The sequence below is a fragment of the Primulina eburnea genome, chromosome 14, assembly GCF_022965805.1.
Source record: "Primulina eburnea isolate SZY01 chromosome 14, ASM2296580v1, whole genome shotgun sequence".
In the NCBI taxonomy this organism is placed as follows: domain Eukaryota; kingdom Viridiplantae; phylum Streptophyta; class Magnoliopsida; order Lamiales; family Gesneriaceae; genus Primulina; species Primulina eburnea.
The window spans coordinates 19,064,613-19,136,701 of record NC_133114.1 but is presented as its reverse complement, the minus strand read 5'-3'; the positions used below and the strand labels follow the sequence as shown (position 1 = coordinate 19,136,701).

Sequence of the window (72,089 nt, the reverse complement as noted above, 5' to 3'; positions counted from 1 at the left end):
AATTTTACTCAGAGAAGAGAACATCTGTTGCAAATAAATGGTAACATAATCATGTCTCAAATTCAACTTCTGGGGGTTGGAAAAAACGGGAGGGAGGAATGAGGATACAAGAAACATGAAATACTGTAAAAAATGAGTCACTTTTTTTTGTTAACACCGTAATATTTCTTAAAACAGCCTTGCTTCATTGCAGACACAGACATAACAATACTTCACAAATGGAGGAGAAAAGTGCATGCAGCAATTGTCACTTCCATGTCACTTCATGGCAACCAAACATTGGTTCTCCATAGGACAATTAAATAACGGTAGTGGTGTTCATAAACACAATGAAAGGGCAGGCGTGCCAGTAAATTTCAAATATGTAAAATCATGGAGTTAAAGGCCAATGGGCAAAATGAGGAATGGGAGCAACAGAACCCACCATAGGTTTACCCCCATACACTCACATTGCCGGAGCACTACAGGAATCAATTACCAGAACGCTCATATTTTATCAAATGACTAGTCATAAATAATCAAACAAATCCACATTTACTACGACATATAATCAACACAAAAATCAAAAGACATGGAATACAAACTAAGCAGGAGCAGAAACATCAACAATGGAAATCAATTGAAAAGCACAGGTTGAAGATATGATTATAATAATAACTTACCAAAGATTTACCTGCTGAGGAGTTCCCTCAAAAAGTTTACCACACGATAAACTGAACAAAGTGTCTCCTGTGAATATTGACTTTGATCCAGGAAAGTAGAAACTAATGTGACCTGATTGGAATAAAAAGACGAGTAAGAGACGAGGCAACTGGATAGAAGCAGACTATTACGGCATACTTGTACTTGAAAAACAAGCCAAATAGTGATTATGACACCCACACTGTTTATAAATCAATTCAATTTGGAACAAATTAAATGCTTTATAGAGTACAGAAACAACGAAAGTTCCCTCTGCAAAAAAAAAATCATGTGGTCAAAAGCAAACTTGAATGATAGACAGTGGAACGTGTGAAAACTTTTGGCAATTTTAATCCACCAGGACTCTAGAAAAGGACAGAAGAAACAGAATTCTGCAGCAACTTTTCATACCTCTTTTATTATGACTACAGGTGTTTATACTTTTCACATACTACAGGATTCTATCATGAAGATTCAATTGCACTTGGACAAGAACCAATCTAGCAAAATTACAAAACAACAACTAACATTATATGAGATGCTTAAGCAGATCCTCATTTTACATATAATCCTTGTCTCTGTTTTGAATAGAAAGATGACGATCATGTGTGCTCATTATTAAACTCAATCTAGTTTTGTGCTTTTCTAGATGAAATAACAGAGTAAACATGAAGGCAAAGACGACTAGTATTTTTCATTCTCCATATACAGGGTTAAAATTTTGTAAGAAGTTTTGAAGAAAAAGGGCATGCATATTTCTTTGCAAGGTAATGGAACCCAAACTTTGGCTTCTAGTACTTTCCATAAAGATGAGTACCAAAGGATTGACAAATTGATACAATGATGAATGATCTCAAAAGGTCTCCATTAAGTTCATCACTAATTGGATGACAACTTAAATCGGCTATTACAAAAACTTGGTGATATTATATATGTCACAATAATATTATCAAATATATATTTAGAATTTTAGAGGAAGTCCTATCCTCTAAATTAACATTTTCTGCATTATCAATGACTTCCTGTTAAATAAAATTGCTGCTCTTAGTCAAAACTGAAGTAGTTTCCTTGAGCCAATGTCCTCCTGTTCAGAATTTTATTGCACAACCACTAGGAGCCTAGTTGATTCCTTCAGCAAAAGAACCATCCACTATTGGATATATTTTCTTCTAATTAATTTTAAGTGCATAGCAATTATTATTACATCTAAATAATGTATGAACAAGCTTCTTCGTATCTCTTGCCGAACCATAGTAGCACAACCAAAATATGAGGATTCATGGAAGTCAATACATTATTGACCAAGTCCATACAGTTTATAATCTGATAAATCCACATGTCATTTGTATTGCGTGAAGAATATGATATAATTAGTTTCTGTGTATCATCTCCTCTCTTGTGTTTTAAGTTCTAGAACTAGTTTTCTACAAAAGGGCATTTAAGTATTTATCTAACAAATTTGCAATGCTAGTGCGATTGAAACCAACAACTTAAGCCAAAAGAAACAGAATATTTAAATTCATCAGATAAATTTCAGATAAAGAAAAAGATCACTGAATGTTCAAAAACAACCTCGTGTATGACCAGGAGTTTCCATTGCAAGCACCTCATGGCCAGCGAACATCCATTGGTCTCTGTCATTCAAAACAATGTCGATGCCAGGAATTCTTTCTTTGTCTAAAGCAGATCCAATCACCTACAAGAATATACCAAGACATAGGGATTAATTATTGATATGCTCAAAGTAGCAAACAAAAGCACATTCTAAGGTAAAGCAACAGCAAATGACTGTTAAGCAAACTTAGTTTTATCCTCCACAACGCTTGACTGAAGAAAAGAAAAGTTTGTTTTATCCTCGACATAGCTTGACTGACAAGTAAAGTTAGTTTTATCCTCCAGTCTCGACATCGACTAGGAACCACAAATTCCAATACACACAATTATTAGGAAATATGGTAATACACAAGTCAAGTACATATTTAATAACGTGGCTTGGGCCCAAGGATAAATTTATTTCCAGATTTTGTTCCATTTTTTTGATTTATTTTAGAAAAATCTATCAATTCAGTTACCGATTTATATTGTTCTGTTTGTTTTAGTAGGAAAAAAGTTCAGTTTATTCGGTTTTTACAATTCGGTTCGGTCAGTAACCAAATGCTCACCCATACATGACCTACGATACTCAGACTGCAGGAAATTATTTCCCTGCTTCCATATAGCACTCCTAGATTTCTGAAGCATCTCGAGTCCCCAAAGGTCACATGCGACACATGAAAATTAGCAATTCTTCAGTAAAAATTTATACCATTGCAAACAAACCTTCTAATTATGGATACACTCACAATTAGAGTACACATTCACAAATTCTGTATGGATAAAATGTTATATTAAACATCTTCTAGTTGCCCAGTAACACATGTGTAGCACCAATGCACTGGTAAAAGTATGCTCCTATCATGATGGTAGCACACACCAAAAACCAGTAAACAGAAAGCTTCAATCGGCATAAAGGGCCAAACTTAAAGAATTTGTCAAACATCGCAAAAGTTGTAACCTTGGTGATAAATTTTAGAATTGGGAAATAACTTTGAGATGTGGAGTCACTAGGACACTTCAAATCAAGTTTCATGTACATGGCACAACCAACCAAAGATAGGTTTGTTGTTCGCATTGCTGTAAAATCAGCAGTGGTTCTTTATAAAATAATAAATAGTTTCAGAAAGGAGTAATGTTAGGACCAATAGCATCTCAGTAAAATATTAAGATTATTTACATAGCATTCATTATATATCTACAAATTCAAAAAAATGCATGATTGAAATTTTCATGCGCATGAAGGTCATATGAAACAAAAGATAGAATAAACTGAACCTTTGCACCATATCTTTCTTTTAAGTCCAAATTTCCACCGGTGTGATCAAAATGGTGATGAGTATTCAATATGTAGTTCAAATTCCAGTTCTTCCTGTTCAATGCATCAACTATTGGCAATACTTCAGAAGGATCCACCACTCCAACTGTTCCAGTATTCACATCATGTATAAGATAAGCATAGTTATCTCGAAGGCACGGCACCTACAACAAAGGAAATACGTAAAATGCAGATAAATATATGTGATAGTATGAAGATAAATATAAGATAATATTTGTTGTGTTTAAATCTTGTAAATTAGATGAGATAGTATTTTTTCTGATTTTTTGGGGGTAGTTACATCACTTGTAATCTATATAACGTGAATTAGTCTTGAGATATAAAACACTTGAGTTTTTCCTCTCAAATTTACGTGGTATCACACAGCCATACGGTTCCCTTTCAATTTTTCTTCTTCTGTGACAGCAACTCATCTCTAGAGAGCCATGTCCACGAGTAGTCCTTGTCCAGCGATTCCACCACTGCCACAAAAAATCCGGTCGTCACCTCTCTGTGCATGGGTGACCTCTCTTCAATTCAGATCACTACTAATCGTCTCAATGGTCACAATTATCTCCAGTGGGCACAATCGGTCAAGATTGTGATCCGTGCCTGGGGTAAATTAGGGTTCATCACGGGCGAGCTTTCTGCTCAAGCCAAAACCGACGCAGGTACAATACTTGGCTGATAGAAATTCCGTTCTCCTCGCATGGCTGGTAAACTCGATGGAACCTTCCATCAGTCTTCGCTACTTGTGGTTCACAACAACAAAAGAGGTCTGGGATGCAGCTCGAAAGATGTACTCTGATATTGGGAATGCCTCTCAGATGTTCAAAATTTGGTCAAAATTGAACGACATGATGAAACAAGGCTCACAAACTGTCACTCAGTACTTCACTGATCTCCGGGATTTATGGAAAGAGCCGGACTTATTCTTCGAAGATACTTCTCCTAGTGCTGCTTGCAGTGTGAAACTACAAGGGTACCTCGAGATAAAAAGGGTGTTCGAATTCCTACCAGGCCTCAACCAAGAACTCGATGATGTTAGAGGAAGGATTGTTGCTCGGGATCCCTTCCCATCCCTAAATGATGCATTTGCAGAAGTCCGCCGCGAACTGAGTCGCGTACTACTATCTCGGCTCCTCAAATTTCTGCCTTGGCTTCAGGAAATCCTTCCAGTCAGGGACAACGGCTTGGCAAAAGGCCTTGGTGTGATAATTGCCATCGTCCAGGCCATACGAAAGACAAATGTTGGGAAATTGTTGGTAAACCGGTAAATTGACAGCCAAGGAAAAAGCCCAATGGTCGAAGTTTCCAGGTTCCATCTGTTCAAGAGCAGCCCATCAACTCTAGCATTTTGGCTCCCTTCACTAAGGACCAGATAGAGCAGATTGAGCAATACCGCAAGCTTCTGCATGAAACAACTCTCAATGCGACCCAATCTGCAACACTCCAATCGGTCTTCGATTCTTGCATTACACCATCTTGGATTGCCAATTCCGGAGCTTTTGATCACAAGACTGGAGACTCCAAACTTTTCTGCTCTTATACTCAATGTCCTAACCAGATTTCTGTCAAGATTGCTAATGGTTCCCTCACTCGAGTTGCTGGATATGGTGATATCCAAGTTTCTGAGGGAATTGTCTTAAAAATGATTTTCAAGTTCCCTCCTTGCGCTGTAACCTAATCTATGTTAGTAAACTGAGTCGTGACTGTAAGTGTTGCTAATTTCTTGACCTGCTTCGTGTCAATTTCAGGATCCACTATTGGGGAGGATGATTGGATGCGCCACACTTCACGATGGCCTTTACTTTCTTAAGCATTCTTCGTCTTCAAGTCGACAGTCTCTGGTTTCTAGAGTTAATTCCAACCTTGTTTCAAACTTTCAAGAAATTATGTTACATCACTTTAGATTAGGTCACCACATTTTTTCTTATTTAGCTCGGTTGTTTCCTTCATTATTTCAGAATAATAAAGATTTCAGTTTACTTATACGTGAATTTTGTGAACTTGCCAAGCATACTCGTGTCACTTTTGCACCTAAGCAATATAAACCATCTGCCGCATTTTCTCTCATTTATAGTTCTATTTGGGGACCATCACAAATTCCCAGTCGCACTGGTAAAAAATGGTTTCTCACTTTCATTGACGATCACACAAGAGTTACTTAGATTTACCTACTCGACCATAAATCTGATACATCAACTAATTTCAAAAAATTTCACAACATGATTAAGACTCAATTTTATATCGATATACATGCTCTTAGATCCGACAATGGCAAAGAGTATATTGTCTATCCAGTCGTCCATTAAATTTCTGCACACCCATGTCTACCTTTACTTCCATCTTCCCTCACATTCGTCCTTCCACTAACCTTCCGCTTAGGACCTTTTGCTGTACTGCTTTTATGCACGTTCATGACTATTTTCGAGGCAAAATTGATCCTAGGGCAGTTATCAGTTTTATTTATGGATAATCTCCTACTCAGAAGGTGTATTGTTGTTATCGTCCTCATACAAAAAAAACATTAGTCTCCCGTGATGTCACATTCTTTGATAATATTCCGTATTTTTCCCCATCTACGCTTCAGGAGGAGAACTTGGCCAGACAAGCTTGTTGGGATACACCACTTCCTCTCATTATTAGCCCAAACATCACATCCTCTCAGTCCCAACCCTATCATTCCCTGAACAATTGAATCGACCTCTCCAGTATCTGAATCAGGGGGAGACCTGACAAGTGACACCTCAACCAGATTTGTCTACTTGAGACGAATACCTCAAGCTATTAAAGACATTGTGATTCCTAATCACAGCCAAGAAGACGAACCAATAGTAACTGTAAATCCTCATTCAGTTACCATTCTTGATCTTGTAAATCCTTAGTTCATGAAGCTCTAGAAATCCCTGAGTGGAAAGCTGCAGTGCTAGAGGAAATGCGTGCTTTAAAACAGAACAACAGCTGGAGTTTGGTAGAGTTACCACATGGCAAAAACACAGTGAGATGCAAATAAGTATTCACTGTAAAATATAGGGCAGATAGCTCAATCGAACGACACAAAGCATGTTTGGTTGCCAGAGGCTTCACTCAAACTTGTGGTATTGATTACACTGAAACTTTGCACCAGTTGCTTGGCTCAATACTGTGAGAATTCTCATTTTTTAGCTGCTAATCTTGATTGGCCATTACAACAAGTGGACATAAATGCATTCCTTAATGGTGATCTCGAGGAGGAAACCACTTGGCTTCGAAGACATATTGGGAAAGTAGATGGTATTCACACTCAAAAAATCACTTTATGGACTGAAAAAGTCTCCACATGCATTGTTTCATAGATTTTCCAAAGTCATCAAGAACTTTAGATACTGTCAGGGACAAAGAAACGATACATTGTTCACTAAACACTCTGAGAAAGGAAAGATCACTGCTATCATTGTATATGTGGATGACATCATTTTAATTGAAGATGATAGTCAAGAGATGGAAGAAGTCAAGCATATGATGGCAAATGAGTTCAAGGTTAAAGACCTTGGAACTTTGACATATATCTTGAGAATGGAGATTGTTAGGAGAAAAGAAAGCATTTCAGTTTCTCAAAGAAAATACACATTGGACCTGTTAGAACTTAAAAGAGACAAGCATGTTGGGATGTAAACAAAGTAAGACACCAATCGAGTAGAGAAACAAACAAAAAATGTTTTAAGGTAAACCAGTGGATGTAGGAAGATATACGTGTTGTTGGGAAACTTATCTACCTCTCACATACTCGACCCGACATAGCATTTGCAGTAAGCCTAGCGAGCCAATACATCACTCACCATGAAGATCATCTGGATGCAGTTTAAACACGTGAGTTTCGCCTCTCAAATTTACATAAAATAAGCAACGAAATTTATTTTATTAACCTTGAATGCATATTTGACAGAGGAATATAATGCATATCACAAGTGGGTCATTTGGTGCATCTTTGGACAGTCTAAAATAAGAAACAGTTTAACTGCAACCCTCCCTACCACTGCATAATGAAGCAATAAACATCACTCCCTCTAATCCTTATGACCAATTTGAGCTTATATTCAGAAATTCTCATGACACAGAAGAAATGGCAACTTGAAGATTATAAAATCACAAAAATTGGGTAGATTGGAAATACAACTCTATTTGGGAAATAGAGGATGATGCAACTGAAAAAAGTAAATTGTCCACAGAAATGGTAGATGATGGAATTACTAGATAAGATTTCCACCAAGGTACTTTTCGCCTCCTATACTATAAAGTTTCACAAGTGTACTTACAGATATTGCATGAAATATAAAATATCATCAGATTTTTTTGGCTTAGCAGCGAAATCGTACCCTTTCATGTAATTATCAGTTATCACAAGTAAAAGCACAATTTCATTTGTTAAAAGAATTTTATTTCCTACTGTGAGCAGTTAAGTAATTTTTGGCAATTCCATGGTACTTGGCTGCACCATGGTACTAGGCTGCATTTATTGTAATGTTTATACAATTTATTCAAAAATCTAAAATGTTTTATGTTGTTTATTTGAGTAATCCTGAAAACCCAAGATCTACTGGGCTAGCACATAATATTATACAAGTATTGAGGGTAAATTAACATAACACTATCGATTTTAATTCAGAGGTTCAATAAAAACAAATCGTAAGACTACAAGGGCCAGTCGAACATCGAGATAAGATGAATCAACAAACAGTTATATAAGTATATCCATTACTCACAACTCCATTCTGGAACAAACTGAAAATCACGCTTTGTATTAGCAACGATAACAATTCAGTAGAGTGAGAAAAATCGCCACTTTAACATTTTACAATGAAGAAAGTAATAAGAAGCCTAGTTAAATGATCAAAAAACAACGAAAAACTCAATCGTCTCACAGGAAACTTCCATAAATTGAATATGACCAGTGAAGTGGATTTCCTTTATTCTAGTTCATCAATCTTCGTGAACTCATCATTTAACAGAATGCATTACTTCTGCCCAGTAGTGTATTTACCTCGTAGAACAAGAATTCAAGGAGTTCCATGACAAGAATACAAGATAAAACTAAGATACTAGATAGTTATGGAACTTAAAATTGCTCACCATTTCAATTTGCAAACTTGATAACGTGTTAACGCTACAAAAGTTGGAAACTCCTCCAAGACTTCGGCTAACACCTCGCAAGGTCTTGAATGGCATCGAAAAGAGCCTCATAAACCCATAAAAAAGATTCTTTCTCACACAAAGGTGTCTCATTCCTGGCCATACACATAGCTCTGAACCCTTCTTAAAAATATCACCACCATCAAAATGTTAGATATAAATGAAATGCACTAGCATCCACATATCAATGAACTGGTGAAATAACTCAAATATGAGCCTGACTTTAAAAAGTAATCTCTTAACCAGAGCACAATTACCAGCCCAGTTTTCTGCCTACCTGAATCATGGAAGTAGGTGACTTACGCAAATATAAAAAGAAGATTCAACAAATCTATGAATATCATGACTTCAATTTAATCAAAATCATTGAGAGAACATATTTAAAAATAAAGGAATATAATGACGCATTTAAGTCTTTCTGTGCAAAAGAAATATGCCATGAATGGGTTGTAGACAAGCAGAGTGCAACAGTTACCATCTTAAAAAAAAAAAAAAAACTATAAAAATTTTAAGCATCAAACAATCATAAAATTGAGAACACTTCCACCAAAACCAACAAAGAAAACATCCACGACCAGAGTTCATTACAAGATTGCATCATACTCTTCTAAATGAGAAAAAAAGGTCAAATCAAGATATCAGAAAGCCAAGAAAGTGGTAAGTAAAGGATCCCATCAAAACAAATCTCACAGTTTATCCGATTATGCTAAAGAATCATATTCACTGCATAAAGTAACAAACCCAGCATAGAAAACACACAAAGTTTCAGAGAGAGATATATGGCGCAGGGGAAAAGAGAAGAGACCACTGATCGAGGGAAGGAAGCCATGAACGAAGGGGCTGCTGCTCTACAGAATGCCATTTGCAGCTACCACCGAACGCGTATTTACAGAGATGAGGGGAGACGCAGCAATCAGCACGACGTATTGGGCTCTTCATTAATTTAAGAGCTACTCGCACATACTATCTAATCTATTTATCTTTACAATATTAACGAAATTATATTTGATAATTTTAATAAACATTCAAATTTCTTCCCAAATATTTAATAATTAAGATACTCCACACACTACTCTATATATATATATATATATATATATATATATATATATATATATATAATAATAATAATAATAATAATAATAAACTAGTAAAAGATACACATGCAACGCATGTGTTATTATTATTTTTAATTTAATAAAATAATAATAAACAATTAACACATAATTATTTTCAATTTAAAAGAACTGTTCGATTTAAAAGAGAAGTTTTGTTTGGATTTTTTTTATGTAAAATATGGATGACTTGAGAAGGTTTTAGTAGGGTAAAAATAGTAATTAAAAAATTAAATATTTTGATATCCTCTAAAATAATTACTCCAAGGGTTTCAAACTTAAAAATATAGTATAGATGATCGGTAAATAATAGCCATTTTCAGTTTGTATAAATATGAATAATTAGTAATAAAACTTGGTTAGATGTTATAATAATGTTTTTAGACATTTTTTGTTTTTTTATCAAATATCTATTTATAAATTCATTAAATTATTATTTATATATATAATTTATATAAAATTTATTTATCTAGATAATTAACTTAGTTACTTTATATTCATAATGTAATATAGGAAATACCACACATAAATAAATTATGAAAGATAAAATTATTTATCTACCTTTGCCTATAATTGTTGGGGACATCAGCTGGGCCTTGGCCTATGGAAATTCAGTATTGGTTTCTCACAAGGCTTAATCCCGTAAAGGGTGGGTCTTAATCCTTCACGAATCCTCATGTAGAACCCAAAATCAGTGCACGTAAATCCCAAGCATTTATCTAATTGTTAAAGCATTTATTTAAATTTAAAATGAGTTTTAGCCATGCATGATTTATTTAAATGCATTATTTTAAATTATTTATGTTTATGTGATGCACGTTAAAATGTGTTTCGAGTTTCATGTTTCAGGCGATTATTCGATGCAGAATCGAGGAATAGAGACCGGTGACGAGTTTGGCAATTTTTAAATGCGGTATCTTATTTTAAGTTGAGGTTGGGGCATTTTAAATAATTTATTAAGTTTTAGCATTTTAAAGCCTAATTTAATTATTAGGTGATTTTAAGATTTTTTTTAAAGTTAGCAATAGTGTATTTTATTTTAAATTAGAGGATTTTATTAAATCGGGTAGTAATTTACCATTTTCATTAGCTTGTTAATTGGGTTAACATTTTAAATAGCTTGATTAATTATTTAATTAAGCAATTTTTCCCTAAATTACTCACTCACACACGTTACACACACTCACACACACTTACACGTTTTTACACACACCAAAACACACAACACACACCTACATATTTTATTTCAGATTTTAAAAAAACAAAACAAAACCTAGGGTTCTTGAGAAACTCAGCAGCCGCCCCTCTCTTCAAAGAATTTCAGCAGTTTTCGGCGAATTTATTTCAAGCTAATCGTGCCACGATCGTCCCGGATCAAGCCTCGCTTCCTTCCCGCTTCGGTATCGTCGTTTCAGTATTTCAAATCTTCAAAAGGCATGTATATTCTATTTTTCCTGCGTCGATCATGTCATAGTATCTGTTGCGTTGTTTTTATGCGTAAAAATACATGTGTGAAGTGTAAAGTTTGAGCGATAATTGTTTAGATCGCATTTTGAACGTTTCTGAATATGAAAATCTCGTTTCTACTGTTCTTTTAAAAACTGAGATTTTTTGGTCACGATTTTGAGAAAACTTTCAACATGAAATCGTAGAACTTTTCGATACCTTCGATTTGATATAAAATTCAAAGTATTTGGATAAATATTGAGTGAATTATGGTGATTTTTGTGGGACTGCTCAAACTGCGTTTTCTGAAAATATGTTATTGACGTGTTCTTGAAGGTTTTGAGTTGCAGGCTTCGTTGGGAACCGTTGGTGGATCGCTGTTGCGTTTGGGTATTGTGAGTATGACATTGGGATAAATTTTGGTGCTTAGTCTTGTGTCGGTAGGCACTTGGTTGCATTAGAAGTCGTAGGAAGTATTTTGGTGTCAAAATTCATGTTAGGGATTATGTTGCGTAGTTGTTGTGCGTTGTCGTTTTGGGGACTTTTGTTTGAGTTGAATCCCTGTCATAGCGTCCTAGGATGAGTCTCGATAGATTGGTTCATGATTCATATGATTTAGTAGGAGTTTTAAGCTTCGTGTCACGGAGTCCAGAAGACTCGGCGCCTGAGCGGTAATATTTTACAGCTCGAGCGCCACTCTTTCTGTCCGAGTATTTTTCCCCAGAAGGCTCGACGCTCGAGCCGTAATTTATTACGCTCGAGTGGTGACAAGTGTCCCACTCAAATCATTAATTGAACTTTAGCCCCTGAAATCTTCACTATTTGCAATTTGGTCCTCACAACTCTTTTTAATTCAATTTCAATCCTAATTAATTACAAAAACCGTGGAATCTAATTCATTATTCCAAAATTCGTAAATTAAATAATCTCGGATTAAAATGATAAAATCTTGGGCCTTAAAATTCCCTCCTATGAGACATGATTTCGTCCTCGAAATCGCAGCAATCAAATCGCATAAGATAAGAAGATATAACAGAAGCTAAAGTAAAAGACTCACATCAGTGAAATAACTCTGGGAATTCCTGTCTCATATCTGATTCAGTCTCCCAAGTAGTTTCTTCAATGCCATGACGAGTCCACTGGACTTTCACAAGTGGGATGGTCTTTGTTCTGAGTTTCTTTTCTTTACGATCAATAATCTGAATCGGTTTCTCGATATAACTCAGACTTTCATCAAGCTCGGCCTCATCTGGCTGAATAATGTGAGAATCATCAAGGAGATACTTCCGCAGCATAGATACATGAAAGACAACATGTATTCCAGATAAAGAAGGCGGTAATGCAAGTTGATAGGCACGATCTCGTATCTTTTCGAGAATCTCATACGGCCCAATAAAACGTGGAGACAATTTCCCTTTCTTGCCAAATCTGACAACTCCTCTGAAAGGTGAAATCTTCAGAAATACTCGGTCTCCTACCTCAAACACCAACGGTCTCCGTCGAACATTGGCATATTTGGCTTGTCTGTCTTGAGCTGTCTTCATCCTTTTCTGAATCAGCTTCACTTTCTCAGTCATATCTCTGGTCATATCAGGCCAAATCTCAGGTACCTCAGAGATATCATCCCAGTATATAGGGGTTCTGCACTTCTATCCGTACAACGCTTTGAATGGAGCCATCTCAATACTCGTCTGATAATTGTTGTTGTACGAAAACTCACAAAGTGGCAATGCATCCTGCCAACTAGTGCTAAAATCAAGCACTAGAGCTCTCAGCATATCCTCCAGTGTCTGGATAGTCCGCTCTGACTGTACGTCGGTCTGTGGATGATATGCGGTACTCAGATGTAACTTCGTACCTAGAGCATGCTGCAAACTCTGCCAAAAGTGTGAAGTAAACCGAGGATCGCGGTATGACACAATCGACTTTGGCACTCCGTGTAGTCTGACCACTTCTCTGACATAAATCTCTGCCATCTGGTCTTATCTGTACGTCATCTGATACGGAATAAAACATGCTGATTTGGTCAATCTGTCAATCACAACCCAAATCGCATCACAACCTCTGGAGGATCTCGGTAACTGCGTTACAAAATCCATGGAAATGTGGTCTCATTTCCATTCACGAATCGACAAACTGTGCAGTAGACCTGTTGCGTATTTTCACTACCGCAAGTATACGGTGTCAAGTTTTAGTACTGGTTAGAGTACGGATATCGATCCCACGAAGAGTAAATATTTAAAACTGTATATTAATTACCATAATTGACATAGCTCAACTTTATTTAAACAATCAAATAGTTGGTTTGGAATCAATTCAAATTAAAATAACAATTCCTGTAATTCTAGCACGCAACAGAAAATTCACTGAGAAAATAAATCTAGAGATATGATTTCGTCGAGTCTCCCCTATGCTAAATTAACATTGATCAACATTTAATTGAATTGCACCATGTGTATTAACCAAGAACTCACAATATTTTCTATTCCCTCTGTCGGGTGATAAATAGAAATGTACCACCTATTACTGATTTTAATATGTCTATTCAAAATCACGTAACACGTAATAAATGTAAACATGGTTCTTTTATGGATTCGTCAGAGTTATACGTCTTTTGCACGTTATAAATATCTAACGATGCGATTTCTTCTGTCCTAATTTCAATCCCCTCTGTCGAGTGTTAGATTTCAATTATGTAATCAATCGAATTATGGCCAGTAATTCAAAAGCATTAAAAACAAGAAATCACAAATAAACACGATGAAATAATTCAATGAAAATTCAAATCGTCGTTCACATAGGTTCAACCACGACTACATCAATCTCTAGAAAATAAAATTAGTTCATGCTCAAATTTAAATCACCACAAAACCTGTTTGTAATCATTAAGAACATAAAAGTAAGAAACCGAATTAAGAACGTGTAGGCGAGAGATGGAAGAGCTTCTCCGTGTCCGGATTCAACGTCTTCTATCTCCGTTCTTCGCGTCCCGTGCTCCGTGCGCTCTCATTTTTTCTCCTTTCCCTCGAGTGGTATGACGGCTACGCTCAGAATATTTCGGAACCCCTTTAAAATCAACGCTGAAACCTTTTTATTTCTGAAAATCGCGCCGCGCGCATATGCGCGGCATTAACTCGCGCATATGCGCGGCTGCTTCGGGTGTTGGTCTTCTTCTTTCGCGCATATGCGCGCCATAAGCGGCACATATGCGCATCGCTCTCGGGTTGTCTCCTGTTCTCTCTCGCGCATATGCGCGCCATTTGCGGCGCAAATGCGCGAGACTCACTGTATGGTACGCGCATGTGCGCTGCTTGGGGGGCGCATGTGTGCCAATCTTTCTGCCAGTTACGCGCATGTGCGCGTGAATAAGTCGCGCATATGCGCGGGGCTTACTGCATTCCACCCTTCGGGGTATTGCTTACACTTCTTCTCCTAGGCGCCATTTTAGCTCGTTTTCAGCACGTGTTGTATCTGCACCTAGATTCCTGCGATTACACCAAAAACAACAAAAGCGCGTAATTCCGCCCAAAAAGAATAACAATCTATATGAAATATAGGAATAATTTAAGTGCATAAAATGCACTTATCAAGACCTCCTGGTTTCTTTCTTTCATCTTTTACCTGTTGGCAATCCAGACACTTTGACACTAACTCTGTGATATCAGATTTCATCTGCTTCCACCAAAAATGTGTCTTCAAATCATTATACATCTTTCTGCCACCAGGATGAATACTGAATCGACTGTTATGCACTTCAGACAATATCTGCTGTCTCAACTCTGAAACATCTGGCACAACAAGATGATTATTCACATACAGTACATCATCACGTACCTGATACTCTGATCGATGACCCGATCTGATCATCTCAATCGATTTCTGTACATTCTAATCAACTTTCTGATCCGCTTTAATTTTCAAAATCAGCTCTGGTTCAGCTCGAATAGCATATAATCTCAAAGGTTGACAATCTGTCTCAAATGCTAATGCAGACAAACATCAATCTTCTATCAAATTCGAAACACCTATAGTCGATAAGGATAAAAAACATACTTTACGACTCAGTGCATAAGCTGCTGCATTGGACTTCCATGGATAGTATTTGATTTCACAATCGAAATCCTTCAATAAATCAAGCCATCTTCACTGCCTCATATTCAGCTCTGATTGTGAAAACAGATATTTCAAGCTTTTGTGATCAGAATAGATTTCAAATTTCTCACCGTAGAGATAATGTCGCCATATCTTCAGTGCAAATACAATGGCTGCCAATTCAAGATCATGAATTGGGTAGCGAGACTCATGTGGCTTCAATTGTCTCGAGACATAAGCAATCACATGCCCTCGCTGCATCAAAACACAACCCAACCCTCTGTGAGAAGCATCGCAATAAACAACAAATCCACCCGTATCTGATGGAAATAGTCAATATCGGTTCACTGGTCAATCTCTTCTTCAACTCCAGAAAACTGGACTCACAGTCTTCTGACCAAATGAATGGAGCATTCTTCTGAGTCAATTGAGTGATCAGTTTAGTAATACTCGAGAAGTATTTAATGAATCATCTGTAATAACCTGCTAAATCCATAAAACTGCGTATCTCTGGCACAGATGTCGGTCTCGGCCAACTGATCACGGCTTCAACCTTGCTAGGATCAACAGAAATCACATCTCCAGATATGATATGACCCAGAAATACTACCTGTCTCAGCCAAAACTCACATTTTGACAATTTAGTATAAAATTTTTCAATCCTCGGAATTCTCAACACTGTTCTCAGATGCTCAGCATGATCAATCATATTCTTCGAATAAATCAAAATGTCATCAATAAATATAATCACAAAATCATCGAGATACTTTTGAAAGACACGGTTCATAAATACCATAAATACAGCTGGAGCGTTTGTAAGACCGAAAGACATGACAATAAACTCATAATGTCCATACCTGGTTCTGAACGCTGTCTTCGAAATATCAGAATCCCTGACTCTCAGCTGATGGTATCCAGATCTCAGATCGATCTTGGAATAGATAGATGATCCCTGCAACTGATCAAATAAATCATCTATACGAGGCAATGGATATTTATTCTTTACCGTTGTTTTGTTCAGTTGCCGGTAGTCAATACAGAGTCTCATTGAACCGTCTTTCTTCCTCACAAATAACACTGGAGCACCCCAAGGAGAAACACTCAGTCTGATGTATCCCTTGGCCAGTAAATCCTCCAACTGATCTTTCAGCTCTTTCAATTCAATTGATGTCATTCTGTAAGGAGCTCTAGAAATAGGAACTGTACCTGGCATCAATTCAATGATGAAATCTCTCTCTCGAATCGGAAGCAAAACCGGAATCTCATCTGGGAAGACGTCAGCAAACTCACATACCACTGGCAGGTCTGCCAATGATGGGCTCGATTTCAGTACATCTACTGAATAAACAAGGAAACCCTCTGCTCCCTTCTGCAATAATCGAGTCATAGATAATACAGATATCAAAGAATTCTAGCTTTAGAACCCTTACCGTAAAATTTACACTCCTCAGCCATCTCAGGTCTGAATCAGACAATCTTATCAAAACAGTCAACAGTGGCTCTGTACTTGGTCAACATATCAATACCAATAATACAATCAAAATCAGATAACCCAAATACGATGCAATCTAGCTCAATCTCATTACCATCATACTGCAGTATACAGTTTCTAACAGACTTCACTGATATAAGACCTTTCCCCAAAGGCGAAGAAATAGATACTACAATAGTTAAAGACTCAACAGGCAATGCATGCATCAATGCAAATCTCTCAGATATAAATGTATGCGATGCACCAGTATCAATCAATACATAAGCAGGATAACTAGAAATAGAACAGTTACCTGCAACAACATCATCAGGTGCGTCCTGTGCCTGCTCCTCAGTCAAAGCAAAAACTCTAGCCTGCTGTCTAGGAGGCTGTCTCACTGTCTGGCTTCCTCCTGGACTCTGCTGTGACTGGGTAGAGGGTGCTGGCTGAAAAGAGTGAACAACAGATGGTCGTCTCCCTATCTGAGACACTGATCCAGATGACTCTGCTCTCTGGGATCCCCGGGAACCTCTCTAGGGACTAACTCTAGCAAAATGTCCCTGCTGTCTGCATATACGACAACTGCCAAACACTCGTCGGCACTGCTCTGTGGAATGTTTCCCTCCACAAGTGCTGCAGTAAGCTCCTGTATAACTCTCTCTGGGCAGTCTGTCGTGAGCCACTAGAACTTGATGAACTGCTTCCAGATCTCTTGAACTGTTTCCCTCTAGCTTTCAACTGATCTCTATTTCCGCTGCTGCTACTGCCAATCTCAAATCTGGGAGGAGGTTGTGGAAACTGAGCTGAGGATGGTTGCTGTGGTCTCGGTGCTGGTGCTACATACGAAGCTCCTTTTTGTCTAAGCATACCAGCTTCGGCTCCCTTTGCTCTATTCAGGGCATCAACAAAGTTGTTTGGTCTCTCGGTATTCACCAATGTAAAGATCTCAGGATTTAGACCATTGATGAACTGATCAACAACAGTTTCGTCATTTTCGACCACATGTAGAGCAAATCGTAGTAATGTGGAGAACTTGGCCACATATTCCTCAATGTTTAACTGACCTGTCTCAAGTTTGCAAACTTGGCTCCCTTGTCCTTCCTGTACGACACTGGAAAGAATCTCTGATAAATTTCAGTTCTAAACACATTCCAGGTAATAGTCGTACCTCGATGCTCCAACGCTTTCTTCGTCGTGATCCACCAATTCTTTGCGACGTCATGTAATTGGTGTCCGATCAGTTTCACTCTCCGCTCATCAGTGTAATCCAAGGATTCGAACATCATCTCAATGTTGTCTAGCCAACTCTCACAATCCACTGAAGTCTCAATACCCTTCAGAGTCGGTGGATGGAACGACTGAAATCTCTTCAGCAGTGTCTCCATTGGTGTTGTTGTCACATCCATTGGAGGATTCAAAGTGCTACCATGTTCTGGTATTCTTCGAGGAGGCACATCTAAGTATCAAAAGGGTTAGCAATCACAATTGACAAATCTGTCTCAGTCCCTTTCTGATCATCTTACCTCTGATCAAGAATCGGTTATGATCCATTATAAATAATACACATTACCAATCAAAATCAGATAATCAGGTAAACATGTATTAAAGCAATAAATCATGCTAGCAATCAAAAGCAGGAAAGAAAACTCAATCTACCCCGCTCACTAGCTCCTATTTCAATCTAAAAGATCTATGGCTCTGATACCACCTTTTGTGGAGACCCGGACGCTAATCATCTTCTTAATCATCATTGGGATAAATGGATCAATTAATTAATCTGGGTCTAAATTTTTTTTAAAAAAATTGCGGAACGTAATGTAATTCAATCTAATATACATATCAGTATATAAGTACAAGTCTTGTACAACGAACATCAAACTCAAACTAAGGTTCAACAACTAAATTTCAAGTGCTGAATCCTATCTACAGCAACGTCAAAGTCCGTAGTCTCCACTCTAATCACGATCTCTCATCATCTCCTCGAACCTGATCATGTCCCACCTGTTGCCATGCACACATACAAACACGAAAACAGCCGGATAACTCCGGTGAGAATAAAATCCCCAGTAAAAAACATGTATACATGCAGTGCATAAAATCATATACAAAAGCATAAATCATGTATCATAAAAGAACAGAGATCATAATTTATGACACATTAGTGAATACAGGTAAAACTCTCTGACTCGTCATCTCCGACTCGACTCATCTCTAATCTAGGGATCCCAGTTCCTGGCCATTGGCACATATATCGACTTTCAGCGATAAGAGTCAAACCACTCTTAAACAACATCGATATAAGTCCATAAACCAGTGTCCTGGCATATCCGCCACAGACTTGGCATATCCGCCAATGCCTACTCTATGACATGTGCAATGGGCCAGTGACAACTCTGCCACCATCTGACCCGTCTGTCAATGACTCTTGCTCAATAGCTATCAGCTATTCTCTGCTATCCTATAATTAAATAGGCTAAACATATCAATATCATGCAATTGCAAATGTCAATGCAATAAGGTAAAGTATGTGATTTGGTTGGGAAACTCAAGTCAAATCAGACTTAAGTCGATCTCCCGGTTAACACTGTCTTATACCTTTCGTTCGTACTCTCGGTCTGAAGCAATATAAGTTTTGAACTCAAGAATGTCTCTGTAAATCTGAAATGACATATCGAGAATAATAATATCAACATTCCATTCCCAATTCAATACTGAATCTGATTAATCTGAATCTAATTCAAATCAAAGGCATAACGGCACAATCCCGATATCCCCGTCAATACAATATCAACATATATCAATTACAAATCATAATCCATATCCGTTACAATCTATAATCAATCCATAATCCACATCTGTCCAATTTCAATCGATATAATCAGAAAATCATAACTATTCCATAATCAACCTGTTCTTCGATCTGACTTCGATTCTACGATGTCTAGTATTCCCAGAACACATAATAATAATCAAATAACAATTCCTCCAATATCATAATTTCAAATGATAACAGAACTCAATAAAACTTACATCCTGTAGTAGCTATCGACGAGAGGATCACAAAACTGTGCTCGGATCGAAAGTCTAATAACCGGATTTGGCTCAATCAAATTTCTAAGTTAAAATGAAGTTTGAGAATTTCACGAAGCTCTTCCCTCGATTCTTTCTCTGGAAGTTAAGAAGGAATTGAAGATTGTTTACATATAAAGTGCATGGTGGTGACAAGTGTCCCACTCAAATCATTAATTGCACTTTAGCCCCTGAAATCTTCACTATTTACAATTTGGTCCTCACAACTCCTTTTAATTCAATTTCAATCCTAATCAATTACAAAAACCGTGGAATCTAATTCATTATTCCAAAATTGGTAAATTAAATAATTTTGGATTAAAATGATAAAATCTCGGGCCTTACACCTTACTAGGACCCTAACTCCTTGACCTAGCCCAGCCCGAGCCCCCTAGCCAAGCCCCCGAGCCCCTTGCGTGCTGCTTCCAGTGTGCGCGATTCCCACGTGCTTCTCGGGTGGGAGTCCTGGAGTCCTAGCAAATAATGTCCTTTTTATGGATTCACTAGAGTTATACGTCTTTTGCACGTTATAAACGTCTGAAGATGCGATTTCCCGTGTCCTAACTTCAATCCCATCTGTCGAGTGTTAGATCTCAATTATTTGATCAATTAAATTATGCCCAGTAATCCAAAAGCATTAAAACCAAGAAATCACAAATAAACAAGATGAATTAATTAGATAAAAATTCAAAACGTCAATAACATAGGGTAAACCAAGACTACATCAATCTCTAGAAAATATAATTAGTTCATACTCGAATTTAAATCAATACAAAACCTGTTTGTAATCATTAAAAACATAAGAGTAAAGAACCAAATTAGAAACGTGTTGGCGAGAGATGGAAGTGCGCCTTCGTGTCCGGATTCAACGTCTTCTATCTCCGTTCTTCGCGTTCCGTCGTCCGTGTGCTCTGACTTTTTCTCCTTTTCTTCTTCTCTCATGTTGGCTGCGTGTAAATTATTTCAGAACCCCTTTCAAAACCCACGATAGACCTACTTAATTTTGAACATAGCGCCGCGCGCATATGCGCGGCCTAAACTCGTAGATATGCGCGGGTCCTTCTGTACGTGAGCTTCTTCCCTCGCGCATATGCGCGACCAAGTTCCGCGCATATGCACGAGGCTCTCTGTTCGCTTTATGCGCGCCCTAGGCCGGTGGATGTGCGCAAATCTTACTGCCTTCAGTCCTCGGCCATTGCTCACGATTTTCTTCTAATCGTTTTGCTTCATTTTCACACCCATGTAGTAGCTCTACCTAGACTCCTGCAAACACACCAAAACTAACACAAAATGCATAATTATGCCCAAAAAACAAACAATCTAAATGAATTATAAGGATAATTTAAATGCACAAAATGCACTTATCAAATCCCCCCCAAACTTAAACTTTGCTAGTCCCGAGCAAAATAAAATAAATAAAACATTAACTAGACTAGACTAACCACATCCTAAAGAAATTAACTGTACGAACAAGAATTGTGGAATAAAAGGATAACCACTTGCCTCAGAGATTACAGTCCCCATCATATTGAATCAAACACATGCCACATTACTCACAGTTCACGTGCGTGTGTATTTTGATATTCTTGTTTATCCAATCCAAATGCCAAGATAAGTTCATAACTTTTTATCTCATAAAATTCTGGACTTCTCGACACACATGTAATTAGCAAAACCATTGAGACACACATTTACCTTCACAAATCAACAGGACTTATAGGGTAACGTTTGGCTAAACAAAATGACAATCTGAAGACAATAGTTAACCAAAAAAGGTTCAATATCATGAGATGCGCACATGTACACAATCAAATATTATGTCTATCGACGGCATTTTTCAAGTGTCCATAGGCTTAACTCTGGAAACTATTCTCCACTAATATATTGGGTACGTGTGACTCGGTTAATAGGTCTTTTAAGCTTATAACGTTAGGATATGGTTAATGGCTACAAATGAAGATAGGAAATCAAAAGTGAGAGAAACAAACCAATTTATTTTTCAACACGCTTCTCCTTCTTCCTCTTGTTTCACAGCTACTTGCTTTGCCACAACATATTCATCATTTTGTCCTCTTTTTCACATCAATACGTCATATTATTTTATTCTGTATTCAACTTTTTCCTTCTCCCTTTCCTCAACATCTTTTTTTTTTGTTTTTCGATGATATTCTTATACGCGCACAAGGGATAAGAACTTTTGTAGTGATATATAGGTTCGTTTTCTCTCAGTTTTCGGTAGGTACTAGTGTATGTGCTCAAAAGTTGGTAGTTGACGTAGAGATTTAGAATTGATACGAATGGGGGCTTTTGTGTGCCTTGGCACACTCCATTCGATTTTCATTACGCTCAAACATGGGACACTAGGGTATAATATGATGTTATGGGTAGGCTTGAAAGGCTTCAAACATTCCAAAAATCGCCTAAATCATCCCTAAGTCACACAATACCTGTATCTCGCCTCGAAGAGTGCCAAACCAAGTTCTAGACTACTTTCAATTTACCAATAAACAAACACAGATATAATATGTTTTCAGGTATTCAACCAGAACAAATCACACATCTCATTCTCATTTAGACTCAAAGGGCTAACAATTGACAAATTATTCAAGGAAAAAAAACAGGCCCAACATAACTCAAAGAATGCCTGAATCATTTTTGTGTTAGTGAACATGTAACTCAACAACAAGTAATCAACATGCAGGTTTTGGAGTCCATCCATACATTCCAATTCAAAAATTACATGAACCACTCTCTTGACATCGGATGTATCAACAATCATAGCAATCGTGAATTAATGTGTAAACGGTTAAGTAAAGATAGCATGCATTCGGATTCGTAATCATGGAACAACATGTGTTTCGGGTCAACTCTCATCATTGTTTGGTTATTACCTTAATTCCACAACTCTAAAAAAATTTAACGACTAAAATGGAAATAAAGTCTAAATTAAATATATTTTTTTAAATAAACATCAATATTAAAACACTAAAGCATCAAATCAAATAAAACACTAAAGCATCAAATCAAATCAAATCACCCCCAAACTTAAAATATGCATTGTCCTCAATGTATAAACAAGAAAGAACGGGAAAATCATACCTCCCACGACGAGCTTCGGTGCTCGCCATCATCATCATCGACATCTTCATCCATGTGCTGGGGTGGGGCCTGTGGAGGAGGTCCTGGATACTGTGGTGGCCATGCAGGTGGCTGGGGAAACATCGGATCCTCTGAACCTATAGGTGAGAACCGCTGAGCAAGCACGGAGGTGAAGTCCATCATGTATCCCATGAAATGGTCGGTGCGGTAATGAAGCGAATCCATCACCTGGCACTGCTCGACGAGTAACCGCCTCTGATCCTGCATCTCATTTTTTAGTCGCCTAAATCTGTCTCCCCTGCACTCTCTGGCTGCTGCAGGTGGTGGTGGTGGTAGCTGTTGTTGTGGGAGCTCCTCTTCGTCCAGGAACTCATGGGGAACATAGGATGCGGCTCCAAAGAAAGCAACAATGGGGGCCTTCGGCTTGAGCACTGGTTCATCAGGGGCCCATGATACGTTGGCCTGGCGGCATAGCTCGGTAACAATGTGGGGACAAGGAAGAGCAATCGTGGCTAACCCTGCACCGGCTCTCATAATCGAGCCATAAATGATTTTCCCCACGTCAACTGATTTGCCCATCAGGATGGCATAAACCAATGTGGCTTTGTCTTTGGTGACATCGTAGTAGTGAGAGGACGGGAGAATTCGGGCCAGTACAAAAGATGTCCAAGCACTTGCGTTAGGGCCCATGTCGGTTTTTTTTAAAGAAGTAGGCCCTCTTGAGCTCATTTTCCAGACAGCGCCGGCTTGACATATGGTCCGGATGACCTCTGTGTAATCAACACCCGCTTCGAGGAATTCACTGTATTCGTCCTGGTCGAATCTGGGCATCTGATATAGCATGTTGATCGTTCGAGAGTCGAACGACACCAATTTACCTCGGACCAATACTTTAGACTCGTCATGCCGAATCCGGAGGTTGGCATAGAATTCTTGCACAACCGAGATAACGGCATCCGACGGGTGTTGAGCGAATTCAACCCATCCTCTACGTTCCAGTTCCTCTATGATCACACCACGTGGGATGGACAAATTGAAACCCCGTTCCGGCATGATGGGCCGTGTCATAGAACTATCATATATTTGTTAGGCCTCCTCGTTCCAAAATCTGTGAGAATCGAAGCTGGAAGAGGCACCCTTTTTTGATTTCCTTTTCGGCGCCATAGGATACAATAATTCCAACACTCAGACCCACACACTAAATTCAACTAATCAAGTAGCAGAGCAGTATCTCATCACACCAACAGATCCGTCAACGTACACCTCAGTCACAAAATGATTTATAACAATTCGAAGTACCAAACTCACGATATCAAGAGTTCCCCAAGTTGCTTGAACCAATTTCTAACTAATTTGAAAATTCTAACCAAAAGTTGGAGAAAACCCTTACTTGAACGAGAAAATGACCGGAATTAGGGGTGCTGGCGGAAAGTTTGCTGTTGAGAGGCGGCGGCGGTCGACTTTCAGAGGAGGGGCGGCGGCGGCGTGGCATTTCGAAGGAGGGAGGTGCTTTGATGTGTGAGGGAGAGTAGGGTTTTGTGAGGAGAGGCTCTTTTCTGAAGAATGTTTCGCGATCCCCCTTTTTTAAACTTAAGTCGCGCGCATATGCGCGTCTTGAAGCGGCGCATATGCGCCGAGGCTACTGTCAATTTTTGTTGTCATATGGCGCATATACGCGTCCTTTGTGGCGCATATGTGTGATGGTCACTGCCTCGCATGCGGTCTGTCACGTATATGCACGCCCTTTGTGGCGCATATGTGCAGCCTCCTCTGCCTGTGTCGCGCATGTGCGTGAAAATAAATCACGCATATGCGCGGCACACTCTGTCCAGTAGCTTTCCAATTTTTTTTAAATACCTGCAAAAATAAAATGATTCAAATTAATACTCGAATAGAGAGAATTAAAAGTAATAACTAAGAAATTGAAATAAAATGATAAAAGCAAAACGAATGCAAAAATAAATAAATGTGGGTTGCCTCCCACACAGCGCTTGGTTTTTTAACGTTATCAGCCCGACTGTCACAAATTCTGATCATGGTGGGTTGTATGATTTCTTGGATGCCCTTATTTCCACCAGCTGACTTTCAACTTCCATGGTCATCTTTCCTCGTTTCACGTCAATGATAGCTCCAACAGCAGCCAATAATGGTCGTCCTAGAATGACGTGAACGTTCTGACTATTCTCCATGTCAAGTACCACGAACTCTGCCAGTACCTTCAATTTGTCGATCCGAAGTTCAACATCTTCCACAATACCCAACGGTGTCCTGATTGATTTATCTGCCATCTGTAAGCTTAGTCCTGTGGACCTGTGGACCTCATCTTGCTCAATCCAAGTTTTTCGTAGAGAGAACTTGGCATTATATTTATGCTCGCTCCTGAGTCACAGATAGCTTTCTCCAATAAATGACCCCCTATTTCACATGGCATAATAAATTCACCGGATCTAGCAACTTCTGAGGAAGATTCCTTCGTGTTCCTTCGGTAAATTCACATTCCACCTGATATGCGAACTCATTATTAGTGTGTAGGTTCTTGAGATCTTCAAGACCTTTTTTCTTTTGAAATTCAGCTTGTAATTGTAAAAATCTCTGGGGGTAGGGAAGTAAAGAAATATCAATGCATTGATTTAAATCATACCTCTCAGATTTCTTACCTCAGGCTCTTTTGGTTGGAGTTGGCTTTTCATCCCGAGCAGGTGTGGGTTCAATCTCCTTCTCTTCTCTGCCTACCACACCAATCTCTGCATGTTGTATAAAAATGTCATTCACTTCTCTCAGATTTGGTTCTGTAGTCTTTTGAACTGCACCTGATTGTTGAGACGTGAGTTGCTTCGTTATTTTCCCAACTTGCGACTCCAGGATTTTCAAAGTAGCACCAATACTTGCCATGTGGGTTTCTAGGTTGTCAAGCCTAGACTCAGTCCTAGCCATTCTCTTGCCAGATTGAGCAACAAAAGTCCCAACTAAATCATCAAATGATGGCTTCCCTTCCCAATTTGATGTATTGAACCCCGGTGGTGGATTCAGTACATTCTTATTGTTTGCATATGAAAAGTTCTCGTGATTTCTCAATCCAGGATGATAAGTATTAGGGGGAGGGTTACCTCGATATCCTCCATAGCCTCCAAAGTTCTTGTTGTTGATGTATTGGACTCTTCAGGAAAATGTGATTCTTCAAAAACAACCGGTGGTCCCTCAGTGTTTGATGTACCCACTTTATTCATAGTGGCTATCTGTGTAGTCAATGCTGATACTTGCGCAGTGAGTGATGTGATAGGATCCACAGCATAAACTCCAGCAGTCCTTTGTATTCCTGACCTCTCAGATGGTCATTGGTAGCTATTAATAGTCATCTGCTCAAGCAAGTCGTAGGCTTGAGCAGGAGATTTGTCAAAGATCGTGCCACCTGCCGCTGCATCCACTGTTGTCCGTGTCTGACCATTGAACCCATTATAGAAAAGCTCAATCTACACCCAGTCTTCAAAACCATGATTCAGACACCTCCACAACAACTCTTTGTACCTCTCCCACGTCTCATAAAGCTGCTCAAAGTCAGTTTGCCTGAAAGTACTGATCTCAATCTTCAATTGTGCTGACTTCGCTGGGGGGAAATATTTAGAAAGAAATTTCGTCGCCAGCTCCTGCCATGTAGTGATACTTCCCAAGGGAAGCGATTGGAGCCATCCTCTCGCCTGGTCCCTGAAAGAAAATGGAAACAAGCGCAATCTAATAATATCATTAGAAACATTATTAATTTTTACCGTATCCGTGATCTCCAGGAATGTCCTTAAATGAACATGAGGATCAGTAGTGGCAGTTCCTGCAAATTGGTTCTGTTGAACCATATTTATCAGTGCAGGCTTCAACTCGAAATTGTTGGCATTTATGGTCCCTTGAGCAATGCCAGAATAATGTGTGTTGAACACTGGTCTGAAGTGGTCTCTGATAGGTATGGCGTCTGGCGGGTTATATCTCGCGTCCTCTATGTTTTCAGCCATTGTTTGGATTTCTTCCCTTCTCGATTTTCTTAGTCTTCTTCCAGTTCTTTCCATCTCCGGATCAAAGATAAGCAAATCAGGGCTATGCGATCTTAGCATGCACTGCAAAACAGAAAAGATTATAACGTAACAAAATAAATAAATAAATAAAATCTAAATTAAAGTCAAGACTACTTAGTAACGATATTAATATTCAATTAAACAGTTTACTCCACGGCAACGGCGCCAAAAACTTGTTGCGTGCTTTTACTACCACAAGTATACGGTGTCAAGTTTTACTACTAGTTTGAGTACAGATATCGATCCCACGAGGAGTAATTATTTACGATTGTATATTAAGTACCATAATTGACATAGTTCAACTTTATTTAGACAAATCAAATAGTTGGTTTATAATCAATTCAAATAAAATAAAAAATCCTGTAATTCTAGCACGCAGTAGAAATTCACCGAGTAAATAAATCTAGAGATATGATTTCGTCTAGTTTCCCCTATGCTAAATTAAAATTGACTAACATATTATTAGAATGCATCATGTTTACTAACCAAGAACTCGCGATTTTCCTATTTCCTTTTTCAAGTGATAAATAGAAATGTACTACCTATTACTGCTTTTAATATGTCTATTCAAAAACATGTAATACGTAATAAATGCAAATAATGTTTTTTTATGGATTCACCAGAGTTATACGTCTTTTGCACATTATAAACGTCTGAAGATGCGATTTTCCCTGTCCTAATTTCAATCCCCTCTGTCGAGTGTTAGATCTCAATTATTTGATCAATTAAATTATGGCCAATAATCCAAAAGAATTAAAACCAAGAAATCACAAATAAACACGATGAATTAATTAGATAAAAACTCAAAACGTCAATAACATAGGGTAAACCAAGACTACATCAATCTCTAGAAAATATAATTAGTTCATACTCGAATTTAAATCAATACAAAACCTGTTTGTAATCATTAAAAACATAAAGTAAAGAATCGAATTAGAAACGTGTTGGCGAGAGATGGAAGCGCATCTTCGTGTCCGGATTCAACGTCTTATATCTCCATTCTTCGTGTTCCGTCGTTCGTGTGCTCTAACGTTTTCTCCTTCTCTTCTTCTCTCCTGTCGGCTACGTGTAAATTATTTCAGAACCCCTTTCAAAACCCACGATAGACCTCCTTAATTCTGAACATCGCGCCGCGCGCATATGCGCGCCCTAAACTCGCGAATATGCGCGGGTCCTTCTGTACGTGAGCTTCTTCCCTCGCGCATATGCGCGACCAAGTTCCGCGCATATGCACGAGGCTCTCTGTTCGCTTTTTTTTCTTGCGCGCATATATGCGCGACTCTTTCTGCCTTCATTCCTCGGCCATTGCTCACAATTTTCTCTAGTCGTTTTGCTCCATTTTCACACCCATGTAGTAGCTCTACCTAGACTCCTGCAAACACACCAAAACTAACACAAAATGCATAATTCCGTCCAAAAAAACTAACAATTTGAATGAATTATAAGGATAATTTAAGTGCACAAATGCACTTATCAATAGATAATGTCACAATCGTAGTATTTAACTAACTCAAGACATTTACGCTGTCTCATGTTCAATTCTTTTGGGTGAAAAAGTATTTCAAACTTTTATAATCGGTGAATATTTTGCACTTCTCTCCATATAAGTAATGTCTCCAAATCTCCGATGCAAAAACTACTACTGCAAGCTCAAGATCATGAGTAGGGTAGTTTTTCTCGTGAATTTTCAATTGTTTCGACATAAGCTATAACTCGGTCATTTTGCATCAGAGCTGCACCCAAACCAATTTTAGAAGCGTCGATAAATAGAACATACTCTCCTTGCTCCGATGGCATAGACAATACTGGTGCTGATATCAAAGCTTGCTTCAACATATCAAAACTGTCTTGACACTCGGATCCCCATACAAACTTTGCATTCTTTTTAGTCAAGGATGTCAAAGGGACTGCAATAGATGAGAATCCCTTGATGAATTTGCGATAGTAGCCAGCTAGTCCCAAGAAACTACGAATCTCGGTAATAGTCTTCGGTACTGGCCACTCTTTCACTGCCTCAACTTTACTTGGATCAACTTCAACGTAATCACTAGAAATAATGTGGCCTTGGAAAGTCACTCTATCAAGCAAAAACTCACACTTGCTGAATTTTGCATTTAATTTTCTCTCTTGCAGTAATTGCAGTGCTTTCCTCAAATGACGACTATGCTCCTCTCTACTCTTGGAATAGATCAATATATCATTAATGAAGATTATAACAAACTGATCCAGATACGGCTGAAATACGCGATTCATGAGATCCATGAAGATCGCTGGCGCATTTGTAACGTCTACTAGTTTTAAAATTCTATTAGACATTTTTTTTCAAGCATTTCCGAAATATCATTTAAACGTTTCGCATGCATGCACTCTACAGAAAAATATAAGATTTAAAATGATCTTAAATATTTGACAAAAAAAGAGCGTCGTTTAAAAATAATCAAACTTATCCCAAAATCATGCGTAAACATAAATGACTAAAAATCTTAAAATCATCAATGTATGAAAATATTCATATCCTCTCAATATCATATATCGTAATGCGGAAAACATGTGGTCCTCGGGTCGTGTCGCCCACCAGGTCTGTTGACTCAGAGTCCATCACCTCCAGTCTCCTCATCATGAAGCTCATTTGCATCACACACGCCTATGAGTCTAAAGACTCAACACACCTGTACCAAGAATAACAAGTACATATATACATAGCACACAGTAGTGAAAAATATCATACTCAACATATCTTTCATGAACATAAAAGCATAACGTAAACGTGTATTGTAAAATCATATCGTGTCAAAGCATGTCATTTCATGTCATCATATACGTATACGTGTCATGTAAAATCATATCGTCTCAAAGCATGTCATCTCATGCATCATATACGTATACATTTTCTTTTTAATTGAATTCAATTCATTAGTTGTGACTTTCGTATCAACTCTACCGTATCATCTCTATTCGATGGATCCATCTATAAAATCGTGGTACTCGGCGGTGGGGGACATCAGCGATAGCATTACCCGCCCACTGAGCTCGGGCCTCAGCTCATTATATCTCATGTCATCGTATATATATACATCATCAGTCACAACCAAATCCCATCCTTCAAAAACATCATCATATTCACCACTTAATAAAAACATGCATATACGTAACTTTTTCCTTTAAACAAAGCATGCAACGTATTTATCGTAATTCCATAAAAATCATGAAAATGATGCATAAACATATAAAATATCGTAAATTTGTGCTCAGGACGCTGTCAGGACCAAAATCTCACATCGGGTTCAAAATTACCATTTTGCCCCTGGAAACCCAAAAATTTTCGTTTTGCCTCTAGACGTAAAATTCCACGTTTTTGAAATTTTCTTAATTACATTGACTATAACATGTCCCAAAAAATTATTTAAGCCTACATGAATTTTTCCATATTTTTATTTGGCTTAAGTCGATGACTTTTAAATTAATCTCTTTAACTATAACATATTAATGAGTTTTAATCTTGAATTAAACCAAACCTTAGCATAAAATTCCCAAATTAAAAACTTAGACTTCTAATAATTATTTGAGCTTAAATATAATTTCCCATAATTTTATTAAGCTTAAATCTAGGCGTTTCAATTAATCCTTTAATTAACGTTTCGTGCGGTGATTAAATCCCGGATAATTCCAAAACTCATTATTTAGATCCGAAACTTACCAAACCCTTAAAATTGTCCCAAAATATATATAAAAGCATTCTTAGACATAAACTCGAGCCCATTTCATAACTTAACCGAATTGTTTTAAGACTTGGACCGAGGTCCTGATTTTAACCCGAATCGAACTGATATTTAATCAAAACTTTCCCAACTTTTTACCATACCTTAAAAACACTTTAATGATCTTACTATTACAATATCAGACCCAAAAACCATCGGCTGATATTCCAGGAAAAGAACAAAACTCTCGCCCCCTCCCTTTGTATAAACATCTCCCAACACATGGCCCCAATTCTAAATTATTTCGGTCCCAGCTTCTTCAGTACCTAACCGAACCTTATGTCTCACCATTAGGACCCTAATGAACCTTCTAAACTAATCCCAATTGAACCGTAATGCTGTTGGACAAGCCATACGCAGAACCGATCGAACCTAGCACCTTTCTCTAAATCAAGCTCTACCTCCCAAGACTGAGCTTCTCCCTCAACCAAGCACCCATGGCTCACATCTAACCTCTTACCAGACTTTACAAGGGCTGAGACATAGCTTGGTTCCAGCCCATGCACGACCGAACCATTACTTCCCCATAACACTCACCATCCCCGATTGGCCCTCAAGAATTCACACATAGATCGATCTAGCTTAGTATCTAGCTTATACACTTCTTCTCCCTCGATGATTTACAGACCGACGGCGTTCCCAACCAGCAGCCCTTTAGCACAGATTCAAAAGAAACCGTGAGTGGATGAAAGTAGAACATAAACTTGAAACAACCGAATAACCTCCGTGCATGAAACTGGATCGAGTCTTTCACAAAATATTAAGCACACATCAGTATATATATAGCGTATAAGATGCAGAAAAAAAAAGTACTTAGTGTGCCTGATGAGTTTGAAGATCAAGAACGATGCGAGGGATCCCGGATAAATTTTTCTTTGCAAGATTAAGTTGCCACCGAAGCTTTCCTAGATTCAAAGCTCTGAACCCGAGAGAAAATGCAGCTGGGGAATGCTAAATAATTGAGAAAATGGAGTGGTTGGAGAGGGGGTGTAGGCTATTAGGAGGTAGGGTAGGTTTAGGTTTAGTTTAATTGTAGTTGAGGTTAATTAAAATGTGCACTAATGGGCCTCAATTAAAATAAAAAAGATAAATAAGCTTAAAATTAGGCTCATTAAATCCAAACACACTCCCGAAAAATATTTCGTGTTGGAAAGTTTTTGAAACCATTAGCCGAACCCTCAAAAAGTCTTCCGATTTGATAAAATTTGAGCACCATTAAAAATAAAAATCATGCAGGTAAAATACGCCAAAAATCCCATTTTTGCAAAACACACTTAAAAATACCTTAGATTAATTAATAAAAATTAATCTTGTAATAAAATAATTTTCCTGGAAATTCTCCGGTCTCCGTTCCTCGTTCGAGCACGAATGAAACTTAAAATCTTTAATGCATGAACCTTTAAAATTTCATGATTAAATCCTACCATGAAATAAATATGCATAAAATGTATAAAAATAATTAAACACAAATTAACAAAATAAAATGTATTTTATGCTTTAAAATAATTTATTAAAATACCAAAGCAATCTAATAATTTGCATGCATGTGGTACACGTGGACTTTCAGATTTTCGGGACGTCACAATCTGTTGGGATCGGGAAAGAGTTTAGAGGGGAGGGGCTGTGAATGAACTCTTTCAAATTTCTTATTTAAAATAAGTTTTTCAAATGTTTTTAGGCGGTTGAAAATTCTTTCTCAAACGGTTGGAAACTTGAACTGAAACGTCATGCCCTTTTTATTGCTTTAAAAGTACTAGAATTTTTTTTTTAAACCTCACTTAGCATCGGCTGAACCATAAAATATTTCTGACATCATTTTAAAAATAAACATCCCACTGTCATTTAAAAATCCAAAAGAAAATATTTTAAAGCATAAAATCGTCAAACATTTTACCAACCTAATAACATTATTTGAAAAGTATAGCCCATACTAAACCTCTCAAAAATTTCTCAAAAAGCATAAATAAATAGTTTTAAAAATCTTTAACGCAAATCATGAGTCGTAAATCATAATGCGGAAAAAGTAGAAGCGTTGGTCCTCGGGTTGTGTGCACCATCAGTCCAGTCAAATCATCCGTCAAGACCTCCCTCAACCTCACCTGCATCCATCACACCTAGTGAGTCTAAAGACTCAACACACCATAATCTTGATAACAAGTAATACGTAATACAGTCAACATATAACGGTGAAAAATACTTGTACTTAAAATATCGTTTTCATGAAGATGCATAAATTTAAACATAAACATTTTCATAAACATTTTCATGATGCATAAACTTTAAATAAAAATATCTTCATAATGATGCATCAACTTTAAACATAAACATTTTCATGACATGCATGAATAAACCTTAATCTTTTTCCTTTTTCCCTCAACATGACATAAAACCTTTAACATGATCATAAAAATTTTCCTTTTCTTTTTCCTTTGTTGAATTCAGATCGTTAATTGTGACTTTCCTCAACATGACATGACATGACGATGGATCCATCTACATAAAACCACAGTGCTGGGCGGCGGGGGACACCAGCAACACTCTCACCGGTCAACTGGGCCCTGGCCTATCATGATCGAATAGAAATACGCTCGTCGGGGCTCCCTCTGGGGCCTTTTCCCATAAATGGGCTCTCTCTGGGGCCTTCTCCCCTCACGACATTCCCATTCTTACCTCAAACCTCATAACCTCATATTCGCAATGGCAGAAACACGATCGTCGGGCTCCCACTAGTACCATAACCCTCACGACGTCGCCCCCATTAACGAATTAGTCACAATCACTTCACTTCCTTCAATGTTTTTCATTTACATCACTTTATAAAAATCGTGAATAATATTTACATTTTCATTTTGAAACCAAGCATGCAACATGTATTTTAAATGTCTTCTTAAAATCGTAAAATCCCTTAGACATGTAAAAATCATACTTAAATCATGGGAAATTCATAAACATATAAAAATAATCATATTTGCATAAAAACAGCATTTCGGGCACTGCCATGATCTTTACAAATTTCTAGGTGTAAAAAAACCGTTTTACCCCTGGACTCGACATTTTACGTTTTTGACTTTTTTCTTGATTTCTTGACTATAACATGTCCCAAATAATCATTTAAGCTTGCATTAATTTTCTCATAATTTTATTTAGCCTAAAACGAGGACTTTTAAATAAATCTTTAAATGTGGCGTATTAATGCGTTTTAATCTCGAATTAAGCCAAACCTTAATATAAAATTCCCAAATTAAAAACTTAGACTTCTAATAATTATTTAAGATTAACCCTAATTTTTCATAATTTTATAAGGCAAAAAACTAGGCGTTTTAATTAACTCGTTAATTAGCGTTTCGTGTGACGATTAAATCCCGAATAAATCCAAAACTCGTTATTTTGATCCCAAACTTTAAACATAGCATTTTTATTATTTATTCTACCCTTGGGAGCCATGATCCACACCCGTGGACCCGTTGTTCCAATTTTAATCTTTAAAATCTCGTTTTTGACACATACATGCTTCTAACAACTTCATGCTTAAACCGACTCAAACCGGACCCCAACCAGGCCCTAGACGTTACCCTTAGACACAAATTAATACCATCGTTAAGCCCATTTTTACTCAGAACCAGCGCCTAAGCCCCAAAAATCAGAAACGTGACTGCCCCTCATGTGAGGCCAATTTCTGTGCAACTTTCGAGTTTCTGGTTCCAGCGCTCTATCCGACCATCCAGCCCATGAACCACCACCACAAGACTCCCCTTAGGACCCTAACTCACGTCCCTAACCATGGCTGCGAGCCCGAACCAGGCCCTTCCTGGAATCTGAACCAGCAACCAACTACAGCCCCTTTCATGCACTCCAATCCTGCGCAGCAGTGTGTTTTCTGGTTCCAGCGCTTTACCTATCCAACCAAATCGCGAACCACCTTAAAAAGACTCATCCTAGGACCCTAAGACATGTCCCAAACCGTAGCCAAGATCCCTGGTCCATCCCTTGAATGAAACCTTAAGGCCGAACACCTACCACTTCCATAAGACCCACTTCTGTACATCACGTGTTTCTGCTTCTAGCCTTATATCCAGCTAACCAGCCCATGAACCAACCCCTCTAGCACCCTTCTAGGACCCTAAGGACCTAACCTAGCCCAGCCCAAGCCCTCTGGCCGAGCTCCTTAACCATCTGCGCGCTGCTGCACCCAAGAGTGCAGCATGTGCTGCTAGGACTCCTCCCCAGCCCCTTGACTCGAGTCCTAGCATGGCTAGGACTCTTCCCTTGACCCCCCACCGACACTAGCCAAGCCCTGACCCAAGCCAAGGCCAAGCTCATACCCTTTTCATGGAACCCGTACACTCCAAACCCCTTGAAAGAAATTACGTTCGTTCTTGTTTCTTTGGTGATTGCCGTGAGTCTATTGAATGTTTTAGGACCTTAAATCATGCATAAACACTACTAGTTCATACCTAAGACCATGGCAGCACCTTCACATGATAAAAACATGAGTTTGCATCAAAAATCTTAAGTTTTCTCCCATGTACATGTCATATTGCGAAAATACAGAAAAATAAATCATGTTCTTCATGTATACAATATTCAAACAATATTATGATATGATGGATGAGAAAAAGAGATGTATGGCGTGCCTTTGCGTTATATACGCACGAAAAACCGTTGACGACGAAGAACGACGGCTTGAAGAACCCTTGAAAACCTTGAAGAATTTGATGCTTTTTCCCTTCAAAAAAGTTGGTGTGTGCCGTGTAATTGTGGTGGGGAGAATTCTGAATTTTTAAAAGAGTGGGAGGCGTGTAACAATGAGGGTGGGGAAGGGTTTTTTTGTCCTTTAAATACTCTTAATTAATCACTAATAAGGCTTAGGCCCATTAGGCATATAATTAGGCCCATTAAAGCTTGATTAGGATTTAATTAAATTATTAAAATAGTTTTCATAAAATAAGTTTGTGAATTTATTAGCCGGTTTGTCAAAACTCTCGTATTTTTGTTAAAAATCCAACACCGATAAAAATTACGTCCCGGCGTATAAAATCACCTCCAAACCCCATATTTTCAAAAATAAGAAAAAGCATCAACCATATTTTTAAATAATTAAAAATAATCATTTAATAAAAACATTTTCTATTTTGCAGCCATCGGTCTCCGTTCTTCGATCGCAACTCGAATAACCTTTAAAAATTACATTTTTATGCAACAATGTAGAAAAATATATTTTAAACATACAAATATACACAACATAATTAATTAATACAATTAAAACAATTATTTAAAATACAAAGGAATTTAATAATTGCATGCACATGGTTTGCGTGGACCTTAAAATTTTCGGGGCGTTACATGAACCATTGGTGAGTGCAGAAAACGGTTCACAATTCCCAATGACAGTTCAAACACTTTTAGCAAACTTAACAAATTGCGGTTAGAAAAATAAGAGCTTGCGATAATAGTAAATAACAAAAGATTTTTATGGATGTTCGGATTTTGAATACTCCTACGTCACCCCTTCTTCCTTTTCTAAGAAGGATTCCACTAAAAGACTTTGGCTTTACAACGTATATGCAACAGCCCACTCCAATCAGAACTTATCACACTGCTTGTGAACTCTTAGTGATCACTTTACACTTCTGGATATTAAGAACACTCAGTTCACCAGATAACAAGACTTGATCTAATAACCAAAAGGCTACTGATGAGAATAAACGGTTTGGTGTGAGTAGCACGAAAATGATCCTAAGATGATCAAATGATTTTCTGTTGAAAGCGTGCTGATTGAACGAAGAAGTATGTAAACTTTTAGGAGCGCTCGAAGATCTTTTCAAGTATGCAAGTAAGCTGTTATGATTCCATTGTGAGCTGAAAAGAAACGTTTCTGCTAGCACACTCTTCTGTTAATATACACGATTTTCTTAAGGTCAGGAAGGACATAACAACGTTAACCTGATTCTCTGAACATATGAGGTGCTGTCGTCTTTATGAGCATTAAATGTTCTTTAATGAACACATTTAATCTTCCTTTTGCTCAGCACCATTCTGAAGTGCTTTTCTTGAGGAGTTCCTTTTATGGTAACTGTATTTAGCATTGGAACATGCATTGTATACTTGGTCTCTCTTCTTTGGGATAGGATCATAAATGCAGATCAATCTTGGATCAGATGTATATACGTTGACTTCAAAATGGTGTAATACTTTGAATGTATTAAACCGGTCAGAGAATGTCTTTGAGCAATAAATGATCCTTCTTAAATGATTTGGTTCTGATAAGAGGTTGAAACTCCTTTTAGCTTTGGCCGGTTAGAACACCATTATTTGAGCTGGACGGTTGAACTGATATATGTCACACATATGAACCGCAGAGCTGTCATGTTTTTGTCATACGCCAAAATTCTTGGGAATAATATTTTCTTCAAAAATTTCCTTTTTTTTGGTGATGACAAAACCCAACTGGAAGACTATTCAGCATAGCATTTTTTAAAAGGAGATTTAAAGGAGCGAAAGAATTGTATTTCATTAAGTGAATGAAATTACAATGTTCAAAGTATTTCACAATTGTTCAAGATGACTAATTTCCCTTCTTTGAACCTGAGCTTTGTTCCCCAGCTTTAGCTTTATCTTCAATTTCTCTTGACTCACGTAATTCCTTCATTACAGATAGTTCTGCTTCTTGAATTGCCTTTTGCCGTTATTTTTCCCCCTTTTTGACATCACCGTGAACGAGGAGAGTCATAATTTCTGCAAGCTCAGCACCTTGGGCATCGAGGTGTTGTTCTAGATTTGTCTGAAGACGAGTTATTTGCTCCGAAAGGCCAAGGCACATGTTGAGATGTTTAGAGTTGTGTTTGGCTTGCTTGATAGAGAAACTTGGTTCTATTGAGGAAATATCAGTGCGAAGAGCCGACTTTACTGATTGAAAGGCCTCTTATAGATCAGATTGTCTGTGATTGAGCGCCAAAATTGATTGATCCATAGTGATCAATCTTGCCAGAATTCGCTGTTGACAGCTTTCTTCTAGAGCTTCTTCTTGAGATACCTGTTCTTCAAGTTTGTCTTCTCTAGATAGTAAGCTGTACTCGAGATAGACCAATTGAGAGGAGGGCAGATTTTCAGCAATTTGTAACGGTCCTGGCTCACGTAGTTCAGCTGTAATATTCTCAATGATCTGATCAATATCCTCAGTGGAAGGCAGAGATTTTAGAGCCGATTACAGTTGGTGCCTCAGGCCGAGCTGGCGTTGTATGCAATTACTTGGGGGATGTCAACAGCTATTCTGAAGGAGCTGTTGAATCATCCTTGGTGGGATCGACCGGTGAAGAGACTGTTTGATCTTGAAAAGTGACAACTTTATCAAAGTCAGATAAAAACTTTTCTGCCTCATCAACGGAAACAGTTTGAGCAGCTGAGGGATCAAGTGGAGGCAGTTAGGTAGACTTATCCATGGCAGAGATTGTTGGAGATTCAGATGGAATATCGGTGGTAATCTGATGACTCTGTGTTTCAGTACTTAGAAAATCTTCAGTCATGATTTTTTTGGAGAGAGACTTAGTTATTTCTTCATCACCCTGTTGAGCTGTCACGGTAAGTATTGGTGAAGAAGGTTTAGTGCTAGTACCGGGAGAAGTAGATGAGTCATCCTTATCTGTGGAGATGGTTTGAAGTTGTTTAGAGCAAGGGTCTTCATCTATCTCCATTATAGAGTAAAACTTACCCTGTTCTATGGTTAGTGGAAGATTTAGGTTCTTTCTCAGGAAAGCAACCTTCATAACAAGCGATGCTGCATCAATCTCAAGCTGAGAGATAACAGCTGAATCTTCCTTAGCATAGGACAACAGGGATCAAAATTTTTCCTTTTTAACTTGATGATGATTCGAAGAGTACTTTCTTTCATCTGCACTTCCAAGAAATCTCGTCGACTTAGTGCGGTTTGAATATCAGTCGTTTCTGTCCATTCGAAAATGGACCGTTCAAGCTTAGCGGCTGCTTTTAATTTGCCGGATTGAAGCAGCGAGTCAAAAGTTACAGCCGTTCGATATCGAACCCATTGATCGAAATGCTTCATTTTCTTCTGGACCGCCTCATTAAAACGTTCGCTGGTTAGTATAATGGCCGTATGAACAGAATTATTTTTCAGCGGATTTTCAATCATTGCTTGTTTGCCCTTATTTGTAGACAGAATGATAGGGACTCCAGAGTAAGACGATTCAATCTCTTTTTCATCAATACGAATCCCTTTTTTTTGTGACTGAGATTGCATGGATAGGGGCAGGAACAAGTGGAGCCGAAAGATGTTTCACCAGTCTGATTTTGCTGTCTTGGATGTTTCAGTTATTTTCTTCTTAAACACTTGAGACACTGGGATATCATCTGTTGACTCTTCATCAGAACTGGTTTTTAGTACCAGCTTTCTTTTGGTTTCCTTGGGTGGTGAAACCAGCTTCGATGTCTTCTTCTTCTTCTTCTTCACAAACTCTTCCCCGGTTTCAGTCTTGATGGAGGCTATCTCCTCATCTCTTGGCTGATTTTTTTTGATAAATTTTTCAACCGATATCCAGTTGAAGAGCTTAGTTTTGCCAACTTCAATCATATCAATCGGTTGAACCCCGACATCAATCAACATATGGCAGATTTGAACCGCAAAACCTTGCGATTGCTTTCTTTGTAGATCATGGCCACCAATATTCTGAAGAGAACGTCAGACCAGTTAACTTGCAATTTGGATGAGATAGTGGCCATAACAAGAAATTTCTCCAAAGTTATTTTATCATAAGCACGGGCTTTGGCAAGCAGTTCTTTGGCGACGATATCTGCTAGCAGTATGAATTCAATCTTTAAGTCACATTTTTGACAAGTTGGATGTGAAATTGGAAAGTCTGTGTCTGAGAAGGCACTACGCCAGATATCAATATTTCCATTGGGCAGTGTAGAGAAATCAGTTACTCTTTCCGTGGGTATGCTGAACAATTCAACAAACATTTTCTGTGTGAACAGAAGTTTTTTGTTTTGGACGACACAAATAATTTCGCCATTCTTAATGTGCACAGACTCGAAGAATTCCTTCAGTAGTATGTCGGAATATTTATAGCTGCAGCCCAGAAAGGAGCGAAGCCCAGAATGTTCTATTGTGCGAAACATGGCTTGCATCGATTTTTTGGGCAAGGCAAATATTGACGCGAAGTTAACAGCTATTTTATTCTGAGCAATGGAGGCCGACATTTTCTTTATATACCGAGAGGGTTTGAATTCAGCACCTGCAAGTTAGATGCGAATGCAATGGAGTTGCAATAGAAAGGTAAGCTCAGTGAGGTTGCAAATGTAGAGTATGTATGTGCGGTTCAGATATTCACCAGTCAGTCCACGTGGAGGACTGTTATTGGAGAGAATTTTGTAATTTTTGAAAAATTAGAGCTGCGGTAAAATAATTAATTTGACATTTCAAACTTAAAAACTGTCACGTCAGTTAGAAGCAGTCAAAAAGTTTGAGTAATTTTTACGAAATGACGTGGAAGTATGTCGCCCAAGTAAAATGAACCGTATGCATAATGTAGTTAGGAGGAAACGGTTGAGAAGTCTATTTAATTAATGACTTAACCATTTTTCCCCCTAAACAGGTGGATTAAAGACTAATCCTGGATAATGAACCGTCGATGGCTTCGACAGAATGCCTCTTTAAATCCTAGTGTCTGTCAATATGAGAGAGACCTTTCAATCACATTATATATAAATAGAGGTAGAGGGGTTAGTTTTACACACAACAAATATCAAAATGGCGAAAGCAAGCAGTTCAAGTGAGCCATATCTTGTTAAAGAATTTATGGAGTCGATGTTAGCTTCCCGCAAGGTTGCTCTTGAAGATAGTGTTTTTGAGAAAACGCTGGCAGTCTGGACAAAAGTTGAAGAGCTTCGGTCCTCCATTGATGGAGGACTAGGTGTTACTACTAAGGAGATGGCACATCTGAAGAAATATCAGCGACTCCTTTATGTCGCTGATGCATCATACGTCATCTTTGATGATGGCGTCTACCTCCTCATGCTTTTAAAAGAGCAGAGGACTCTGAGGAAGATTGCTTCCTTAGATGACTTTTTACGTACCACCATCGGTAGGCTGACCGCTTGGTTGGGCAGCTGGTTGAGGGCGGTTGAGAATGAAGTTAGGGATGTACAATGCCGATGGTTTGTTCAATAAAATATTTCTATTTTGTATTACCGACTGTCTCTTTATATTTCCGTTTATTTCCTGCAATACAAATTGAATAAACGCAAGAACAAAATACATCAAGATAAATCAATTAATCCAAGCATATTGCGGAAATTAGAAAACTTAGCCTCTGGTAATGGTTTTGTGAAAATATCGGCCGTTTGTTGATCAGTATGAACATATTCAAGCCGTATTTCTTTCTTCATGACGTGTTCTCGGATGAAGTGATGTCTGATATCAATATGTTTTGTCCGAGAGTGCATAACTGGGTTGTATGTGATTGCTATTCTGCTGGTGTTATCGCAAAAAATGGGTGATTCAGTAGCTTGGATGCCATAATCTTTCAATTGTTGTTGTATCCAAAGCATCTGAGCACAACAACTTCCAGCCGCAAGGTAATTCACTTCAGCGGTTGATGTAACAATTGATGTTTGTTTCTTACTGAGCCATGATATCAACCGCTCGCCTAAAAATTGACATAAACCGCTCGTACTTTTTCTGTCGACCTTGCACCCAGCATAATCTGCGTCTGAGTACCCTACAAGTTTAAGACTTGAATCTTTGGGATACCAAAGACCCACATTAGCAGTTCCTTTAAGATATTTAAGGATATGTTTAGAGGCAATAAAATGAGACTGCATAGGTTTAGCTTGAAACCGTGCGCATAGACAAACTGCAAACATAATGTCCGGTCGGCTGGTAGTCAATTATAGCAAAGAACCTATTAACCCTCTGTACATTTTCGTGTCCACAGAGATTCCCCCTTCATCTTTATCCAGTTTAGTTGATGAGCTCATTGGGGTCGAGGCTTGAGAGCAATTTTCCATGCCAAATTTCTTTAGCATATCTCGAGTGTATTTGGCTTGATTTATAAATATACCATTTTCGGAGTGCTTGACTTGCAGTACAATTTAATTCGCCCATCATGCTCATCTCAAATTGCTCCTGCATCATCTTAGAGAATCTCTCACATAGCTTAGGGTTAGTTGATCCAAAAATAATATCGTCCACATATATTTGTAAAAACAATGAATGATCATTTTTTGAGAATGTAAACAATGTTTTATCAACCGTTCCAATTGAGAAACCATGCTCAAGAAAATTTTTGTTAATGTGTCATACCATGCTCTCGGTGCCTGCTTCAGTCCATACAGAGCTTTGTCCAGTTTGTAAACATAATTAGGAAAAGTGTGATTAATAAAGCCAGGTGGTTGTTCTACATGAACTACCTAATTTACTAATCCATTCAAAAATGTAGATTTAACGTCCATTTGATATAATTTGAAATCCTTAAATGCTGCAAACGCCAGAAATATTCTGATAACTTCTAACCTGGCAACAGGGGAAAATGATTCATCAAAATCTATTCTTTCCTCCAGTCTATAACCCTGAGATACTAGTCGAGCTTTGTTTCTTATGATTGAACCGTTTTCATTCATTTTGTTTCTATAAACCCATCTAGTTCCAATCACATGAGTGTTACTAGGCCGAGGGACTAGATGCCAAACTTTACTTCTTTCAAACTGATTAAGTTCTTCTTGCATGACCTCTATCCAATTTGAGTCAAATAATGCATCATCAATTTTCTTAGGTTCTATATGAGAAACAAATGCAGCATGCATAACCTCATTTATCATTTGATTTCTAGTTCTAAGAGGAGCAGTAGGGTTACCAATGACCAGCTCAAATGGATGATCCTTTTTCCACTGGAGAAATGGTCCATATGGATTCAGCTCAGTTGGTTGAATGATTTCTTCTTCTTGCTCCAGTGCTACTTCTATCTGCGTTTGTTGGTATCCTCTGGTTCGTTCACCTATTGAGTTTGAGCGGTTTGATTTTCTCTTGATGTGTTTCCCCCTGTTTTTCTCAGATCTACCTCATCATCACTGCTTGTTTCAAGGTTAGTTGAATCAAGATTATTTATTAAATCATGTATACTGTTACTGTGAGGGCGGGGGGTGATCGCTGGTGCCATCAGTTGCACGGACAATGAGCGGCTCTTGGCAGGCTTCTAGGTGGAGGGAACATGAATGAACCGATCCCACACGGGAATGAGAGGGATTCCGAGACAGTTCAATGTAATGGACTGTACAGTTGAAGAGGGCTTAAAAGATTTGATTGGTACTACTCATATCACGAATGTGCATCTTCTTTTCGGTAGCTTATCACATAAGAACTCCCAAGTTAAGCGTGCTTGTCTTGGATAAATTTTGGGATGGGTGACCTCCTGGGAAGTTTCCCAGGGTGCGTGTGAGTGAGGACATAAGCACGCTGGAAAGACCCGTATTGATACAGTGAGGACAGTCGTCGAATCTGGGGCATTACAGTTGGTATCAGATCCGACCTATCTTAGTACGATGTGGTTCGGGGACGAACCTAGCGGAAGCTGGTGGGCATGTGAGGCCCGGGGCCGAAGAGGGCGGGGGGTGATCGTCGGTGCCATCAGTTGCACGGACAATGAGTGGCTCTTGACAGGCTTCTAGGTGGAGGGAACATGAATGAACCAATCCCACACAGGAATGAGAGGGATTCCGAGACTATTCAATGTAACGGACTTTAGAGTTGAAGAGGGCTTAAAAGATTTGATTGGTATTACTCATATCACGAAGGTGCATCTTCTTTTCGGTAGCTAATCACATAAGAACTCCCAAGTTAAGCGTGCTTGGCTTGGAGCAATTTTGGGATGGGTGACCTCCTGGGAAGTTTCCCAGGGTGTGTGTGAGTGAGGACAGAAGTACGCTAGAAAGATCCGTCTTGATACAGTGAAGACAGTCGTCGAATCTAGGGCGTTACAGTTACTACTATCGTCATGACATATAGATGATTCATCAAATACAATGTGTATGGATTCTTCAACAGTGAGAGTTCTTTGGTTATAAACACTGTATGCTTTGCTCACTGCTGAATATCTTAAAAGGTGCCATTATCAGCTTTAACATCAAAAGCGGTGAGATGTGTTTTGCAATTGATGTGAATGAAACACTTACAACCAAAGATGCGAAAGTATCCAACTTTTGGATGCTTGCCGGTCCAAATTTCATATGGAGTTTTCTCATTATTTTTATTGATCATGGACCGGTTTTGAGTATAACAGGCTGTGTTAATGGCTTCAGCCCAAAACCTTTGTACCAGATTCGGCTAGCATGGTTCTAGCTGCTTCCTTCAATGTGCGGTTTCTCCTTTCAGCTACTCCGTTTTGTTGAGGTAATCTTGCTGCTGATAATTCATGTTTTATGCCATGATCTTCAAGATAGGATGACAGGAATTGGTTTACAAATTCAGTTCCTCTGTCACTTCTGATTCTGTCAACTTCTTCACTTTTCGTTTTGAAGTCTTTTGATCAGTTTGATCAGTTGATCAGCGGTTTGGTCTTTGTAGTGTAGAAATAATACCCACGTAAATCTAGAGAAATCATCAATTAATACGAAAGTGTATTTCTTTCCCCCTAAGCTTGTTACGGGTATTGGTCCGAACAAGTCCATATGAAGAAGTTCCAGGCATTTTGCTGATGAGTTTCTTCGTTTGCTCTTGAATGTTGACCGGACTTGTTTACCTAACTTACAAGCATTGCAAATTCTATCTTCGGCAAAATCAATGTTAGGCAATCCAGATACTAATTTGAGTTTGCTGATAGTAGCAATAGATTTGAAATTTAGATGATTGAGTCGCTTTTGCCAAAGCCAATTTTTATTTCCATTTAAGACGACAAAACAAGTAGGTGCGCTAAGACAGTCATCATTCCATTTAACTTTGTATGTATTTTGCTATGACCAGTTAACATGATATTACCTGTAGTGGTTTTGACATTACATATGAGTTTTTGAAATTCTACGGTGTAACCACTGTCACATAGTTGGCTTATACTTATCAGATTATAACATAGATTTTCTACAAGAAGTACATCTCTAATAATAATTTTGTCGTGGATAATCTTACCCTTACCAACAGCTTTACCTTTAGAATTGTCAACGAAGGTGATTGTTGGACCTTTGTAGATTATTACTTCTGACAGGAGATCTTTGTTTCCAGTTGTGGGGACCCGGACGCTAATCAAGTTCTTAATCATTATTAGGACAATTTAATCAATTATAATAAACAGTGTCTAATTTTTTTTTTAAAACAAATGGCGGAACGTAATGGCATTCAATTTCATATACATATCAGTACTACAGTACAAGTCTGGTACTATATACAATCATCCAAACTAGGGTTTAACAACTAAATATCAACTGTCCAAACCCTATCTACAGCAATGTCAAAGTCCGTGGTCTCCACTCTAATCACGATCTCTCTCTTCATCTCCTCGACCCTGAACCTGTCCCACCTGTTTTCATGCACACATACAAACACAACAACAACCGGATAACTCCGGTGAGAAACATATCTCAGTATAAATCAACGAAACATGCGATTATAACATCAATATAAAAACATAAAACAGATATCAATAATATGTATCAAAATCAGAAACATAATCAATATAAACTATCAATCAGACTCGTGACTCCATGTTTCAGACTAGACTCAACCCTAGTCTAGGGGTCCCGATTTCCAGACGTTGGCATTCCTATATCGACCAACAGTAATAGAAGAAACTCCAATTATATCCACGGCGATATAACCAAACATCTAGTATCTTGACCTATCCGTCACAGACTGTGTCACTATCGCCAATACACAATCTTATGACATCGTGCAATGTGCCCGTGACGATCCCGCCACTATCAGGCACTTCTGTCATAAGATCACTCATCTACTACTCGTCTAACACATGTTTTCTATACATCAATAGAACAAGCATATCAAATCAAATCAATGCAAATAATAACAAATAGTATGTGATTTAGGGAAACTCAAGTATATCCTACTCGAGTCATTCTCCCGATACCACATTGACTTATACCTTTCTTTTGTTGTAGTTCTGCAGACGTTCTTGTCGGGAATGCAAAGTCTGTCAATACACGATCTGGCAATGACAATATCAAATATCCCCATATCAATATACTGTTCAAATCAATACCAATCTGGATTTAACTCAAAATCAACGGCATAACGGAACGATCTCGACATCCCCATCAATAACACATCAACATATATCAATTACAATCTATAACCTATATCCAATATAATCTGTAATCAATCAATACTCCAAATCTGTCTGATACCAATCAATATAATCTGAAAAATCATCACAATTCTATAATCAATCTGTTTTTCAATCTGAATTCGATTCTAAGATGTCTAACATGTCAATAAATCCAAAGATGACAGCAACACCCCATTAAGTGTCTTATTGTGCTCGATTTTTTTGAGTTGTTGTCCATAGAGGAGGTTTCTGATCTTGGTTGCCCTAGGGGCCTATAGCCATGGTTAGAACACCTCCCTATCTTGTCTAAGACATGACCAAGTCGCCCTATTGAGGCTTGGTCCATGGTTGAATCGGTTTTTAATTAAATAAACAAGAACAGCCCTCGGCCCCTTTCCCCTACTGCATGTGTTGTTCGGTTCTTGGTGGAATGGTGTGGATCTTGGTTGGCCTCTGGCCCTTAGCCATGGTTCAAACCATACCCTAGGATGTTGGTAAGAGGCTCTGGTCGGTGTTTCAAGCCCCAATGGCCGGTAGTCTTGAAAACGACACAAGGAAGTGAAGGCACGGTTTCTGGAATTTCTGGACAGCAACTTGTTGCGTTAGTTCAGTGACTCGTTCAAGTTCTTGGTTGGCTTTTAGCCTATGGCCTTGGACTGGACAGTGCCTCATCGAGTAGGAAGGTCTTGTTTTTGTCCGTTCGTTATTCGGATCATTTTAGAGGTCGTATGAGAATTTACGGTGCGATGTGCCAAATTGACTCTCGAAAGAGCGTTTCATGTTTTGGCCTCCATTCACCAAAATTTCGACTTGCATCATTATTGGAGCATTATTTCGTCATTTTAGGTGTATTTTAATCATGACTAAATAATGGTTCGGTGTTAGTTCGGGTTGGCACGGAGTCATGATTAAATACGAAGTCGTTAGGCATAATGGTGCCTATTTTTGAAATTCAATTACAAAGTTTGGTCAAGAAAAATCATTTGCATATTTTTCATGTTAAATTTAGGTCGCAGCGAGCCTGGGAACGATCCAATCTATGTGGTAAAATAATACAAGATATTTCATTATGCCATTTAATTATATTACGTGCATAAAAAAAAGAAAAAAATTAGGAAATATTCATTTTTGATATTTATGCGATATTGCTTGTGGCCATTTCACTATCATGGGAGCATTGTATCATCCGGTCGTCAGTTACCGGTCAGTTCAGTTCAGTTCCACCCAGTATACTGTGGCATTAGTCTGATCAGACGTTCATTACTTCACCCGATCGCCAGTTACCAGTCAGTTCAGTTCAGTTCAGTGCAGGGGCCACTAGCGTAGACCATAATCTCAACAGAAAAATTATTTCATGCTATTTTATTACAGGACTCCAAGGAGCAAACATTTTCACTGTGATTTTCAGTTCAGTTATGCACGTTTTATAATTGCTCATGATAAGTTATTTTCATGTTATGCCTCATGACATGATATTTTTACTCCCATGAAATTTTATTATATTATTTACTCGTTATTTGAGATATATTCATACTGAGTCTTTAGACTCACTAGACTTGATTGTTGTAGGTACTGATGAGGTCGGGACCGAGAGCGAGGACCAGTGAGATAGCTTGGGTCGACAGTAGTGGAACCCGAGGACCTCATTTTAGCATTTACCATTTTTATGCTCAAACATTTTATCTTGTGTTGGATTACTTTAACTTGTTATTTTGTGAACAATAATTTCTTCCGCTGCTGTTTTGAACACTAAACTTGATTTATCAGTTTATTTGATGAACGAGGCATTTTAATTATTTTAAAAAGAAAATTTTAAATTTTCCGTAAATTTTCAAATACGAATTTTCGGGCATTTATAGGTGTAATCTATGAAACCCCTTTCATAATTACCACCATACTTGATCATAGATTTCATACATAAACATATGATATCCATACCCGAAGGTAAGCGGTGAATCCCCGACTACAATGCATCGACTCCTATATGTTTCGGCAAAACACCCAACCTTGCCACCTGATGACCCCTTGAGAGTCAGTAAACAAGTCAAAGTGCAATGCTAGCACATAGAGTCTCAATATTGTCCCGGATCATAAGGACTAATGGTGTACAACCATAAACTAAGACGTTTCCACTCGATAAGTGATAACCACTTGGAAAGTCCTTTATGGAGGGTTGTTCAGTGCACTCTACCAGGAGCACCTATCTGGATGCTCGGACATCACAATGTCCCTTACCAATGAAACATGGTACTCACATTGCAGATACTAGTCTCAAACTCGAGCGGACTATATCCTTCTTAGCGGCGGCTGAATTGACTAGGAACTATTTAGAATATACAGTATTCCAAATATGAGTTTCATGATACTCATCATATGAGCATCTCATATTCTTTCTACTATTGTATATTCAAGGACTTTATATATGCAACTAGCATGGGTATACAAATAAAGAAGTGCCAAAATAATAATTTCAAATGTTATTAAAATAAAGACTGTTTATACATACAATTTCATTGTGAACACTCGGCCAACACTTGGCTCGGCGGGCACCTACTCTAACATTTTCTACCTATCAAGATGACATTCACCATGACACAGTATGCAGAGCTATATATTTGAGAGATAGTTCGACTGCATGAGATTCCAGTGTCTATTGTTTCTGACCGAGATCTGAGGTTTACATAATCTTTCTGGAAGAGTCTACATGCAACGATGAGGACGAAGTTGTTATTCAGCACAACATTCCATCCTGAAACTGATGGTCAGTCTGAAAAGGTTATTCAAATCTTGGAGGATCTACTTAGAGCTTGTGTGATTGATTTCCAAGGAAGTTGGGAACCAAAGTTACCTCTATTGGAGTTTACCTATAGCAATAGCTACCAAGCATCTATAGGAATAGCTCCTCACGAGTCACTTTATGGGAGGAAGTGTAGATCGCCTATACATTGGGACGAGGTTGGTGAAAGAGGGGAATTTGGTCCGAACTTGATCAAGCAAACATCGGAGCTAGTAGTCAAAATCCGAGATAGGATGAAGACTACGCAAAGCCGGCAAAAGAGCTACGCCGACAAGCGACGAAGTGAGTTAGAGTTTGCTGTAGGCGACCACGTATTTGTGAAAATAGTACCGATGAAGGGTGTTATGAGATTTGGCAAGAAAGACAAGCTCAGTCCGAGGTTCATAGGACCATTTGCGATTTTGGATAAGCTTGGAACACTAGCCTATAGAGTGGCGTTGCCACCAATGATAGCTGGAGTACACAATGTGTTTCATATCTCGATGCTGCAAAAGTACATGTCGAACCCTTCACATGTACTAAATTATGAGCCTTTACAATTGACTCCAAACATGTCATATGAGGTAAGACCTACACAAATTTTGGGTAGGCAAGAAAGAAGATTCTGAAACAAGGTTATTCAAATGGTTGAAGTCAAGTGGCTAAATCACTCGGAGGAAGAGGCTAATTGGGAAACTGAGAGGGACATGAGGAGTCGCTACCCGGAGTTATTCGGTAAGTTTTAATTTCGAGGACGAAAGTTAATTTAAGGGATGGAGGAATTGTAAGGTCCAAAAATACGATAATGTAACCTAACTGCATACAAATCTAGGAAAAATTAAAAATGACTAACTACATGGTTTTAATGGCATAAATTAATTATGATGTGCATGATTACATGTTTAAAATAGGATTTTCTGTTAGAATTTATAAAACTGTGTTTTAAAGGTTACTCAAGACGCGATCAAAGACGGACACTGGGACCATACAAGGGAAAATATTTTTATTAAATAATTATTTTTTAATTATTTAATGTGTGGTGTATTTCAAATGGAATTTTTGAAAATGAGATGTTTTTACATGCCGAGTCGTATTTTTAAACGGTATTCAATTTTCGACGAAAATATGAACTTTTCGAGAACTCGCTTAATATTATCTCAACCTTTCCTAAACCAAATATTTTAAAATTTAACTAATAGGCCTAATGGACCTATTATACTAGGTTAATGAGCCTAAGATTGTACCATGTATTATATATTAATTTTTTAAGCTAATAAACCCTACCCATAAACCCCAAAACTCACGTCCCAATCCCTCTAAACACAAGGAATCTCCATCAGCCACACAACACGGCACACACCACACGTTTTCACGGGAAAATCCCGTGAAGTTGAAGGAAATTCAACAAGGTCCTCCCTACGTCGACGTTCTTCGCATCTCAAGTATTTTTTCGTCCGTAAAATACGCAAAGGCACGCCTTAATCTTATTTCAAACATCTTTCACACCATATTATGTATATTTAATTATGTTTGCACGAGGAATATGATGCACCACTTTTATTTTTTTTATGGCTATACATGCTTAAAACTAGAGTTTTCTTTTTTTTTTAAAACTCTTCCTAATTATCCACAAAGGGGCTGCCATGGTAGGGAAACTTGAATGGATGTTTTTCCACATGTTTAAGGACATTAGGATCATAGTTGAAGGCTGGGCAAGGAGGGCAACTAGCTTGAATGAAAATTGTATGTTTTGAGGACTAGGTTTTCCGGCTAGGAGTCATTGAGGGCCACGAATTCTAGCAGCTGTTACGGCAATAATAGGAGACCTAAGGGGGTTGTGTGATAGTCCTAGGGTGGCTGCACAGTGGTTGGGACGATGGCTAGGGTGATCGCGTGAGCTTGGGGCCGCGTATGGCTTGGAGGGTAAAGGGTTTGGGGCTGTGGCTTCTAGGTCTTTTAAGCTCAGTCCAGTAGGTTTTCTAGGGTTTTATTATGGTCCTGAGAGGGTCAGCTAGGGTCTGGTTGGTGGCTAGGGCCGAAGGGTGCATGGTTAAGGAGGCTAGGGTTTTCAAGTTCGGGTAAGAAAAGTTCAGTAGTTGTTCTAGGCTTGATCGAGGTTCTTGATGGGCTTTGTATATTGTATGGTCAGGTGTTATTAATCTTTGGTTCAAGTTTGGTTAAGTTTCGAGTCCATAGGAGTCAAAACCGGGATGTTCGTCTAAGTTTAAATACGAATTGGAAAATTAGTCGAGAAGCTTAAGTTTACGTATAAGAAATATTTAGGGTTGTATTTTAAGGTGTCATGTTAAGTTTAGAATGATTTGGGCCGTTGTTTTAAAGTCTAAGGATAGATTGAGAAAGTTAGGGTTTCAGGGACAAAACAGTTATTTTATACTTGAAAAATGTTAGACGTCCTGGCAGTGTATTGAATGCTGTAATATATGTTAAAATGTGTATTTTAAATGTTTATGGAATTTTATGATGAAACATTAATGCTAAAAGACATGTTGCATGCTTGGTTTAAAGAAAAAATAATTTATATGTGCATGGATTTTTATAAGTGATAGAAATATGAAAAGTTGAAGGAGGTGAATTGATTGTGACTAATACGATGGTACGATAATATGTAAGATCAAGGCTCAATTAACGGGTTAGAGTGTCGCTGATGTCCCTGTCGCTCGATACCGTGGTTATACATAGATCGATCCATCGACCTTTAGCTAATACGAAAGTCAAAATTGAGAATATGAATTCAATAAAAAGGGAAACATATATGTATATGATGAAATGAAATATGATATGATACTATGAAAAGAAAATGTTTAAGTTTATGCTCATGAAAAGTTATTTTGAATAAAATATTTTCACTGTTGCTTGTAAATACATATGTATTATTTGTTATAATGATTAAGGTTTGCTGAGTCAATAGACTCACTAGGTGTGATCGATGCAGGTGAGCATGAGATTGATGTTAATGGAGGTCTTGATAGTTGATCTTGTTGGACTGAAGGTGCACACAACCTGAGTACCGTTGCTAGTTTTTCGCAAATAAAATATGTTTATGATTTATGATTACTTAAAAATTTTATGATTATGATGCTTTTGAGACGTTTTTGAGAGGATGCTAGATTTACGTTTATTTTTGAAATAATGTTAGTTTAGGTTGTTTGATGTTTTACGACTTTGTGCTTTGAATTACTTCCTTTTGGATTTCAAATAATAGTTAGTTTGTTTATTTTCAATGGTGCAAAAGTACTTTAAAACATAATTATGTATATTTCGGCACAATGAATTGGAAAAAAAATTCTAGTACTTTTTAATAAAAATGGGCAGTGGACCTTTCAAAAATATCTAAGCATAAATCCATCTTCTCAGGTATCTAGGGATAAACTTTAGAGTAATTGAGGCCCATGATCAAATAATACTCCAACAACGAAAAACCATGAGGCGTCTTACAATGCACCATCCAAATTTCATCACTCCTACTTTAATAGGTCTATCTACTCATCAAAAACAAAAATTCTAATTTTAATTCATATCGAATTGAGTTTGTTGAACCAACTGCTCCAACTCATTTTCATTAAAAAAATGAAGTATTTTATCAGACACCTTAGTGTGGTGAAACCCTAATGTCACATCGCACTCATAAAACTAATTTCTTTCAAGCTTGATGGGAAAATAAATCTGCAAAAAACAACAAGAAATTGTGATTTTGCAAGGAAAAAAAAAATTTTGGATCGCTTTTCTCAATCTGGGCCGTTTGGGTCGAGCTTGACCTAGACACATAAACACGACCCACTAAAACTGATATAAAAAATTGGGTCGTCTGGGTCGAGTTTATGGTCGAGCTCCACCCATACACATAAACTCGACCCAACTATATTAAAAACCGAGCGCCTGGGCGTCTAGACGCTCAGATTTTAATATAGTTGGGTCGAGCTTGTGTCTGGTTCGAGCTCGACCCAGATTTATCAAAACACGACCCAAAATGCTAGGGTTTGATCAATTTTTAATAATATGAGAGTCTAGTTTTAGACCACGACTAATTTCAAATTATAAATTTACTGTAATAAGATCAACAAATTTAAAAGTTTTAGGTTTTACCAATACATGATCTCTCAGTGTTTTCTCTTCCAGCGCAATCTCGAAAAACTCTCTCTTCATTTTTCTCGAAGTAAATAGTTCTAATTAGGGTTCCCTTCACATTCGACTCAGAAATGGAGCTTCGTGGTAGAGAACAACCGAAAATGAATTTTTTCTGGAGTGCGATGGATTTCAAGAATGGAAAGAAATCTAGAAGGCTCAAATACTACCCAAAAAACTAACGATTGATTCATGTAATTTTTTTAATGATTAAATTTTATTTTTATTAAATTTTATTTTATTCGTATTGTTATCGTAAACTGATTTTTATATTTATGAACAAAATAGTAAAATATCACGCTTTTTTTTAGAAAAAAAATTAATATGTACAGAGACCCGATTTCCTCATTTCCCCCACAATGAGCCAACGATAATTCAATCTTCGCATTAGAAATAAACAAAGAAAAAATATCGATCACGACTTTGTATTATTTCACAGTTAATTTGAAGGATGAACTCAGAATTGAGGCATTACTGCTCAGCTTTACGGTGGCCGGAGTTCGAATTCTCCTACCTGACCACCGCCTGGACCTTCCTCAGCTTCCAGTGGTTCGATTCATCCACCGTCGTCGAAAACGTTGTGTGGACTCTGATCACTCTATTGGAGTCCATATTTATTCATATTTTCTGGTTGTACTTGGTGAATCAAAGGTAGTTCCTTTAGATGGTTTCACACTCACTTGGAAATATATTTGATCTGCCAAATATTGCACCGAAATTTGTATTTGTTCTGTCTTTATATCACAATATCCAAACTACTCAGCTTTTGGTTTGGGGTTATTTTATAGTCGTTTTTGGAATTCCAAATCCATTGTTAAAATTACGTTCTTTGTAAATGTTCGTGTAACTATGGATTTGATGATTTTAAATCATTCATTGACATTTTGTATTTTTTTTTTGATCATTTCTGTATTCAGAATCTGGATTCTCTTTTCAAATTTGAATCACAACGAATTTTACACTATGGTAATTTCAAATATGATGGATTTTAGTTTTAAATGTGTAGTGCCCAAATTCAGTACGCGTATAACTCATGTATTCATATAATTATTAAATCATTTAATTAATTTTAAATGAGTTTTAGCCATGCATAATTTATGAAAATGCATTATTTTAAATTATTCATGTTTAATTGGATGCACGTTAAAATATTTTTCGAGTTTCATGTTTCAGGCGATTATTCGAAGTGGGATCGAGGAGAAGACCGGGGACGATTTTTGGCATTTTAAAAGATGAGATTTTATTTTAAGTTGAGGATGGGGAATTTAACTAAATTATTGAGTTTTAGCATTTTTAAGCCGAAATCATTTATTTAGTAATTTTAAGAGTTTAAAACTTTTAAAATTAACAATAGTGTGTGTTTATTTTAATCTAGGGGTTTTGTTAAAGTAAATGGTTGGATTTTATTTAAAGTTAGTGGAGGGTTAAGGTTTTAATTAAGTTGCTGATTATTTATTTAACAACTTTCACCATAATTACCTACACCTACACACGCACACACACGTTTTTACACACACCAAACTCACGCACACAACACACACAATCACGTTTCAGCTTTTAAAATTTTGAGAAAAGAAGATAGCTAGGGTTCTTGTCTTTGTAGCAGCCGCCCCTTCCTCTCTGAAATTTTTCGTGGGACTGCTCAAACTGCGTTTTTAGAAACTATTGATGTTGATGCGTTCTTGAGATTTTATTGTTGCAGGCTTCGTTGGGGATCGACGGGTGATCGTTGCTGCGTCTAGGTATGCTTAGTATGATGTTGGGTTGTTATTTGATAGGACGTTTAGTGTCGATGGGCACTTGAATCAATTTAAGTCGTAGGAAACGTTTCGGTGTCAATTGCCACGTTTTTCTTTGAATTGTATGTGTCGTAGGGTGAACATCGTTGCTTTGGGTGTTTGTAGTTTGATGTTAGGGCATGCTAGGATGGGTCTCGGGGTGTCGATTCATGGTACGTGCAATCGAGTCTAGGATGATAAGAATTGCGGGTTCAGAATTTTCGTGAATTTCAGATTTGTGCGGGTGCACGGACCCTTACCTGGACCTCTACACAGGGTCCGTGCCCTTGTTCTTCTGGAGTGCCTTTTTCCAGAGCCTACACGGACCCCTACACGGACCTAAGCACGGGGTCCGTGTCTCCCCTTTTCTGCACACACATTGTTCAGTACCTACACGACCCGGAGCCAGACCTGGGCACGGGGTCCGTGTACTTCATGTTTTTGGGAAATTTTTCTTACTGTATGCTTTGAGGTTTGATGTCATGGTTTAGTACAATGATTTACAAGGTCGAGTCATGGGAATTTTAGAACTTCCTAAGGATTTGAATGAACTTGTAAGTAAGTATGATTAATACGTCTAAGTCATGCAAGTTAAGCACGTAAATTTATGAATAGTATGTGCAGCGACGGCCCCTATCGAATTCCAACGAATCCCTCAACGCCAAGTAAGTATGTATGACGTGCAAGAAAATATTTTTAAGTTTTGAGATATGCTAAATGTCTTGTGACCAAAGTATGTTTAGGATTGGAAAGCGTTAAATTATGAACGGGGACCAATCCGCCCGTTAAATTATGAACGAGTTAGATCGAGGTGAGAAAGCGTTAAATTATGAACGGGGACAAACCAGCCCGTTAAATTATGAACGGGGATCTCATGTATGTGGCAGTGGATACGTCCCTGTCAGCCCAGTACTGTGGTATAGTCTGATCAGGCTCTTATTATGTTATGGGTCACTTGCTTTGAAACATGCCTCTACAAAAGAAAGTATGAAGTTATGTATGTTCAAGTATGTTCAAGTAAGCAAGCATGTTTAAAAAAAAAGGTTATGATGATGGCACGTCAAAGTATGTATGTACGTATGATGAAGTTTATTATGCAAGTTCAAGTTTCAAGTTATGTACGTTCTAATTTAAAGATGCATGCGCTTTTATTATGTAGTACTTGTTATTCCAGTTTATACGTGTTGAGTCTTTAGACTTACTAGACTTTATCGACGCAGGTGAGGATGTTTATGAGGAGACATGAGGTGGCGACCAAGGAGCAGGCTTGGACTGAGCAGGAGGCCAGACCCGAGGACCGCCCACGTCATTTTAATATTATTTTTTTTGCAAGTTGAAAATACTCTGATTTTATGTCTTGATGCGAGATGTTTTGAGCAAGTATTTTGTTAGCAAATTTTATTGGTGATGTTGATTTCAAATATTTTTATGAACGATGAGTTGACGCCCGTATGAATTTTATATTTAAGAAAATTTTAAATTTTTCTGCAAATTTCAAGTAGTGAAAGTACGGTTCGTTACAGTTGGTATCAGAGCGGTGTTCTTGTAAAGGGTTATGCCAACTGCCAGTCGCAAGAAGCTCGCGAAGTCACACCTCAAGTCTGTAAATTTAAAGTTTCAAAGATTCATTTATGTAATATGCATTGAGTCATGATTTCAGGATGCCCATATTTTAAAGTTCAAATTACGTGCATCTTATGCTATTGATATTATGTTCATGCATAGTGGGTTACGTATTGGGTGAATTATTGGAACAGTATGCCTCCTAGACGTTTGGTTGACCGGGAAGCAAGGGATGAGAACAGAGAGCACCAAGTTGAGGATAGGGAACATCGAGATGAGGAGAGGGTCAATCCTCCACCTCTACCGCCAGATATGCAGGCACAGATGCTTGCAGGTATGACGCAGTTCTTCGAGCAGTTTGCGGGGAACCAGGCCGCAGCGAATGCAGGGGCAAGGCCTAGACCTAAAGTAGTGTATGAGAGGTTTCAGAGGATGAATCCTAAGGAGTTTTCGGGATCTACGGACCCGATGGTGGCAGAGGGATGGATTAAGTCCATCGAAGTGATCTTTGACTACATGGAGCTGCAGGATGCAGACCAGCTCCTGGATGCAGACCGCGTCCGATGTGCCATATTCCTTCTAGCAGGGGATGCCAGACGTTGGTGGGATAGTGCATCGGTGGCAGTTGATTTGCCGACGTTGTCCTGGAACGGGTTCAAGGAAGCGTTCTTTGCCAAGTACTTCACTGAAGAGGTACGATCCCGTCTTATCAGGGAGTTCATGTCGCTGCGACAGGGAGATAGCAGTGTAGCAGACTTCGTCAGGAAGTTCGAGAGGGGGTGTTACTTTGTGCCCCTCATAGCTAATGATACCCATGCAAAGCTGAGACATTTCATGGATGGGTTGCGGCCAGTCTTGCGCCGTGATGTGAGAGTAGCTGGCCCTACTTCTTATGCAGTCGCCGTATCTAGAGCTTTGGCGGCAGAGCAAGACCAGCGGGATATTGAGGCAGACAGGCAGGGCAAGAGGTCCTATCCAGGATCCACAGCAGCGACAGCAGCAAAGGCCTCCGTTTAAGAAACCGTATCAGGGACCGCCAGGGAAGAAGCCTTATCAGGGACCGACGAGGGGCAAGGGTCCCATCCAGCAGCAAGGGGCGCCACAGAAGCCCGCTGTTTTCCCAGTGTGCCCGAAGTGTAACCGTCAGCATCCAGGTCAATGCTTGTACGGGTCAGGTAAATGTTTTAAATGTGGAGCTGCTGACCACATGTTGAAAGAATGCCCACAGTGGAAGCAGCCAACTCAGGGCATGGTATTCGACATGCATGCTCAGGAGGCAAACCCAGACACTACACTACTGACCGGTAAACTTTTCTACCTAAGATCACTATTATTTTGCCTTGCATGTGGAATTTTTATTTGGGATTATTGGGGTGCTAGTAATGTTCTTGAGTATTTTTGAGTCATTGGTTTCTGCTTTGCTTAAGATTAATGATACTGACTTTGGGATATAAGTTTTTGTTGTGCCAACGCCTCCCAAGGAACATTTTCATTAAAGGAATAGCTACTCAGACCCTGATAGATTCAGGTGCCACCCATTCTTTCATATCAGAGACGTTCGCTAGTCACTTGGACCTCAAAACCATTGGGCTTGACGTGAATTATTCAGTGACAGTCCCATCAGGGGAAGAGTTGTCAGCTACTAGCGTGGTCAGGGACATTGACTTAGAACTGCAAGGCCACCTGGTATATGCAGATTTGATTCTATTACCGATGCCAGAATTCGACATTATTTTGGGAATGGACTGGCTGACGAAGAAAAGAGTTCTGATTGATTTTCAGAAGAGGTCAGTATTGGTTAGACCGCTGGGCATGGAGCAGTTTCTTTTCAAACCAGCCCGATGGAGGAGTTTCCCGCGCATGATCTCTTGCATGCAAGCACATAGACTTATTTCCAAGGGGTGTCAGGCGTTCTTGGCCAGCATCATCTCAGCACCTGACGCGCCCACCCCATCGATTTCAGATTTGCCAGTAGTCAGAGACTTCCCAAACGTCTTCCCTGATGACGTCACAGGTCTTCCACCAGAGAGAAAGGTGGAGTTTGCGATTGAGCTCATGCCAGGCACAGTGCCAATCTCTAAGGCACCATACAGGTTAGCTCCAGCAGAAATTTTAGAACTCAAGCAGCAGATCCAGGAGCTCCTCGACAAGGAATTCATCCGCCCTAGCTTCTCACCTTGGGGCGCACCAGTGCTGTTTGTGAAAAAGAAGGATGAGAGCATGAAACTTTGCATCAATTACCGCGAGTTGAACAAGGTAACGACCAAGAACAAATACCCATTTCCTAGAATCGAAGATTTGTTTGATCAATTGCAGGAAACTTCAGTGTTCTCGAAAATAGATCTTCGATCAGGGTATCATCAGTTGAAGGTGAAGGATGCAGATGTGCAGAAGACGGCCTTCAGGACCAGGTATGGGCATTACGTGTTCTTAGTGATGCCATTTGGATTGACGAATGCTCCAGCAATTTTCATGGATCTCATGAACCGAGTATTCCAGCCATTCCTTGACCAGTTTGTCATCGTATTCATTGACGATATTCTCATATACTCGAAGAGCCATGAGGAGCACAGCCAGCATTTGAGGTCAGTGTTGCAAGTTTTGCAGGGTCGCAAGTTATTTGGGAAGTTCAGTAAATGTGAGTTTTGGTTGGAGAAGGTCGCCTTTTTGGGTCATATAATTTCTAGCAGTGGGATTGAGGTGGACCCAGCTAAAGTTGCAGCCGTTAAGGAATGGGTTGAGCCAAAGAATGCATCAGAGATCCGCAGTTTTCTGGGTCTAGCTGGTTACTACCGTAAGTTCATCCAGGGATTTTCATCCATAGCAGTGCCACTCACTTCACTCACCAAGAAAAATGCTAAGTTCGTGTGGAGTGAAGAATGTCAGAAGAGCTTTGATACTGTGAAGCAAGCTCTTATTTCAGCGCCAGTGCTAGCCATGCCGACAGGGAAAGGTGAGTTTGTGCTTTATACCGATGCATCTAAGCTCGGGTTAGGCGCAGTGTTGATGCAGCAGGGTCGGGTTATAGCTTATGCTTCCAGACAGTTGAAGGTGCATGAGAAGAATTACCAGACGCATGATCTTGAATTAGCCGTAGTCGTCTTTGCGTTGAATATTTGGAGACATTACTTGTATGGCGAGAAGTGTCAGATTTTCACTGACCACAAAAGTCTGAAATATTTCTTCACGCAGAAGGAGCTGAATATGAGGCAGAGACGCTGGTTGGAACTGGTGAAAGACTATGATTGCGAGATTAGCTACCATCCAGGAAAAGCTAACGTTGTGGCAGACGCCTTGAGCAGGAAAGTTGCAGTCGTAGCTCAGTTATCAGTGCAGAGACCTCTTCAGCTTGAGATTCAGAGGTTTGGGTTGGAAGTGTATCGCAAGGGCAGAGCACAAAGGCTGTCTAATCTGACGGTCCAGTCTTCTCTGCTAGACCGTATCCGGACAGGTCAAGCTTCAGATGAGCAACTACAGAATTGGAGACTGAAAGACGAAACCAAGGGTAGTGTTCTTTATACAGTGTCAGATGGGATTGTGAGATACAGAGGCGGAATGTGGGTGCCTAGTGTTGATTCGATCAGACAGGATATTCTGACAGAGGCACATGCATCTCCGTATTCTATTCACCCAGGAGGTATCAAGATGTACAAAGACCTACAGATTTTGTATTGGTGGCCGGGGATGAAGCGAGACATCCACAGATTCGTGTCCGAATGCCTCACTTGTCAGCAAGTAAAAGCTGAACATCAGAGGCCAGCAGGATTGGTTAAGCCACTCCCCATTCCAGAGTGGAAATGGGAGAACATCAAGATGGACTTCGTCGTTTGATTGCCTAGATCAGTCAGAGGCTTTAATGCCATTTGGGTTATTGTGGATCGACTCACGAAATCAGCGCATTTTCTATCAGTGGAGACGACTTTCTTCATGACGCAGTATGCTGAGCTTTATATCAGGGAGATAGTCCGTTTACATGGGTTCCCAGTTTCGATTGTATCCGACAGGGACCCGAGGTTTACGTCGTCATTCTGGAGGAGCTTACATGCAGCCATGGGGACAAAGTTGCTGTTCAGTACAGCTTTTCACCCGCACACAGATGCCAGTCTGAGCGAGTGATTCAGATTTTAGAGGATTTGCTGAGAGCCTGTATGATTGATTTTCAGGGGACTTAGGAGTCTAAAATACCTCTAGTGGAGTTTACCTACAACAACAACTTCCAATCATCTATAGGTATGGCTTCCTACGAGGCTTTGTATGGAAGAAAGTGCATATCACCAGTCCATTGGGATGAAGTTGGTGAGAGAACGGACCTTGGTCCAGAGATAGTTCAGCAAACTACCGATGTGGTGGTCAAGATTCGTGACAGAATGAAGACTGCCCAAAGCCGACAGAAGAGCTATGTTGATAAGAGGAGGAGAGATCTCGAGTTTGCCGTTGGAGATCACGTATTCGTCAAGGTAGCACCTATGAAGGGTGTAATGAGATTTGGGAAGAGAGGCAAGCTGAGTCCGTGGTTTATTGGGCCATTCGAGATTTTGGACAGAGTTGGGACATTAGCTTATTGGGTAGCCCTTCCGCCGAATCTGGCCGGGGTGCACAATGTGTTCCACGTCTCTATGCTGAGGAAATATCTAGCCAATCCTTCGCATATTCTGAGCTATGAGCCATTGCAGCTTGCTCCAGACCTGTCTTATGAGGAGAAACCGATCCAAATCCTAGACAGGCAAGAGCGTAGACTCCGGAACAAAGTGACTAAGCTAGTTAAAGTTCGGTGGCTAAACCAATCAGTGGAAGATGCCACATGGGAGTCAGAGGTAGATATGAGACTTCGCCACCCGGAGTTGTTCGGTAAGACTTAATTTCGAGGACGAAATTTTTATAAGTGGGGGAGGAACTATAGTGCCGAAATTCAGTGCGCGTATAACTCATGTATTCATTTATTTATTAAATCATTTAATTAATTTTAAATGAGTTTTAGCCATGCATAATTTATGAAAATGCATTATTTTAAATTATTCATGTTTAATTGGATGCACGTTAAAATATTTTTCGAGTTTCATGTTTCAGGCGATTATTCGAAGTGGGATCGAGGAGAAGACCGGGGACGATTTTTGGCATTTTAAAAGATGAGATTTTATTTTAAGTTGAGGATGGGGAAATTTAACTAAATTATTGAGTTTTAGCATTTTTAAGCCGAAATCATTTATTTAGTAATTTTAAGAGTTTAAAACTTTTAAAATTAGCCCTAGTGTGTGTTTATTTTAATATAGGGGTTTTGTTAAATTAAATTGTAGGATTTTATTTAAAGTTAGTGGATGGTTAAGGTTTTAATTAAGTTGCTGATTATTTATTTAGCAACTTTCATCCTAATTACCTACACCTACACACGCACACACACGTTTTACACACACCAAACTCACGCACACCACACACACAATCACGTTTCAGCTTTTAAAATTTTGAGAGAAGAAGATAGCTAGGGTTCTTGTCTTTGTAGCAGCCGCCCCTTCCTCTCTGAAATTCCAGCAAAGTTTTGTTGTGTTTTCTTCAAAGAAAATCGCCTCACGTTCGTCCCGGATCAACCTCGCATCCTTCTCCGCTTCGGTATCGTCATTTCGGTAACGTTTGATATCAAAAGACATGTATAATCTATTTTTCCTGCGTCGATCATGTCATATTATTTATTTTTATGTGTTTTGGATGAAAACATGTGATGGACGTGTAGTAGTTTGAGCATAAATTTTAATGGATGTGTTTTGGAGTAGTTTTTTATTCAAATACCACGTTTTTACTGTTTCCGTTTAAACTGCGAATTTTCGATCGAGGTTTTGAGAAAACTTTCAACGGAAAAATTGTAGGACTTTTCGATACCTTCGATTCGATATAAAATTCGAATTATTTGGATAAAAATTGAGTGAGTTATGATGTTTTTCGTGGGACTGCTCAAACTGCGTTTTCAGAAACTATTGATGTTGATGTGTTCTTGAGATTTTATTGTTGCAGACTTCGTTGGGGATCGACGGGTGATCTGTAGGACCGAGTGCTTACCGCTTTACCAAAAGTTATAGCTAGTGGTAATGGTGCAACTCAAATCTTTTAAACCGCACAGCAGCACAAGCACCACGGTTCGATCACTCTACCAAGTAGGGACAATTATTGCACCCAACAATCTCCCTCCCAATAATTGCACTCCTTGCAATCAATGGGAATCGAACCCGTGACCTTTGCTCTGATACCAAGTGTAGGACCGAGTGCTTACCGCTTTACCAAAAGCTATAGCTAGTGGTAATGGTGCAACTCAAATCTTTTAAACCGCACAGCAACACAAGCACCACGGTTCGATCACTCTACCAAGTAGGGACAATTATTGCACCCAACATGATCGTTGCTGTGTCTAGGTATGTTTAATATGATGTTGGGTTGTTATTTGATAGGACGTTTAGTGTCGATGGGCACTTGAATCAATTTAAGTCGTAGGAAACGTTTCGGTGTCAATTGCCACGTTTTTCTTTGAATTGTATGTGTAGTAGGGTGAACATCGTTTCTTTGGGTGTTTGTAGGATTTTGGTTTGATGTTAGGGCATGCTAGGATGGGTCTCGGGGTGTCGATTTATGGTACGTGCAATCGAGTCTAGGATGATAAGCATTACGTGTTCAGAATTTTCGTGAATTTCAGATTTGCGCGGGTGCACGGACCCTTACCCGGACCTCTACACGGGGTCCGTGCCCTTGTTCTTCCGGAGTGCATTTTTCCAGAGCCTACACGGACCCCTACACGGACCTAAGCACGGGGTCCGTGTCTCCCCTTTTCTGCACACACATTGTTCAGTACCTACACGGACCCGGAGCCGGACCTGGGCACGGGGTCCGTGTACTTCATGTTTTTGGGAAATTTTTCTTACAGTATGCTTTGAGGTTTGATGTCATGGTTTAGTACAATGATTTACAAGGTCGAGTCATGGGAATTTTAGAACGTCCTAAGGAATTGAATAAACTTGTAAGATAGTATGATTAATACGTCTAAGTCATTCGAGTTAAGCACGTAAATTTATGAGTAGTATGTGCAGCGACGGCCCCTATCGAAGTCCAACGAATCTCTCAACGCCAAGTAAGTATGTATGACGTGCAAGAAAATATTTTTAAGTTTTGAGGTATGCTAAATGTCTTGTGACCAAAGTATGTTTAGGATTGGAAAGCGTTAAATTATGAACAGGGACCAATCCGCCCGTTAAATTATGAACGGGTTAGATCGAGGTTGGAAAGCGTTAAATTATGAACGGGGATCAACCAGCCCGTTAAATTATGAACGGGGATCTCATGTATGTGGCAGTGGATACGTCTCTGTCAGCCCAGTACTGTGGTATAATCTTATCAGGCTCTTATTATGTTATGGGTCACTTGCTTTGAAACATGCCTCTACAAAAGAAAGTATGAAGTTATGTATGTTCAAGTATGTTCAAGTAAGCAAGCATGTTTAAAAAAAAAAGTTTATGATGATGGCACGTCAAAGTATGTATGTACATATGATGAAGTTTATTATGCAAGTTCAAGTTTCAAGTTATGTACGTTCTAATTTAAAGATGCATGCGCTTTTATTATGTAGTACTTGCTATTCCAGTTTATACGTGTGGAGTCTTTAGACTCACTAGACTTGATCGATGCAGGTGAGGATGTTTATGAGGAGATAGGAGGTGGCGACCAAGGAGCAGGCTTGGACTGAGCGGGAGGCTAGACCCGAGGACCGCCCACGTCATTTTAATTTTTTTTTTTTTGCAAGTTGAAAATAATCTGATTTTATGTCTTGAAGCGAGATGTTTTGAGCAAGTATTTTGTTAGCAAATTTTATTGGTGATGTTGATTTCAAATATTTTTATGAACGATGAGTTGACGACCGTATGAATTTTATATTTAAGAAAATTTTAAATTTTTCCGCAAATTTCAAGTAGTAAAAGTACGGTTCATTACAAAATGTATCTGAGATTCTTGTCCTTCGGGATTCGAACTCCAAATTTCCACACCTAAATCAAATTCTATATTCAAATGCAACTCAAGTTAGGATCATTGGTTGTTTGGTTAATGTCAAATCCATAGATTCGAACCTTCTAAATTTAGATAATGGAGTTAACCTTCCATCTAAAATTAAGGATTACAAATGCTTCCCATTCTTCCAAATTCATTTCTCAAATAAAATAAGCAATTAATGAAGAGGTCGAAACTTGATTTTTTAATGTTTTTATTTAATTGGATAAGGCTGTGTTTTGATTGTTCAACCAACCATTTGTGTTTTCCTTTTTTTCTTGTATATATTTCCGTTTTCCGAAGAAAATACAATTAGCTGAGTTCCATTACTTGGCCTTTTTCTTCATTCAGCACACAATATATTCGAAGTGTGAAACCTTTCTTGATTGCTCCTTGTTTTCCAAGAAAACTAGATAAGAAGAATGTAAACATCAGGCTGTCTTTACCAAAACAAATGTAATTTGTCTCAACGAAACTGCACACTCCCCCGTCTATTCAGCACCTCCACTCTTGAGCCATATAGTTTGAGGCAACTGGAATTCTTTGTCCATTGCCATCTGAATGCCATCGGCATGCCTCGGTTCACTCGGGGTTCATATCAGGTAATTCTGAAACTTTCACCACCGATAATTCGATCTTTCCCAGAGGGCGTTCACTTCCAGAGTTGATGTTCTTTACCAACTCTTTCTTGATTGCATCAATGTCAATCTTATGACTTCTACTCATCTTCAGTCCCCAGAAAAACACCGTATTTGGAGCGTGTAGCGTAGCATCAACGTATTCTGTAGGGTTGGGATCACAAAATCCCAGCAAGTCCTCCAACTGTCAAAGCATGAAATTTTGTATTTCAAGAGAGATATAGGACATGCTGGCATTTTCAGATAGTAACCAATACAAGAAGTAGTAGAGTTATCAGAATAGACAACTGAAGAACAATCAGTATCATACCTTTACTAGAAGGCAGCGCAATCGACACTTGACCCAACCAACCCAGTCTCGTAACTCATCTCTATCAGACGATGAAAGGCGGATTTTAAAATATCGGGCATAGTGGTATGCATACGAAAATGGCTCGAATAAAATTTTCCAATCGATGATTGGGCTCAGGACATCCTGTGTCACCAAAAAAAATTGTAAAAACAGTAGCAAAGATAGAACACAAAAAAATCGTAAAAACGGTATCAGCCAAGAAGTTATTTCGAACCTTTGTCATGTAGTGTCCGCGTAGAAACTCTTCTCTGATTCGGCCGAATGTACTCCTAGTTATGTAAGAACGACAATATTCATTTAGGCTACATGGTAGCTGAATTGGCATTAGAGACTTTTCCGTATGAAGGTAATGTGTCGGCACTATATCATGAAACAAGATAACTGGTGTTGGCCAGGGCCAGAAGGCAAATGTCTTGAAGAAAATTGAAACCAGAGCACTTAGCCAGGTATCCGGATGTCTTTGACAGATTGCAGCCACAAGGACTGCCAAGTGAACGCCTCCGAAAAATCCAAATATCTGTGTTAAATTATCAGATCATAAAATTAACATGATCACAAGTGATGAAACAAAGTTAATTCCCTAAAATAGAAAGAAACATTGAAAGGGAAAAGTATGGGAATTGTTATTTTCCATAACTTGGAATGAAATCCTTACATTGCAATAAATGCCTCGTCTCCTTGCCCAAAATTTGATACAGCGCAGGAGTGACTTGTATGTCTACGTAGAATCGATTAAAGAATATAAGAGATTAGTCGAGAACTTTTAGCAAATACAGTAAGAAATATCAAGAATTTTCCATGACAAAAATTGTCCTTTACATCATGTTAAACCCAATATTCACGAAAAAGTTTCTGGGAGAGAATTATTTACACAACAAAAACCAAAGTAGTGTATCGAAAATAAGTGAAAATGGCAACAAAAAACTGGCTGATGTAATGGGATTCGAAAATCATCATGCTGCATTTAATTGGATTGATTTGTTTTGGGTGGAAGAATTTGAATTTCATTATAATGCTTGATATAAATGCATAAAATGGCCGGGGAAGAATTTGAAATCAATGGTTTAAAATACCTAAACAAGCACAACAGATTTGGAGCATAAATTTCAAATGCTTCGATACAAACCCCACCCTTGACAAAATTGACATATGAATATGAACTTCTCCTTACCGAATTGTTATTCTAAAAGGGCAGAATGTACCTCTATGCATGGCACAAGTTGAAAAATGCTTCTATTAGCTCGTACACCAGACAAACTTCTCCAACTTATCTCATCCATATTTGCTAAAATGAATGGGTTGAATACATCCACATCCTACAGATACACATTCAGCAAATAAACAGCCATAATTTCGAGAGGAATATGCTGTAAACCTTCAACTCATTGTAAAATCAAATGAATGCGACAAAATCCCACCTCAGGAACAGATATTCCATGGATCTTGGCATAGGGAAGATCAACTGAGACCCCATCAAATTTGAATCGGATGAGAGGAACTTTGGCATCCTTGACACAGTAGATCTCAGAAACCTCAGGTCTAGTTTCGAGCATGTTACGTAGAACAATAAAAAAATCTTCCTACAAGTGTGACAAAGAAAAGACGAATAAAGAACATGTAATGCAATAGTTTACATGCAAGGATGAGAATTGCTGACCGCCCTAGTAGCAAAGCCTGGTCCAACACACAGAGCATCAACATCAGACTCATGATTATGAACCTGTGGATCAACGATATTTAATACAGCTATTTTAGAATTGGCAGAAGGCGAAAGGCAAGATAACATTAAAGCTATGTCTATCTGTAATTTAAAATCAGAAGAATGTGTCCAGTAATTTCTTACTGGTATAAATTACAAGGGTAACTGCCCGTAAACTAAATGAGGATTTGAAATGGAAAAAAAAAAAATCAGTCTTCACTGAGAATTGCCACTATAAAAGTAGTAGAATGGTGCTTTTCTTACTCCAAGGCCATATGATCCATAGGTTATAATTGTGGCGGAAGCAGTCCTGATGCAACTCTTTGGGAGTCGGTGGTCGTAAGCTATCTTCTTAGCCCACACAAACACAATCTATAAGAAACAAAAACATTAAGTTTGGCAACATCACACAAGGCTTCAAAGTCAGGGACTTCCTCTTAGTAGGCAGTTTAAACTCTTTCAATTCGTAATCACTTTGAGAGAATTCTCGTTCTGTCCAAGTTGCATAAAACTTGTAGAACACAGCTTTGGAAACACGTGAAAGATTTACTATGACCAAAAACGAAAAGAGTGACTATCAAGAAAGAGTAACAGAAAATGAGGACTAGAGATACAAAGAACTTATGGCTGCCTTAAAACATTTTTTTCGACTAACACCAACCCCGTTAGTTTGACAATATAATATCAGACTGAATTTTTACATTAAAAACCTGATTTTTATGTGACTCTGCACCATGAGTTACAGCTAAATAATTCTCCTAGTGTGATCCTCGAAATTTTATGCATCACAACTTGAACACATTTCGTTAATGGAAACTTAAATCCCACATCCTGATTAATACAGCACTTCCTTCAAATACTCTGAATCAGCGTGTCTACATCACTATGAGGCAACAAATGCCTCAAGACCAGAAATCATTCTAGCATCGCAATTGCTATATAGAGTATGAAAAGGATACACACAAAAAAACCATTAATTAGTACAAGGAACATCATCTTTTTCGTGATTAAATTTATTCTTAAGAACAAGTTAAGAAAGAACACCTGTTTGAGCTTGACAATAACGTTTCTTCTCCTAATTTCTTCCTTGTCAGATGCCACCAAACCCTCATCCTCCATATACTACATTTAAAATTCTCGACAAAAGAAATGCTCATCAACTAAAATGAAACATTATTAAAAAAACAACATAAATTTGTATAAAAATTTATATTCAATAAGTAAAAATAATAATCATCAACCATTAGAAAGAGAAGGAAAAACCCACAAGAAAAATGTCCAGAAAAAACGATCCCAAGAACCAAATCTGATTATTTCGCGAAAAGAAACCGAGACACCAGCATTTATACCTGAAGCAGAGAAACTGATCTTTCAATCTCCATTCTTGCAGTGCAGGTAATGGGCTCAATCGACAAGCGCTGCCTACAGTATCACAGAAATTCGGTTTTCAGTACTGCAAAAGGAGGACTGAAAATGGGATGTCAATATCCATCTAACAAACCCAGTAAACTAAGGGTTGAATATGCCAGAAAATTGGCTTTCTTGATCGATGATGGGCGCAAATTCAACACACAACAGTCAGTAATCGTCCCGGGTAATCTTTCACCGGAAACGAATCAAGAACTTGGCGATGGAAATGGCATTCCACAAAAATTGGCTGTGCGCAGAGAGGGTATAAGTTTCAGGGTCTGGGGAGAATTTCGTAGAGATGCGAATGTCCCCTAGACTTCGTATGAGGTTTCTTGATATTGAATGACAACGGTGAACGAAGGAGAAGCGGGAGTGGCGATATTGTAATTTGGTTGACTTTTGGTGGTAAGACGTGGTCAGATTTGATTGGTTGTTGCTCGTGTCATAGCCTAGCCGTTAACGGGGTTGGAGTTGTAATATATTTTTCTACAAGAATTTTTGGTATCTCTACCAAATGATTATAACAAATAAGAGAAATAACCGTTGAAATGCAAAATATGCAGTAAATAAGTATCGTGTTTTGTTGAAATGCAATAAAAACAGAATATAATCTATCACAAATAACTATAATCAACTATTAATATTGAAGGCATAAATTCAAACAAGGAGAGTCGAACCAAAATTCTCAATAAAAGTATGGCTTCCTCACAATTTGATTGGTCATTGGCAAGCACTTTTTAAGAGATTAGAATGTTACATTTTTCCTCTCCTTTATCCTCAAAGGAGTCTCCACTCACTAAAAAAAATCGGAAGGCTTTGTTAGAGTAGATATCATGTAAGTCAGCGGTTTTGCTAATTAATTTATTGACTCAGCTATAACAAACATTTTTTTATTTTAATATAATATAAATTTCATGATTTCGTTTTACTTTAAATTCATAATCATCCCATCGACATAGATAAATACCTTGATTATACTTCAATACAAATGAATCATACTTCGATCTTGAAACTCATTTGTAAATACTGTATATTCTAAATTAGTTCCTAGTCGATTCACCCGCCTAAAAACAAGGATAAACGTCGCTTGAGCTTGAGACTAGCATCTGTGATGTTGTGCACCGTGTTTCATGGTAATGATATAGAGATGTCTAATAATGCAGATGTGTAATCATATGATATATGATTGTACCGAACAACTATCCCTTGGACTTTCCAAGTGGTTATCATTCATCGAGAGGAATAATATGTGGTTATGATTGTACATCATTAGTCCTTACTACCCGGGAGAACACCGAGGCTGTGCACACTAGGATTGTGCTTTGACTCGTTTACCAACTCCGCGAGGGTCACAAGGTAGCGAAGTTTGGTGCAGTTGCGACATGTGTAGGAGTTAGTGCTTTGTAGTATGGAATTAACTGCTCACCTACGGGTGTGAATATCTTGTGATCTAACAAAATATTAGTACATGAAATCTCTGGCCAGAGTGTAGGATATACATTAGGGACAAGGATTCTCTTGTTATGTGATACTCACGGGAAATTTAGGGTCCAATCCCAGCGAGAATCACTAGTCCAGACACGGGCTTCAGAATTACCCTGGCCTGAAATCACAAATAAGACCGTTAGGAGGGGGCCAGGAGGGTGTCCTGGCGTAGTCCCTCCGACGCTCAAGTCAGTGACTGAGGATATATGGGGGGTGCAGCTAAGGGTGCTGCTGAAAATGATATATTGAATTGAATGCCTGAACTGAACACTCAAACCTGGTATTTATAGGAGAATACCTGGGCCCTTGATGGGCTTGTCTTTCATTTGGGCTTGGGATGGGCCAGGGGTAGCGGGACCATCCACGGGGTATCACCAGTCTCCCCCTCTCCGAGTCTAACTGAATCGCAGGTTCGAAGTTCGATTAGTCGTGCTGTCCTCAGGTTACCGAGTGCGAGTTTTGCATTATCTTCCAGCCGTTCGTCAGTCCCCAAAAATTTGGAAACAAATCAAATCGTAATCCTAACACCGCTTCATCATCACCTCACCATCACCTCGCTCAAGCACAGCCCTCGCCGCCTGCACGCCAGCCCCTACAGCGTGCGTCCGCCCTTGCGCGCCTCGCCCTCGCCCGCCGAGCGTCTGCTCGTCGCGCGCCCTGAGCGCCACACGCTTGCCCAGCTCGCCCCATCGCCTTCGCCACGCCAGCTCGCCCGCACCCCGCAGCTCGCCCGCCACTCCAGCTCGCCCGAGCAACCGCTCGCCCCTCGTCCGTCGCTCTCGCCCTCGCCCGCCGCTCTCGCTCGCCCGAGCGCCGGCTCGCCCGAGCACCAGCTTGCCCCTCGCCTGCCGCTCTCGCCCTCGCCCGAGCGCCTGCTCGCCCGAGCACCAGCTCGCCCCTCACCTGCCGCTCTCGCTCTCGCCCTCGCCCTCGCCCGCCGAGCGTCTGCTCGCCGTGCGCCCGAGCGCCACACGCTCGCCCAGCTCCCGAGCACCAGCTCGCCCCATCGCCTTCGCCACGCCACGCCACGCCACGCTGACTCGCCCGCACCCCGCAGCTCGCCTGCCACTCCAGCTCGCCTGCCAGCCACAAGCTCGCCCTCAAGCCTTCGGCCACGCCTGCACCTCGTAAACTCTGCTCCCCAACATCTTTCGTTATCGACTAACCAAATAATTTTTTTTCCTCCCAAACTCTGCTCCTCTGCTAGGTGATGCCTTAGTAGGAAAATTTAATTCACCTCCTCCACTCTGCTCCTCTGCTAGGCGACGCCATAGCAGAAAAATAACAATTCACCACCTCCACCCTCTAACTCCTCTGCTAAGCCGGGTCTTAGCAGGAAAATAAAAACTCAACATCTCCACCATCTAACTCCTCTGCTAGGTGACGCCATAGCAGGAAGATAAAATTCAACGCGCCCACCCTCTAACTCCTCTGCTAGGCGATGCCTTAGCAGGAGAATAAAATTTAACTCCTCCATCTAACTCCTCTGCTAGGTGACGCCTTAGCAGGAAAATAAAATCAACACCTCCACCCTCTAACTCCTCTGCTAAGCCGGGCCTTAGCAGGAAAATAAAAATTCAACATCCTCATCCTCTTACTCCTCTGCTAGGTGATGCCTTAGCAGGAAAATAAAAATTCAACATCTCTACCCTCTAACTCCTCTGCTAGGTGATACCTTAGCAGGAAAATATAAATTCAACACCTCCACTCGCTAACTCCTTTGCTAGGTGATGCCTTAGCAGGAAAATAAAATTTCTCTTGCACCCCAACTCTGCTCCTCTGCTAGGCGATGCCTTAGCAGGAAAATAAAATCTTTCTTCCACCCCAACTCTGCTCCTCTGCTAGGCGATGTCTTAGCAGGAAAATAAAGATTCTCCACCCTCACCCCCTAACTCCTCTGCTAGGCAGCACCTTAGCAGAAAAATGGAGATTCTCCACCCTCACTCTCTAACTCCTCTGCTAGGCAGCACCTTAGCAAGAAAATAAAGATTCTCCACCCTCACTCTCTAACTCCTCTGCTAGGCGACGCCTTAGCAGGAAAATAAATTTTTGCTCCTCTCCCCACTGCTC

The 72,089-nt window shown here is 39.0% G+C and overlaps 3 protein-coding genes and 1 long non-coding RNA gene across 6 annotated transcripts in view; 1 reads left to right on the top strand and 3 right to left on the bottom strand.

Moving 5' to 3' along the window:
• LOC140811058 (hydroxyacylglutathione hydrolase 2, mitochondrial-like) overlaps window positions 1-9,728 on the bottom strand; it is an 11,030-nt gene extending 1,302 nt beyond the window's left edge. For 2 of the 3 annotated variants that reach the window (XM_073168932.1, XM_073168930.1), the window contains exons 1-6: window positions 9,570-9,727; window positions 8,705-8,887; window positions 3,553-3,756; window positions 2,254-2,377; window positions 674-774; window positions 1-24 (exon numbers count right to left, since the gene is read on the bottom strand). The exon at window positions 1-24 is cut by the window's left edge and continues 51 nt beyond it. In XM_073168932.1, the coding sequence (XP_073025033.1) occupies window positions 1-24; window positions 674-774; window positions 2,254-2,377; window positions 3,553-3,756; window positions 8,705-8,887; window positions 9,570-9,626 (693 nt within the window). In that variant the 5' untranslated portion in view covers window positions 9,627-9,727. Of the gene's footprint in view, window positions 25-673; window positions 775-2,253; window positions 2,378-3,552; window positions 3,757-8,704; window positions 8,888-9,569 lie in introns of all 3 variants that reach the window. The other variant, XM_073168931.1, reaches the window with a different exon arrangement.
• A 19,045-nt stretch (window positions 9,729-28,773) lies between these two features.
• On the bottom strand, window positions 28,774-29,746 carry LOC140811234 (uncharacterized mitochondrial protein AtMg00860-like). The gene is made up of 2 exons (XM_073169101.1): window positions 29,693-29,746; window positions 28,774-29,295 (listed from the first exon to the last, which is right to left on the bottom strand). The coding sequence occupies exons 1-2, from the start codon at window positions 29,744-29,746 to the stop codon at window positions 28,774-28,776; spliced, it is 576 nt and encodes a 191-aa protein (XP_073025202.1).
• Window positions 29,747-53,411: 23,665 nt separating this feature from the next.
• LOC140813296 (uncharacterized) lies at window positions 53,412-65,301 on the top strand. The gene is made up of 3 exons (XR_012113876.1): window positions 53,412-53,726; window positions 64,787-65,037; window positions 65,168-65,301. It is a non-coding gene; the product is annotated as an uncharacterized lncRNA (long non-coding RNA).
• LOC140813294 (nuclear poly(A) polymerase 3) lies at window positions 65,018-68,923 on the bottom strand. The gene is made up of 10 exons (XM_073171799.1): window positions 68,474-68,923; window positions 68,169-68,246; window positions 67,389-67,496; window positions 67,083-67,145; window positions 66,844-67,005; window positions 66,628-66,741; window positions 66,081-66,143; window positions 65,640-65,942; window positions 65,384-65,548; window positions 65,018-65,257 (listed from the first exon to the last, which is right to left on the bottom strand). The coding sequence occupies exons 1-10, from the start codon at window positions 68,504-68,506 to the stop codon at window positions 65,018-65,020; spliced, it is 1,329 nt and encodes a 442-aa protein (XP_073027900.1). The 5' UTR covers window positions 68,507-68,923.
• Window positions 68,924-72,089: the final 3,166 nt, after the last annotated feature.

Excerpts from the sequence above, each read along its gene's own strand:
- LOC140811234 (XM_073169101.1), bottom strand. The coding sequence starts at position 29,746 with ATGAGCTTCATGATGAGGAGACTGGAGGTGATGGACTCTGAGTCAACA. Across the intron at positions 29,296-29,692 it reads ACTCTGAGTCAACAGACCTG|AGTAGAGAGGAGCATAGTCG; the intron begins GTGGGCGACACG and ends ATCTATTCCAAG.
- LOC140813294 (XM_073171799.1), bottom strand. The coding sequence starts at position 68,506 with ATGGAGATTGAAAGATCAGTTTCTCTGCTTCAG. Across the intron at positions 66,144-66,627 it reads AACTTGTGCCATGCATAGAG|ACATACAAGTCACTCCTGCG; the intron begins GTACATTCTGCC and ends GATTCTACGTAG. Across the intron at positions 65,943-66,080 it reads GACGAGGCATTTATTGCAAT|ATATTTGGATTTTTCGGAGG; the intron begins GTAAGGATTTCA and ends AATTTAACACAG.